Genomic DNA, 68,072 nt, shown 5'->3' with positions numbered 1-68,072 from the left:
GGGAGCACTGCTCGGGGGGCCGAGCAGGAGGAGGAGGAGGATGCCCAGAGGCATCACAGCACGAACGACCCCAGGTCTTGTCCTCCTGCAAGGTGCTGTTGTGTGGGGTACCTGCCCCTGGAGGCTGCACGACCCCCCCAAGGGTCCTGGGGAAGGAGAACCAAACCCGACCCCACGGCGAGGAGAGCCCTTCCCGCCCGGCCCCGTGCAGCAGGCTTCCCAGCCTTGGCTCCTGGAGGGGGCTGCTCGTTAGCGCCGCTCCTAATTTGCCCAGATGTTGTGCTGGCTGGGGGCCAGCAGCTCCCCCACCCTGGGCACGCTGCCCCTGGCACCAAGGGGGGCAGAGGAGACCTTGTTGGTCCCCTGAGCACACATCCCCACAGCACGGTCAGGATGGGGCTGCCTGGGAATGCGTGGCAGAGGGGTGTCCTGCACCCAGGGGTGTCTGTGCCCACGGCAGCATCTCCCTGCCCCAAAATGCAGCACCTTCACCCTCAGCTCCCAGACAGAGCTGCCCAGCAGCGGTGTCCCCACGTGGATGCAGCCAAGAGGTGGTTCCGAGGGGCACGGGGCCATGGCAGGTTTGGGGGTGCAGCGTCACCCCAGCCCCGCTGCTGGCCCCGGGGCTGCCCCGTGCCCAGGGCTGGTGGCACCGCTTGGCCAAGGGGAAGCTGCAGCGCTCAGCCTCTTGCAGAGGCTTTTGTTCCCACCGTGCTGCAGAAAGGGCTGACACAAACGGTCGTGGGGAGGAAGCAAAAAACCCCCAAAGCCACTGCATCCGAGCTGGCAGGAGGTGGTTTGCCTTTGGGCCGGAGCAACCGCTCTGAACTCCGCTCCGTGCCTTCCCCGGCCGGCAGCAGCCTCTGTTGGCTTTGGCAGGGGCCTGGGGTTTCTGTTGCGCAAATCCCCGGCGGCCGGGCTCAGCTGGCCGGTGTCGGGTTCCCGGCACAGTGGCTGCCTTTGTGCCCAGGTGCGAGGGCACAGCAGGTGCTGGGCGGCCAGGGCAGCGCCGGCTGCGCCATCGGCACCCGCTCCCCGCGCCCTGCGGCTGTCCCGGGGCGCCGCGCTCCTGGGGTGCCGTGGGGCTGAGCTGCTGCCCCCCGTGGGGCAGGTGCCGCCCCCGGTGTTTGGTTAAAGTTCCTCCAAGCCCTGCTTACGGCCCTATTTTTGCCGGCCCGTGACCCCGCAGCACAGGCGCTGGGGTGGGTGCGTGTCCTCGGCTCGCAGCCGTTTCCTAAACGCTGGGCTCGGCGGCGGTCCTCCTCCTAGCCTGGGCTTTAAATAGCTCTCCTGGTCAGCTGTGCGCGTATATATACAGACGTACGTATTTAGATGCACCGATTACAAACTACCCCAGTGTGCAGGAAGACACAGGTGGCATTTTTAGGTGACAAAAGACCCACAGGGACAACGGCCCAAGCGTACATCTGATGCGACGCAGCTGGAGGCGCCCGCAGTGGCCTCACCCGAGGGCTTGCGATGAAGCTCAGGGTGGCAGGGGGCAGGCACCGGGGGTCTGGGGGCAGCAGGGAGCCCGAGGTGGGACCTGCCCGCCCCTCCTGCCAGGACACGCACACGCTACGCGAGTGTTGGAGCTTGCAGGGCTTGATGGAGGATCCTGCCGAGCCTTAATGCAATTACCAGCGACGTGCGCGAGCACTAAAGCTATTACCGAGCCGCAGCGTGCGTGCTTTGCTGGCTGGGGAGCAGCAATTAGGCCAGGAATAGCACCGCTACCGAGGGGGTGGCAAGGAGCCTGGATGCACCCTCCGCATCCTGGGCAGTGTCCCCTGCTCGTCCCTCACCCTGCGTGGCCAGGACACGAACGGGGCCGGGGCTCTGCAGGGAGCTGCGGCCCCGGCACCGGCGCGCGTCCCCGTGCTGGCACGAGCCGCCCGCTCTGGAAGCGGTACCAAAACCAGCGCGGGCGGGAAGGGAAGAGCAATTTGGCTCTCAATTGCAAGACTTCGGAAACATCGGGTGGGCAGGAAGCTGCTGCCCAGGGGCGAGGCCGGGGTCGTGGGGCCGGCAGCAGACCGCAGTCGCATCCTGCGCCCGGCTGCGCCCTCGCATCTGCGCCGTGGGATGCGGTGGGGAGGAGCGGCCCCGGGAGCTGTGCCGCTGGGACGGGGATGCTGGTAGGCATGTGGGGCCGGGCTACGGAGTGCATTTCTGAGATGTTTTAGGTTATTTTGGTTTTAAAGTAAAAAAAAAAAAAAAAAAAAAAAAAAAAACAGAAAGTGAAATTTTATCTGCAAGGGAGAATGTGAGGTTTCAGTGAAAAAAAAAAAAAAACAACAAAAAAAACCCCCACAAAACTCCAGATTTTCTGTTCTGCTTTGTTTTGACAAAAAGGCCAGCTCCGTGTGAGAACCTTCCCAGGCCCCTCGCTGCTGGTTCGCTGGCACAGCCCGCGGAGGGGTCCCCCTGCGCGAGTGCCCCTGGTGCCCGCGTCCTCGCTGCTGGCAGCACGGGGGCAGCTGCCACTTGTGCCAGGGCTCTCGGTCCTGCCCTGCAGTCCGGAAATGGATTTCGCAGGCCCTCCATTAGCGAGATTTATTGAAGGCTGTGCACACACCGCTGCTGCTGCCGAGGGGGCCGGAGGAGCCAAGGCCCAGCTCGGAGGCTGCAGACGGAGGAATCGGTGATGGATGGGCAAGGAGCTTGTACAGCGGCTGGCATTTCATTTCACCGGGCTGCCAGCTGCTAAACCTCCCTGTCCCGGGCGTTTCTCTGCGGGAGGATCCTGCCACCCCACAGCCCTGCCCCGCTTCTCTAGCACAGGGGCAGCAGCCCCCGTTCTCCTGCAGGGCTTTTTTTTTTCTGACAGATGCGGGTGCTTCACCATTTCCCTCTGTAGGACAAAGGCTCCTGCGGTTCCAAGGCCGCCTCCGCAGATGTTGCTGCTGCCCGGGCACTGGGAAGCGGCCACTTGGCTCCAGAGCCGGGCACTTACGGGACCGGGAAGCTGCCGGCCAAGTGCATTCCTGGCACGGCCGCGGGGTCTCTGCCAGGGGACGGGGTGGCTGCGAGGGCTGGGAGGTGCTCCTGCTGCTGCTGCTGCTGCTGCTGCTGCTGCTGCTGCGTGGCACGGGGCGGGCGATCCCCATTGCACCGTGGTTCCCCCACGGGAAGCCCCGCTGTGGCCAGACCCTCTGTGAGGAGCTGGAAGCGTAGGGCCCCGTGTTCCTGTCTCAGAGCTGGAAATCCCAAAGCAGGGGGAGGACGAGGTGCAGGGACGCAGCAGTCCCGTGCCCCGTGCACTCCCATCCATGCTGCAGTCCTGCACCAGGTGGCTGCCAGCCGGCACGGGGCAGCTCCTGGGGGTGCAGCCCTCCTGCACGCCGTTTTGGGGGCAGGATGGGGCCCTCCTGCCCTGATTTATGCCGGGGAGGAAGAAGCGTGTGCAGGGCTCTCATTGCAGGGCTGTGCTTTCAGAGCAAAGCTCCTAATTACGCGGGCCGCTCCGCACTGTAATTTCAGAGAGCCCAGCAGACACCTCTCATTTGCGGTCTGAGACAGATTTAACCTGCATGAGGGGTGCCAGGAACCTGCTGGCCGTGCCCCCGGACAATTTCTGGATGCAAATTCACCCGTCCGTGGAGGGGAGCCAGTGCCCAGCCCGGCACCTGCAGCTGGGGGCCGGGGCTCCCCCTTCGCCCCCGGTGAGGACCCCGGGGTGCAGCCGTGGGGCTGTGCGGGCACCCAGCAGCCCTGGCTGGGGGAGCCCTCCCACAGCGTGGTTGGAAATAGGGACGAGCAGGAGGGGCAGAAGGGGAAGCGGTGTCCCAGGGGTTGCTGGAGGGACGGAGGGAAAACCAACAGGCGTGTTCTTGGGAGCGAAGCCGCCCGGAGTTTTCCAAGCCGCTCTTGCCAACAGAGAGCTGGCGGCGGGGTGGAAGCCGCGCTGCGTCTCCGGCGTTCTGGGGTCTGCCTGCGTGTTTACTCTGCTGGGCTGCTCTTTCACTTGCTTTTGTTTGGCCTGTTCTGATGAATTATTTAGCAATTACGCTCTCTGTCGCTCTGACACCTCCGGTACATGCAGAGTCTCTGGCAGATGGGCGCTGATGAGCTGACGTGTCCTGGTCCCTGGGCTGCAAGGTCGTGGTTTCCAAAAGCAGAACCTGTTTGCTCTCTGCTGCCTTTCTGATGAACAGAAAACCAAAACCACCGTGTTTTTCTCAGAGTGTGACCCGTAGTTCTGGGAATTTCTGCATTCCCCAGGTGAAGCCTCGCTTGTTTTGCACAGCAGGGATGCTCTGGGTGCACAGCAAGGGCCGTGTCCAGCCTGGGGAAGGGCCAGGGCCAGGACAGGGCATGCTCGGGGCTCCCCAGGGAATTTTGCTCCCCAGGGAGAGGGCAGAGCTGCCTGGGGGGGGCTCCTGCAGGAGCAGCTCTGGTGCACTGAGCTGGGCTGCTCCCAATGGGATCATCTCTCACTAATGCACAGGGCGCGCTGAGAAAGGCATCATCCCTGATATTTACCAGCTCATTAAATAGGAAAGAGGAAATTAAGAGTAAAAAGCAGGGTTAGTGGGAAGGAAGGAGCCCAGGGGAGGGGGAGATGCTGCGCCTCTGCCTCCAGGAGCAGCCGCTGAGGGAGCAGCAGCCGGCTCAGCAGCCTGGCAGAAATACAAAACGGTTCCCTGTGTTTTCAGGCTCCTGTAAGTGCAAACTAATGCATTATTTACAAGACACAAGTAAAGCAGCCTCTCACACCTCTCCTCTCTTTCCAGCACCAGGACGCTGGGGTTCCTGGTCCCCTGGAGGCGCGCTGTGGGCTCAGGACAGGCTGCTGGGCTGGGCTGGGGAGGCAGCTCCAAGGAGCCAAGAGCCTGTCTTGGAAAGCCTGGAGGAAATAGCATAAAAAAAGGGGCTTGGGGGAAAAAAAATCCACCTGAGTGCACCTCAAAAGCCACAGAGCAGCCAGTGTCCTCCCTGATGGGGCTCCGAGTGCCCGCGGTGAGCAGCTCCCCGCCACACGGCGCTGCTCCGGGCGTGCAGGCATGTGCAAAGCCTGTCCATAAACCGGGGTGAGGGTGTTTAATTGCCTCCTCTTAACAGGTGCTAACAGTGCAAAGGTTAATATGAAGGGTTAAACTCTCAGGTTTGTGCTGCCTGTTCTCCACGGACGATGCCGGCCCCAGGAGCTGCTGCCCATCATTTCAGGCACACGCAGGATGGGAGAGTGTGGGGCCGGGGGCATCCCCGCAGCCCCCCTGGGGCCATCCTGCAGCTGGCAAATGGCCCAGGGGGCTGGGCACGCTGCAGCCCTGCAGGAGAGGTGAGAGGTGCCAGGCAAGGGGAATTTCCCCCTTCCAGGCCCAGGCTGGCAGCCCCTGGTCCCCATCCGGTGTCTGTCCTGCAGGTGCTCGGCTCTGGCCCTCATCCAGAGAAGCACTTAAGAGCATCCCTCTTTAAATACAGGAAATTCTTTGAAAACACATAAAACCCATCGATTCAAGGGCCAGAAGTAGCCCCGAGGCCCGTGTGCCCAAGCCTGGCTGGCAGGTCTCCTGCAGCCCCCGGCAGGGATGGAGATGGCGCAGCCCCCCCCGTCCTCCCCTCGTCATCCTCTCCGGTCCCTGAGTGCGCCCGGCTCTCGCTGTGCCATCCTCTGCACGAGCTGATTGAAGAGCTCTCCAGTACCTGGCGGTTCTGCCCGCGCAGGTACTCAGTCACCGTAATCAAGGCAGCACTCAGCCTCCCTTGATGAGCTGAGCAGCCTTTGCTCCGCAGCCCTCCCGGAGCAGGAGGCGCTGCGCTAATCAGGCTGTGCCAGCACCCCGTGGGGTGCCGGGGCCGCTCTCCTGCTCCCTCCCCATGGTGGGGACCTTTGCCAGGTGCCCTCCCCAGCCCAGCTCCCTCCTTGCAGTGCTCTGCACCACCTCCCCGACACCTCTGCCCCGTGCCCCATGTCTCCAGCAGGGACCTGGGGCTTCCTTGGCTTTGTGGGAGCTGTGGGGGCTTTGCCCTGGGACTGCTCGTCCCCTGGGGCAGGGCAGAGAGCAGACAAATTCATTATCCCTGTGGAAGTGTATCCCATCACAGAAGACACTGTATGTTTTTATCTTTCACCTGGTAGGTCACCAAAGCTGTGTGTCTTGCCCTGAGCCCCCCAGAGCCTGGCCAGCCCCCCCCCAGCCGGGGCTGCCCCTCGCACCTCTTGCCGGCGGCACGGAAGGAGCTGGAGGCAGCTTGAAACCGCCAGTTCCTCCCAACCAGGATTACTAAAAAGCAGCCGAGCTTCAAGCTCTCTTCTTGGAACAAACGCAGGAGGCCTCCAGGTGCCTCCGAGACACGTTGCCTATAAATCAGGGTGATTAGTGGCTTTATAACGGCGGGAGCATCGATCCGGGCTGGCGTGCAGAGCCACCGCGCCGTGCCGCCGACCCATCGAGCAGCCGAGGAGCCACGTGCTGGCCTAATGGGCAGTGATGTATTTGCAGAAACATCTTATTGGATTGTTGCTGGGTATTTTTTTTTTCCTTTTTCCAGAATTGTTCAATCAATGGCCTTGTTCAGGCCGGAGGCTGTTTCAGGCAAACACTCCGGGCTCTGTCACGTAGGCTGCGTGTGCAGCGAGCCCATGGCCGTGGGAGCAGAAGGCTTCCTGCCTTCAGCACCAGCACCAGTGCTCCCAGTGCTCCCAGTGCTCCCAGTGCTCCCAGACCCAGAGCCACATGCTGCCCGTTCCCTCCCCAGCCAGAGCTGCAGCAGCTGGTTTGGGGAATGTGTCACGGAGCGGCTGCTTCTCACCAGATAACGGGAAATGTGGCCTTTTGTGCTTCCCTTCTGATGGCTCAGGTCTTTGCTTGGATGTCAGATGAGCTGCGGGCTGGGAGTGGCAGCAAGGGAAGGGGCAAGGACAGAAGGCTGGGCATGGCACCCCCACGAGCTTGGGAAGACACTGGTGTGGAAGTCAGGCTCCCCGTGGCAAAGGGCTTTTCCCATGATGACGGGGCAGTTTTCAGGGAAAAAACAAGTGGCAGATGGCTCTCTGGGGGATGCTGCTCAGCGCTGCAATACAATATTTTCTGGAGGGTTTATCCAGCCCTTTAGCGTGTCCCAGGCCAGGATGTGTGTGAGCTGAGCTGCCTGCCTGGGGCTGGGGATGCCTCACCCCCCCCTGCAGCCCCGTCCTCGGGGCCAGGCGATGCGGCCACCTCCCTGTAGGTGCCACCAAGGCAGCGTCACTTTGTCCCCAGAGCCAGCAGCAGCCTGTGGCAGAGCTGGGACCGAGTCCAAGCCCTTTGGCTCTGCTCCAGCTCCCTCCATCTGAAACCATCCTCCCCATCCGAGCACCGCCTGCTCCGTGCACCAGCGGGGATCCCGGGCGTGGGGTTTGCCCGTGCCCACGGTCATTGCCGCCTTCCCCCGGGCAGTGGCCGCAGAGGCAGGGAGCTCTGCTCCCTGAGGTGTTTCTGGTTTAAAAGCCACTTTCCCAATGTGCATTCTGCCCATGTGCCAGGTGGCAAGGAAATATTTCTTCCCTGAGTCCCTGCTGAAAGCCCTCAATAAGGCTTTTGTCACGGGGGCAGCGTCCCCTCCTCGCTCCCGACCGCAGAGCCGAGGGGACTCTGCCCAGCTGAAACCTGTCAGAGCTCTGAGCGATGGCTGGGACCCTTCAGTGAGCAGTGCGTGCACTACCTTAGCAGCACTATTTCCTTTCCTGAGGCCTAATTAGGGTCTGAAATCAAAAGCATAACAACCCTATTTCCTCTCGCTCAGTGGAGCTGTGAGAAGTAAGAAAGGAGCCTCCTGGTTGAGCGGCCTCGGTAAGGAAAGCACGTCAAAATGTCAGCAGAAACGCTGCTGCACGGCGCGGTGCTGCTGGGGCTCGCTGTGCCAGGGCACTTTCAGGCAGGATTTTCAGCACGGTTCTGTTTGGACACCTAAATGAGGACCAGATTTCCCAACACGATTTGGGTTGTCGCTGCTCCGGGTTGGAAGGAAATGGGGAAATTCTCCATCGCTGCTCTCAATGGGAACTGTTGTGTACTAATCTGGTGCTGGAAACCTGAACCCATGTGACCAGGAATTTGCTGGCAATGGCATAAAACAAAGGCTCTGTCCTGGGAAGTCAAAATGCCTGCAGAATTATTTATATGAATGCTTCAGATTGTCTTAAAGAGAGACACTTCGCAGAGACAGCTCCAGCAGCTTATGCAAAGGAGCCATGCAAATCAGGCTGATAAATATTTAATAGGAGGGAAACGCAACAAAAGGTGTTTGTGTTCTGCCCTCGGGGTGTGAGCGCAGCACCAGCATATGGTGCGTGCGGGGTGCGCGGTGCGTGCGGTGCCGCAGGGTGCTGCAGGGCTCCTCTGCTCCCCGCGGGAAGGAGCCTCCTGTGCTGCCCGGGGGTGTCTGGGGGGGGACAAGTGCCCGCAGGGCTGCTCCAGGTCCCTTTTCACAGGGCATCCGCAGCCCCACAAACGTCCCTGCTGTTTCCAGTGGTGTGAGCGTTTTGCAAAGTGCTGGGGGTGAAGGGCAGGGGACAAGTGCTGGGCACCAGTCCTTTGGTGTCCTTTGGTGGCTGTGGGGCAGCTGCTCAGGGGACATCAAAGGCACCGAGGGCACCAAGCTGGGTGGGCACTGAGGCACCTGGCCCTGCGATCAGCCCGCACTTGGCACTGCACACTGCCAGGGGAGCCCGCAGGCTGCTGAAGGTTGCGAGGAGGAGCAATTCTCTGGAAAGTGCCCATCGGTGGCATAGAAAGCCCTTAGTGCCTGCTGCCCAGAGGTTCAGGATACTGCTGCAGATCTGCCCTGCCTAGAAACCCCACCTCACGCTCCTGCACACGAAAACGTCTGTCCAGAACCAGCTGGGGGTGGAGGAAAAAATTAGGCAAACCTTGACTGGATGCTGCGAGAGGATGCGGCAGGCAGCTAAGAATAGCAATGCCTCCTCCGGCTTCCAGTCTGGCCGGTGCAGGAGGCCAGTGCTGCCCGCAGCGGGGCACTTCTCCCCTTAATGCGTCCGCAGGGAGCAATCGCGCGGGGAGTGGCGGAGCGCTGGGAGGAAGCGCGCTGCGGGCTGAGCCGAGCGGTGCCAGGTTTCCTTCTTTATTCTTTCCAGTAATCTGTTAAAATAACTGGAATGAATCAATAACTGCATGCTTAATTCCCTTCTCGCTCTGCAGAGCTCCCGCGGCCGGCGCGGTCCCCGCAGGCTGAGCCGCGGCTCCGAGGGGCTGCGAGGTGCCACCCCCAGCCGCCCCCCCCGGGCTCTCCAGGCGCTGCTGTGAGGGGCTCCGAGCTCCTCCAGTGCAATGGCACTTCTTCATGCAAGCCATTTCCCTGTGTCGGAAGGCTCCTCAGGGAAAAAAAAGCCTCTCACAAACCGATTTTATGGGTGGCTTCCAGAGGGCACAGAAAGCAAAACAAGGCACTTGCCTGGGGTCACTCAGCAAATTAGACCCGAGCCGGGAAGGCAGCCCGAGAGCCCACGCTCCCACCTCCCCTATTTTACCCTCCAGGGTAAGAAACAAACCCTTCCTGCCCATGGCTGTGGCTGGTGCCTGGCGCTGCTGCACGGTGGGTACAGGGGACCCACCATGGTCGGCTCCTGCCAAAGTCAGTGAAAGTTTCTCATGCATGGAGCTGAAATTCATGTGCATCCACAAGAATTCCCCCCCAACCACCTTTTTTTTTTTTTTCAGTCTTGGAAACGCCTTGTAAATCCTAATGCAACTTGGCAGAAATAAGATCGTGTTTTGTTGTGCTACCCACAGCATCTTGCTGGGAATGGGAACACTCAGGAGCATCGGCTTTGCTTGTGACACCAGGCACAGATCTGCGGCTGTCAGCAGCCCCGTTCCTTCCCTGCCCGTCCATGTTCTCCTTGCATTATGTGAGGAACAAGGGGAGGTTTTGAGGACTGGGGGTGGACACACGTGGTTTTGTTTTGAGCTCCGAGCAGCGAATGACTTACAAGCACCGCGGGTACTTCGTGTCCCGTGCTGCAATACCCTGGTGTGCTCAGAGGGGTCTGCTCCGACCTCGCAGCCAGTAACTTTTGAACTCCTCCTAGACAGGGTAAATTATGATTTAAAGATGTGCTAGCTGAACTCTTGGCTCCTCTCAAGGGCTCTTTTCGGCTGATGGATGTGATTCCGATCTGCAGCTTCCTCCCTCTGTGTCAGGGCTGGGAGCCATGCGGGGGGGACGCTCCCCTCCCCAGGCGTTGCTGCCTGCGTCCCAGCCCCGCTCTGCCCGGGAGCGGGCAGGATCAGCCCCTGCCCCTGGTCTGACCTGGGGGTGTCGGCTCCCCCATAAGAGATTGAGGTCCCAAACCTCAGCACCACGCTCACGAAGCCCCTGCGCTGCTGTTCAGGGTTGCTCGGGGCACGTTTCCCCAGCCCTGTTCTGGGGCAGGCAGGGCCACGGGGCTGCACAGCGCTGGGTCTGGCTGCCTCCCCGTCTGTGCTCTCCTCTTAATTAGGAAGGGGCTTTTGTTCCATTTGCCCTGCCTCGTTTCACTGTCTTTGTTTTTCTTGCAGAGCCGGAGTTCCTGATTCATGCTAACTTCAGCTGGCCGGGTAACAACATGTGTGTCTGCATAAGTTATCACCTCCGCGTCTCTCACACCCCCAGGGGCTGGGAGCTCAGGAAGGCTCAGGGCTCAAAGCAGCCCCCGGCCCTGCAGCGCTCCAGAAAAAACACATCTCCCTCTCCAGAGAGCGGCGGCGTTGGCAGGTTTGGCTGCTCGTAAATCAGAATTTCCTCAGCAGTCGCCCATCTGGTGGGTGGCACGGCACGTATTCCCACGGGCAGGGAGCCCCGAGGGAGCTCGGCAGGGCTCCGGGGCACTCACCAGCACCCCTGGCCTGGCCCTGGTGCCCTTCTGCAGTGCCCCTCTCCGTGCCACGGTGCTTCAAAGGTCCTGAGATGGCTTCAGGAGCACCTCTGGCCTCTGGATGTTTCTCCACGTGTACGGATGCAGCCAGGCTTGTTGATACTTTGGGTGGAAAGGGCGAAGCACAAGAGCAGCTCCCGGCCGTCCCTCCTCCTCCCTGGGCTCCGCAGAAGCCAGGGTCATTTTCTCCTCCCTGTTTCCTCCCCATAATTCACGGCTGGCTTGCGGTTTGTGACACTCGGATCACTCCCGATAAGAATTCCCCACCATTATTATGCAGATGGGCTTTATGAAAGCCCCTGAGTGCTTCTTGCCTCTGCAGTGAGGGGCTTAGAACAAAGCGGTGTTTATTTGCCAGACGCGGGGCGAATGCTAAGTGGCAGCACCGGGCACAGCATCTCCACACGGCAGGCACCACGGCAGCACGAGAACACCTCTCTGCTCCCTCCCAGCTGCTAGAATAGAATAGAATAGAATAGAATAGAATAGAATAGAAGTTTTTTCCAGAGGAGTTTGCAGCCATGAGGAAGGGGCTGTACAGCAAAGGCCGCCCCCACCTGCAGACATGTGGATGGGCGGCGAGCCGAATTTATGGTCTGGAGAATCCGGGGTGAGATGGATGGGGCAAGAGATGAACGCGGCTGTTTCCCCCTCACCGGCACAGGCCTGTCTTTGAATTCACAGGGAACACCTTCGCTGCTGATAAATAAAAGAGAAATATGCTTCCTGCTCGGCCGCGCTGATTGCAGCATCCATCAGAATTACTGCGCTGCTGGCAGGCTGTGCAGAGCGCGGCGCTGACAGATCCCCGCGTGGAGACGGATGGGACAGCCGGGCACTTTATTCAGGAAAGATGGGAGAAGTGAAGGATGTGTTAAATGGCAATAACCCCTCGATGAAGTATTTCACCATGTCAGACAGCAGTAAATGATGGCGGCCGTATCCAGCCTTGATTATTTCGTGTCTGTTTGCAACCTTCCATTAAAAAATGTAGACGCTCTCTAATTTAGCAACCCTACCCATATATTACCTGCGTGGTCGATGTGCTACACAAATGCCTCGGATAATGAAATTATAAGCAGGAGGAAATCACGTTTTAATAGAAATCCTATCGGGCAACATGCCACGCCAAAATCGCATTAACAGGGCAAATTTTGTAGGGTGAGTTAATTTCTCGTATTAAACCAGCTCGCTGGAAAAAAACCAGCCGCACCTTCCGGGGCACCTGCCTTTCCTCAGGCTGGGACAGCAGCCGTGGTGGGAGCAAAGTGGGATGCTCACTGAGGGATGATGTGAGCGCCTGGCCCCGTGCCCTGCCCCACTGCCCCACGAGGTGCGGGGCAAAATTCCACTTTCGAGGGTTTTTTGCTTTGTTGCCACCTCCGTCATTTTCATGGAAAGTTGTGTTGCGATACATGCATTCTTCTGAAGCTAATCTGGGTCTTTTTTCCAATTTTCCATAGAAAAATTGGGCTGTTTTTCAAAGAGAACAAAGCCAATTTCCAAGCAAATATGGGTTAGGCTTTGGTCTGTTTTCCAATCAAAGGGTTTCTTTGCCTCACAAACATGCCAAAAGGTTGCTTTCTCAAGTTTCTCTGTGTGAAAATCACGGTTTCACTGGAATTGGAGGAAGCAGGGAGTGAAATCCTCGCTGGGGGCTCAGGGGGCTGGTCCCTCCCTGCCCAGCGCCACGGGCACGGAGAGCCCAGGTCAGCCCTTGGGTGAAAGCCCAGGGCACTGCTGGCTCCATAGCTGGGGACGGGCATCGTGCTGCACGGTGTGCATCAGCTGCTGGCTAACGGGGATCAGGATGAATTCTTGTGGTGGATTATTCTGTAATTCCAGGATCCCTCAGCTTGCTGGAAGCACCCAGCCTGGCCACAGGGGCGGGTGGGGTACGGGATCACAGCGGCCTCATCGTGCTCCTGGGGTACCTCCACGAGGCATCACCAGCTCCGGCGCCCCGCAGGGCTTTGCACCCAGATGGTGCCACACACGGCGGTGACCCCGGGACGCCGAGCACCCACTGTCCGCAGGGGAAACCCGAAGTTTTGTCGGGCTGCAGGGAGCAGTTGACAGCAGAAGTTCTTGTCTGACAGGAAAAGCAAAGCTCGGCTGCGTTTCAATGTGCTATTAATAACGGGCTGCTGCAGAAAGCGCTTGGCAAGTGGCAGCAGCTCTGAATTACGATGAAAACTACTGATAATAACAACCACCTGACTACAATTGGCTCCAGTCGCTACGCCTTTCTCAGGGACCTCCGACAAGCTCACGTGTAACCCCGGGGGTCAGGCTCCTGGGGAGCACCGCCCGGGCAGGGCAGCAGCGGGGGCTGCAGCAGCAAGGTGCTGCGGAGAGGGGTGGGTGTCCTGGGGGCTGGGGGCTGCGGCAGGGGCTGGCCCTGGCTCTGTGTCCTCAGCTGGCATGGTGGCTTTGTCACCTCGTGCCCTGCGTGGCTGCCAAGGTAGGACATGGGATCGTCATCCCCTGGCTCGTGCATCCTGGTGCAAAGCCACCCCAAGCAGCCCTAGCCTGAGCTGTGCTGCTCGTCCCTGCCCATCCCCGTCCCCATCCCCATCCTCATCCCCATCCCCGTCCCCGTCCCCATCCCCGTCCCCATCCCCGTCCCCGGGGGTTTCTGCTCCCCTGGCCCCCACCTCCCCGTCCAGCTGCTGGCTGCATGGTGCCGAGCAGCAGGCTGCAGCCCCAGCGCGCTCGTGGCTCTTGCAACTCGGGAACAGATGTGGAGTCGAAGGAGAGGATTTGGCAGCTGAGAGCTCTGTAATGAGGACTAAATGCTTCGCTGTTCCCTAACAAACTGAAAACAACGCGGGGCTGGCGGGGGGGCTGCTCGCCCTGCGCAGGGGCACGGCGCGGGCGGCTGCTGCGCGGGGGCTCGTGGGCTGCCTGCCAGCCCCCCGACGGGCCGGCTCCAGGAGGATGCTCCTCCGCTCGCTTTGATTCCTCCGAGGAGCCCCAAACTGAGACGCTCCCTCGGGGCCCCGAGCTCCCCTGCAAGGCCGGAGTTGAAAGGGACGGGGGCCTTGGCTGCCTTCGGTGGCTCCGTTTTCCCAGCGAAGCGTTTCACGTGGGAAGAGCTCGGCGGCAGAGCGAGGGGACCTCACGCTAATGGGAACCATCAACCCCGCTCCAGCCCCGCCACCAGGAGCAGCTGAGACGAGGGAGGGAGCAGCGCCGGGGCTGCGGGGCTCTGCTCTTCCCTCGGTGCCCCAAAGTGAGCATCTCCATTGGGAGGGACAGCCTGGGGGAGGACAGGGGGGCTGTGCTGGGTCCTGCACGGGCTGTAATTCACATGTGTTACCCCCTCCCCAATGCAAAGCCAGGCCGGGAGCAGCCCTGCCCATGGGTTTGTTTTGCTCACGGATGTTTGGAGGCTCACCTCAGCCCTGTGGTCCTGCCCCACGGCTACCAGAGGGGCCGGGGATGCTGCTCTGGCTGCGACGCCTCCTGCCATGGGGACCTGCCCCAGGGCCGCCTGTGTGGCCTTTCCAGCCCGTGGCCACTGGCAGCCGCGGGCTTTCATCCCGGGCAGGAATGCCAATTAAACGTCGGCTTTCTTGGTGTCGCTTACCCAAGAGCTCAACTCTAACCCTTCGCCTCTCGTATTGAAAACCAAGCCCCGCAACGCCTGTTAACATCTGCACAGATGTTCAGGGAGGGAGCTCCACGTTACCGCGCCGCACGGGCGGGAGCAGAGCCCTAGCACGGCTCGCTGGATGAGGCAGTGCTTACGGGGGCATCGCTGCTCCCACCGGGGAGGGAGTTCCCCAGGGACGTGTCCCCGCAGAGCCTCAGGGTGCCACCCGTGTGTCCTGGGTGCGACGGCAGCGGCAGCGCCCCGAGCAGAGCGAGGTAGCAGCCAGGTTGTTGCCGCGGCTCTCCTGGAATTCCGGAGCTCTTGCACCTCTCCTGCCTTTATCTCCCGAAATCTTAACGGAGCAGATGTTGCGCGCGCGACCATACGGCAGGAATTCTCCGCCTGGGTCTGCAGCCTGAGTTTAATTAGCCACCTGAGCCCCATTCTTCCTCCTGGCAGCAGACGTGCACTTTAATTAATCATCTCGTTTTATTTACAGGGAGAACACGCGCTCTGCCTCTGCCCTGCCTGCATCTCAAACCCCCTCTGCTTTCATGGTCCAGGTCCGGCCGCGAGGAGCCCGCGGGGCTGCCCAGGAGCTGCTGCTGCAGGGCTCAATGAGCTGCTCCCAGCCCAGGCTCCAGTTTGCCATTGCACAGGAGCTAAAGCTCGGCTGGCGTGGTGCTGAGCTCCAGGGGACGGGGCAGAGGAATGTGTTCGCCAGCAAAATGTCCTGAGGATGCATCCAAACAAGCCCAGGCTCCCCAAAGGACAGGACCCGCAGCTGGCTCCAGCAGGTAGCACCAGCACTCAGTCTCTTTCTAAAAAAAAAAATAGAAAAAAAATAGAAAGAAAAAACAATAGAAATAAAAAAAAAAAGAAAGAAAAAGCAAAGAAAAAACAAAACCACGGTAGGTTGGTCCTCTAAACACAAAGATTTAACAGTGGGGCCATGGGTGGGCTTAAATATGTCAGAGTTGTGGAAAAATGGAGCCTTGTTGCCTTGTTTTCTTTGGAAAAGACGAAGGCAGGCTCAGGGCAGTGAACCCAGAGGCAGCGATCCCGGCACGCCGCTGGTTTCTGTTCCGACCCAGTGCTCCCAGCCTGCAGGTCGTGGGATGGCTGCGTGGGGAGGCAGCGTGGGGCAGGGGGTGTTGGGGGGCTCAGAGGGGCACCAGCTCCCTGCTGCCTCCTGCCCCCTGCCGTGCCCATGGCCCATTCATGTTCTGTGCCTCAGGACGGGAGAGCCTCCCTGCCCGAGAAACCCCCAGGTAACCGGCAAAGCACCAGTGCAGGGAGGGAAGCGGCGATGTCCAGTGCAATTGTACCAAGTCTGGGCTGGTGGCAGCGAGCTGGGAGGTTTTGGTCGCGCTCCAGGTCCCCATCAGAGCAGCTCAGGGCACAGCCCCGTGCCAGGAACCTCCTCGGTGAGGATGAGGAGTGCCAGAAGCTGGGGACCCGTGGCATGATCAGAGCTGCTCCCACCCTGCCCTTTCCTTCTGCTTGTGGCTCCTGCTGGCCGTGGGCACCGTGACAGCGAGCTCTGTCCTGGAGGGCACCGTGCGGGGCAGCCTCTGAAGGGCTGTGGGTGCGCTCCCAAGGACACGGGCTTGAAAGACCGTGGAGGGGAGAGGGGAGGAGCAATACGGAATAATACTGGGAGTGTAGAGATAAAAAAAAAAGGGTTGCAGAAAGATGATTATAAAAGCACACCCCGTTCCATATGCAGCCAGCCGAAAACCCACCCAGTGCCTGCGCAGGGAGCTGGGTCTGGCGCAGCGGCCGCGCTCAGCCCCGGCACGCAGCCGCCGAGCCGCTGGCACCGGCCAGCAAAACAAACACGGCGCGCAGGGCTGCTCCAAGGAGACCTGGCTGCCCCCGCGCCTGGCCCCAACCCCAGGCATTTTCCAGCTGCAGAACTTTCCATGACAAAGAAGGGTTTCAGGAGAGGAGCCTCGGTGCACCGGGAGGAGGAGAACAGGAGCCGGGAAGCGGAGGAAGGCTGGCTGCGGCACAGGGGACGGGGAATGTGGCTTGTGCAGGGGACCCGGGCTTGTGCCATCGCCTCCCAGCCCTCCGTCCCCAGTGCCTGGGGAATGTCGAGGGGGGCAAAGCAGCAGCAAGCAGGGGGCACTGCTCAGCTCAGCCCTGCACAGGGCTCCAGGGGCTGCGTGACCCTGGCTATAGCACGTGGCATCGCATCACGCCCCCCTAACAAGCCCTCGACATGCAGGTGGTGATGTTTTGGCCACCAAAGTCTGAAATCAGTTTTTCTTGACCTGGCCTGCAGCTGGTGTTCAGCATGCAAACGGCAAAGTGCTGCTCCTGCAGCTCCTGCAGCCCCCGTGTCCCCCCAGCCTTGCCAAGGTGCCCTCGCTCTGCCCAGGAGCCCCTCAGGGTGGCACCAAGCGGGTCCCAGCCCCTCTGGGTGCCCCGTGCATGGCAGGGCAGGTACACCTCGGCCCCTGGAGCAGAGCTGGCCAGGTCTGAGCACGGGAGGCAGAGCTGGCCGGGCTTGCAGGTGGCTTTCTGGGTCAGATCCTGTGCCAGGCCTTCCAAAAATAGATCCTCTATTTTAATCCGTTCGTTATTTCTTACCGGTTTCCACAAAGCACTTGTTATTTCTATGTCCTGTGCCATTTGTCTTCCCCTTCCAGGCGTTCCTGCTGCCAGACGATGGCCCGTGGTGGCTGCTGCAGGCGTTTGATGGCATGCTGCTCAGAGCCGGCCCTGGGAGCACCTCACCAGTGACAGCATTTTATGTATCTGCTGTTTTTGTCCTTCCTATTTCAGTCTTTTTTCCGCCTCCAATAAATCCTAACAGCCCAAAGCGCAGGGCTGAGGAGCAGCAGCTCTGCTCTCACCCCCTCTGCTCTCCCTGCAGCCTCCCAGCTGCCCGTGAGGCACAGCCCGAGCCCCTGCCCAGCACAGGGGGATGCTCTGGGAGGTGAGCGTGGGGTGGTGAGGGCGAGCTCGTGGTTGCTCATAAACCAGCACGATTTAGAACTAAGGCTGAAACCATTCCACATCATAAAGAAACAAGTGCTCCTTCCCCTGCCAGAATCACTGCGTGGTGATGGCGCTCCCGAGACCTTATGGGCTGCAGAGAGCAGGGGGCAGGTCACAAAACGGGAAGGTGTCCCCAGCCCCCAGAGCAGAGAGGGGGGCAGCGCGCAGGGCTCTGCCTCGGGGTGCCCTGGCGCAGAGCTCGGGGGGCTCACAGATGGTGCTGCCTGGCGGGGATGGGGCCAGGACCCCCGGCGCTGCCCCTTCCACCATCCCACCCGCTCCGCACGGATGCGCCCCGTCCCCGGGGGCGTCTCCGGGTGCACCCCTCGGCACAAGGCAGGCGAGGGCTCAGCCCCGTGCCTGTTCCCAGCCATGTACCGGGGCCGGGGCGCGCTGCCCTTCCCAGGAGAGGCTCAGCACCCAGCGGGCCCCGGCTCTCCTCATCTGGTGGGGATGGGGGGAGGCAGCGCGGGCTGGAAGGGGCTGCTGGGGCGCGGTATCGTGTTCTCTGCTCTGCGGCGCAGCATCTCCTTGAAGCGTGACAGCCGCGATTGCTTCCAGATGCGCGCCTCCTCGCCTCCAGCCGGCCGGGGTGGATGTGGTAAACTCCACGATGGAAACCAAAACCCGCACCAGATGTACCGTGTCAGCGGCAGCGCCGCGCGCATCTGGCCGCGACGCGCGGGCACGGCCACGGCCCATGGCCGGCGCTCCTCCTGCACCGGGAGCCGCGGGCTCAGCACCGCAGGGCACGGGCTGGGGCTGCTGGTGCACGGCGAGGGGGAGGCCAGCACCGCACCGTGACCGGCACCCCCGGCACCGCAGGAAGGACCCCGCTCCCGGCCCCTGACATCAGCGGTGATGTCAGGAAGGACGGGGATCGGTGACTCGATGGATAAATGGGGAGAGAGGAGGGTCTGCTGCCTGCACACGCGGCTCTTGGCAGGCGGCGGCGGTGAGGGAAGAGCAGCGGGAGGCTGATGGCAAGCACAGTGCTCTTCAAAGGGAAGAGGCTCAGGGGCAGGGGTGGGGACCGGCACCCAGGGCTCCAGCTCTGCCCTCACACCACGCTGCGGGCTGGGCTTTCCCCCAGGGAGCTGCAGGAGCATCTTTTAGGGACAGAGCCGGCTGTGGGACCCCTGCAGCTCACCCCTGCCGAGTGCTCATCGCCGCAGCAAGCCCGGTGCAGTCCCCTGCTTCCATCCAGACCCTGCTCCGCACCTCGGACCCCGCACCAATAACAATTATCCCAATGCACCTCCTTCTCAGAGGACTTGAGAGAGGCAATTAATCTCAGTAACAGGCTTTGAAGAGAAGAAGTGCTGTCTAAGCACTGCGCTCTTATCCTTTTGATGGGGTTAGCTGCGCTGGAATATGAGCGAAGACATTTGGAGTAAATTAATAACGAGTTTAATGGCATCCAAAAGTTAGGGAGATGAAGCATTTGAAAGGGGTTTACAGCCTTACGGGGAGGGAACAGCGAAGTGAAGGGCATGTTTTCTTCATCAAGCCAGCTCCCCGGGCTCCGGCACGGCTGAGCCTCCAACCTCTGTGCCGCTCGCCCACGGCCGGGCGCAGCTGTGCCAGGTCCCTGCCCGCAGCCCGCGAGCACAGGGCACAAATGGCAGGAGCGGGGGGCTTCCCCCCACCCCCAGCCCCCAAATTTTTCCAACAGAGCTGTTGCTCTGAGGGTGTATGAGCAGCACCTTGTGCCCATGCCACCTCTCCCAGTGCAGCAGGGGGAAGGTCGGGGCGCTGCAGCATCCCTGCAGGTGATGGGGAAGAATCCCGGAGCTGCAGCAGGTGCCTCGGGCTGTTTTGCCATGAAAGCGACACGGGAGTGAAGCACTGCAGAGACCACGCGTTTTCCTAGAGGTTTATTTATGACAGAGTCAAGATAGGAGTGTCTGGCCCAGCTCCCAGTGTGAGCATCTGATGCCGCGCACCCCGTAGCTGGTGTTTTTCTTGCTGTTTTTGTGTTTTCGGCCTGATTAATGCCCTCGTGGTGGCTGGAGCGTGGAGACCGCTTTGTGTTTTGCCAGCAGGCTCCAGCTCTAACGTAATTTCCACAGCCGAGCTGGGGCTGGGAGGCAACAACATGTAAGAAAACATTTTTCACCAGCTTCCTCGCATCGTCCCGCCGGCCTGGCCCTGCCCGCTCCCCGGGGTCAGGCAGCCTGCCGGGACAGGACGGCTCCCAGCCCTTCCAAGAAGAGCCCTTCGCCTACTGTCCCAGAGGGGCTCGAGGCCGGGGAGCCTCAGCGAGGGGTTGGGGGCTGCCAGGGGACCCCTGCCCCGTACGTGGAGCTGCCGGGAAGGGACAGGACCCGTGCCCAAGCACACAGACGTTTACAGCTCTTCTCTAGACCTCAGCACAGAGAAAAATCAATCCCGTAGTCAGGAACACATGCCTAGGGAGTAACCAGATTAGCTTTTTGCAGTGGTGCTAATTACTCTGAATTAATTAGCAATCAGTTAACTCTGGGTTATAAAAGCCCCTGGTGAAGGAGAAGGCCTAGCTAGAGGGCTCTGAGGGCTGGGAAGAGTGCTTTGTGGAGCTTTTATTCCCCTTTTTTGCCTTTCTTTCTGCTCTGATGGGGAAGGGGAAAGGCACAGAGGGAATATAAGGACTTAATGTGATCCCAGCTGCAATCAGACGAGCGAGAGGCAGGGAGAAATGTTGCCATGGAGTGCTTGGGGATGCTGGCTGCAGGCAAGGCAGAGCACGGCTTCCTGGAGAACGCAGCCAGCTCCCAGCAGCAGACCGGGAGGGAAGCAGCCTCAGGAGGAGAAATGGAGATGGGAGCGAGCTGCAGCGGCTCCAGGGGCTGCTGAGGGAAGATTTCCTGCTCCCAAGCTCAGCCTTTTGCGTAATGCGCTCAGGAGCCGCAGTGGCTGTGGCATCTCGGGGCTCGATGTGACTTCCAGCGAAATGAGAACCTGTGGGCTGCAAATTCCTGCTGCTGGGGCTCTGAAACCAGCCTGTGTCTCACGTCTGCAGCGAGTGCATGAGGGATGTGCGTCCTACAAGCACACACAAATGTCTGTGCACGCCTCTCTTCCAAGGCACGTGGTTTGCTCCCTGTCCTGTGCCAGAGGTCGATGCGCAGGTTGCTTGAGATGAACCCATAGCAGGAAAAGGGGGAAATGAATGTGCTCGCTGGCATGAGGGTGGCAAGAACCGCTGGGAGCTGGGCTGGCAGGGGCAGAGCTCCCCTTGCCAGTCAGGGAGCTCCAGCAAGACGTTTCCTGCAGCTCTGTGTGATTGTTGGCACCCGGCACGGTGATTAACGCTGCTGGACCATGGTGGCACACATACGTGGGGAGCACATCACTTTTTCCAGCGGCCTCTGCCTAAATGCTTTCAGCCAAAGGATCTGGGAAGCTTTCCAAAAGCAACCATGCTTTCTGCAGGCAGAGCACCACCGAGTGCCCAGAGGCCCTATTAAGGCTGCTGTGAGCTCTGCAGCCCTGCCCTGCCGGCGGGGCTGGGACCCAAAAACACGGCCCCGTTCCTGGAGGGGCAGGAGGAACGTGTCCTGCCCCGGCCCTGCTGGCAGGGCTGCAGCGGCTCTGCCCAGGGGCTTGGCTTTCCAAAAAATGGAAAATGGGGATGGGGCTGGCGGGGAGAAGCTCAGGAGCCCTGAGCTCCCCTGGGTACGAGGGAGCAGGATGTGCCTCGCAGGGGAGCAGCTACAGCACGCAGCGCAGCACAGCTGGTTGGCTGTTTGTTTAAAAACAGATAGGAATATTTAAAAAGCGCATCCCTATAACGTGTGTGAGTGTGCAGATGTGCCTGGCTATACACATACACACGCCTTTGTTGAAGGAGCCCTCTCATCCTTTTCGCAGGGAAGACATCTGTCTTCACTTGGGCTGGATCGTTACCACGTTCCACTCTGCTCCTGCCCTGAGTTTCGCAACGCCTCCCCGCACGCCTCCCCGGGCCTGGCTCCCGCTGGGCTCTGAAGGCTTCCTGGGGGGGTTTGGGTGCTGGGGCTTGGCCATCAGCCCCCGGTCCTGCTCCTGTCCCCAGCATGTGCCCGGTGCTGGCTGCGCCCCTGCCCCACGGCACCACCGCCTCTGCTTTGCGCTCCACAGCTTGGCTCCTGCTCCCCTGAGCTCCTCCACGTGTGCGTGTTGTGTGAGTGCCTGCAGGAGGAGGTCACTGCCCGGGCTGGGCACAGCTCCCCACCGCTGGCCCAAACCCAACCAGCAGCTTGAGGAGAGGACGGTGCCTCCTTGGTGCTGATCTGCACCGAGTGTGACGTCCAGGGGTGGTTGGTGGGGGCAGCTCTGGGGCCCTGTGCTGCCCCCGGGTGCTTTCCCCGTCCTCTGGGCTGCATCGCCTGGAGCAGAAAGGATCTGCAGGGCGCAGGCACCTGAGTGTTGGAGCCCTTCAGCTCGCTCTGGGGCAGCAGCTGGGGGAAGAAACTGCAGCTGAGCCGCAGGGCACTGCCTTTCCTGCAGGGCTGCCGTGTGCTGTTACATGGCTGCAGCCAGCCCCAACTTCTGAGCTGTAACTACGCAATCAGGCTCTCCAGCGCAATAATTCCACAACCTTTCTGGAGTCCTGTATTAAATAAAGTACATTTACAGAGTATATGAATTCCAGATTCAGCCCGGGACTCCAGGGACACTTATTCCTCTCCTGGAACTTGTATATCCGGCCCTGGGATGAAAACCCCCTAAGCCCCAAGCATAACAAGCATTTCTTGTGTTTTTTCTGTCTCTGTCACATCGGGCATGTAGTATATGCTCGGGCTGATAAACAGCATCTGGTTAGAGTCAGGTAAGGACCACTCTGGGGAATAAGTTTGTGGTCAGCTGCCAACCTTTCTCTCCCTCCTTAATGTGCTTTTGCAGATGGATGAAAACTGCAGCCAGTCGAGGTTATGGTTTCAGATAGCGCCGGGGAGAGGAGGGAGAAGGTTGCGCTCAGCCCTCATCCTATCGGGGCGGCTCTGCTGCCAGGGCTTTGCTTAATGAAAGGCACATGCACGGCTGAATCATCCCGGCTCCTCGCGGGGGGATGCAGAGGGAGCTCCAGCAGCTCGGAGGAGCGGGGGCTGGCGTGCGGAGCCCCCTCACCTCGGTGAGTGCAGCTCTTTCAGCTCCGTGCTTTCGGCTCCAGGAGCCCGTCTCACCGCGACGGGAGCCGGCGAGCGGGGGCTCTGCAGGGCGCCTCATGCCCTGTCCCAGCACCTCGCTGGCCTCTCTCTGCTCTGTGCCCTCGTAGCGTGCCCACCCCGAGCCCTCCGGTGCTCCAGCCGCGGGGACGGGCCCCCACTCGCTTCTCCTCCTCTCCTCCTCCCCGTCGGAGCTGCCAATTGCGCCTCCTTTCCCATGCAAAGACAGCCGAGAGGCCAACCTCCCCCTCCGCAGCGAGGGAAAGGTGCCAGGGGGGAAATCCGAGCCGAGCAGCTCTGCAGCCTGCTGACCCCCTGCTCGGGGAGGATGGGCTCTGCTGGCGAGGGGGTGGCCGTGACCACGTCCCAGCGCTGCCTCGGGGCTCGGCACCAAACAGCTGGTGGCCAGAGCCGGAGCTGGGTGGTGCTGGGCTCAAAGGACCCACGATGAAATGCTGATGGTGTCGGTGCAGGAGGACGGATGGTGGCACGAGAGGCTGTGCCCAGCAGCAGAAATCCCCAGGCCCTGGCGATGCCACCTGTCCCCGCAGCCGCTGCTCAGCTGGCGCCCGATGTCCCCACGTCCCTGCGCTGCGCTCTCGAGGAATGGAGCAGCGCTGTGCTGGGCCACTGGATTTTTGTTGGAAACCTGGAAGTCCTCCTGGCCTCGTGGGATGGCTGAGGGCTTGCTGCCAAGTTCTGGAGAACCGTCCCAATTCATGTTCCTCACAAGCCCTTTTTTCTGCGAGAGAAGGAGGAAATTCTTGTATAAAAATGGAAATGCACCCCTTTTGCCAAGCTATTAATTCTGCTTCCTATGGAAACCAAGACATCCCCGTCTTTATTCTTTCTGCGCTGAACTTCCAAGTTTATTTTTATGCCCAGATTTGGCAAAGCACTTAAGCCTGAGCAGTGTTATGCGTGAGCTGAAGTCCATCCCTGCGTGAGGGTCTATTGAAAACACCTTACGGCGCCCACAGGCATGTGCTTCAGCAAACACCCCCTTGCACTGGGTTTGTTCCTCACTACAGAGACTTTCTTTTTTTCTCCTTGCCAAGTTATCATTTGCTTTAATTAATTTCGCGCAGAGAGCCTGGGAGTTCAGTGGTGGTTTCAGGCCTCTAGAATAGCCAGGGAAACCAATTTAATTAGATCAAGTGAGCCAAAGTTACTTAAGCGATTCGTAATAAGTTCCAGGTTCTCCCACACCAAAGGGTTTCAGCCGAGGACAGGAACTTCCTGAGCGTGTTCTGCAGCGCGGGAGGAGCGGGGCCGCAGCCCGGGACTTTTAAACCTGCATCAGCTCAACACTTGTGCGTGGACAGCGGGGAGCACCCGGCGGGGTGCGGGGCGGGCGGTGCCGCGGGCTCTGCGCCCCCGATGCTGTGATTTTGGCTGCACCTCCGTGGCCTGAGCTGCGAGCACAGCAGCTCCCCATGTGCGTGGCTTTCCTCCGCCACCCCCCTAGCGAAGGGCTGCAGGACACGGGGCCCTTCCCGGCCGTGCAGGGGCTGCCTGCAGCTGGGACCCCCGGTGCCTCCCCGCCCCGCTCATGGGCTGCCCTCCAAGGCAGCGCGAGTTTCTGGCTGCGAGTATTTATGTTGTTAAAAACCTGTGATCAAAACAGTTTTCCCTTTTTTCTGCTTGCTGGGAATTTCGTGTGGGTGTGTAAATCTGTCTGGAAATCTGTTCCTTTTGCAGGCAGATGGAGCAGGTTGCGCTCGGCTGCCCCGGCTCTGCTGGCACCGAGGCTCTTCCCCGCACTGGAGGTAGGAGCTGCCCTGATCTTGGGGTGCTGCCTGTGCTGCCCCAGTGCTCCCAGCTTCCCGGGCAGGCTGGAGCAGCGTCCCAGCACGCCAGATGAACCCTAGCTGCAGGCAAGGAGCTGGCTTCAGCCACTTGTCCTCTCTGCTGGAGCCGCCAGTAATGTGTCTCACTGCAGGGGCGTTTGTCCCCCGGTGCCCCTTGCGAAGGATGGAGCCGGGCCAGGCAGCACATTTTGGCACCAGGCATGTGCCAGCCCTGCTCCTGCGGCTCTCAGGGCCAGCTGTGCGCCCCTACGCCCCCAGTTTTGATTGCAGGGAGCCTGCCTTTGCTGTTACCACAGAAATAGTGGCTGGGCTTTGCACGCTGAAGGCTTCTGCAGCCTTTGAGCAGCATCTCGGCTGTGGGCACAGCTCTGCTGCTCCCTGCACCTTCCCGGGGAGCACAGAGACCCCCGGCTCCACTCGAGCACCCGGAGGCCACTTTCCTACAGGAGGCATCACCTCGCATGGAAGGCTGGAAGGGAGCGTAAATTAAACCTACGCAAGAAACAACTTAATTATTGGGGAATAAAGACCCCATTATTCTCTCCCTGCCCTGAAGCAAGAGGGAAAAATCTCTCATTTCCTTCCGAAAGTCAAATGAGGGTGGGAGAGGTTTATGAGCCTGGCACGGGTGTGGGGAGCAGCCAGCACTGCGGGCACCTGGCGCCGTGCTGCGGGCACGGAGCCGCCTGGCTTTGGGCACCTGCGGCTGTGCCCCCCGCACGGACACACGAGGACCTTGCCACGGTGACACTGCCTGCCGGGAACATCACAGGTTGCTTGCACAAGCCTCGAGGGGGTGCAGAGAGGGGCTGGCTTCAACTTGGAAGAAGGCAGCCCCGGGCATGGGCATGGGTCATCCTGGTGAGCCAGGCAGCTCTGGTGCATCCCTCCCTCGTGGCAGCACAGAGAAGTGGGGCCTCTGCCCCTCAGGAGCTGCTGGCACCCTGGGGACAGGCACACACCTGGGGTGGAAATAACCACCCCCCAGGTAAAACGGGTGCTTGGGGGGGAGAAACTGCTGAAACCGCACTTTTCTGGCAGCACAATAGTTGGGTCTGAAACAAGACATTTTAAATTTACACCGTGAGCCAAAAAAAGTTGTAATTTGAATATACAGCATGGCACATTCCTCAGAAATTGATCATAAAGTTCTGCTAAAACACAGGCAGGGCCTGAGTAAAATAAATATTTTTGCTTCCAGAGGAGTGAAAGGTCTGGCCAGTGACTCAATTTATAATATTTTTAGCAGGTGATTCATCGAAGAGGGAAAAAAATACCCAGGGCAGCTGAATCCAGCTTTGTTTCCCCAGCACTGCGTCCAGGCGTGCCGGTGTAACCGGCACAGCGGCTCCGTGGCTGGGGCTGCCCCGGCACAGCCCCGCTTCTTGGCAGGGCTCTGCCCGAGCCCCTGGCAAGCCCTGGGTGCTGCAGCTGCCCCGGGTGCTGGTGGCACCGAGGTTCCCCTGGGGGTGTTGTTTACCTCCAGCAGTGTCGGGAGCTGTGGGTTTGGACGGGGTTTCTTGACCACGCTCCACATACCGCAGTGCTGCGGTTTGGAAGCGGTGAACGTGACCCTCCTGGCCTTTCCCCCTCCGCTTCCAGGCAGAGTTTTGTTTTCCTCCCCGCAGGTTCTGCCTCTCCCCAGTGTGCTGCAGGTCATGCAGGCTCCGGACACGTGGGCGCCTTCTTCTTGGTCACGTCCCCGTTTGTGCAGCGAAGGTGAGCACGGGGATGGGAATGGGGGAAATGGGTAAAAATGCCTCCGTGTTCTTCCTTTTGTGCACAGGCAGCTCAGGCTGTGCTCCCCACGGGAAGATGTGTGCCCTGTGAAGTCGGTGGCTCTGGTACCGAAGGTGGCAGCTCTGCAGCGTGCACGTCCCTGTGTTGTGGTGAGCAAGGTGTGAGCGTGGCCATGGCCCCGTGTCCCTGTACCCGGACCCCCACTGCTCCTCTGCCTGATGTGGTGAGAACTGGGTGGTGCTGGGGCTGCAGCCCTGCAGGAGCTGCGGGCACCGGTGGTGGGCAAGCAAAGAGCAGCCTCTGAACGAGCTGCTTGCGATGCACGGGACACCTGCTCCCGGCTATAAAAATGGATTAGCTGCATTGCATCTGGAGCCCATCCAGGCAGCAGCGCCTTCCCCGGGATACCATTTGGCAGGCAGAGCCCGTGGCCTGAAAACATAATGAAGGGGAGCGAGGGGACAAGACACAGAGTTGAAAGGAGGGTCTGGAAGCTGTGATCCTCTCTCGGTGAAGGATCGGAGAGCTTTGAGCGGCCCCAGATGCGGCGCTGTCACCAAGTGCTGGATCCTGCCTCTCCACCCGCCCCTCGCGATGCCTTTTCCATTGTTCTTTGTACTTGAGTCTGGTCCCAACATGCTCCCAGCTGGCCGGGGCTCCAGCCTGGATACGAACTGCAGAGCAGCAGATACAGATCCTACCTCATTGTGCTCGGAGCGCTGGAAGGACTCCATGGCCCAACGCAAACGGAGCGGCGATACACGGCACACCAGGCGAGCCCTCCTCCTTCACGGGGCACCCGGGACACACGGTGCCACCTCCAGCACTGCCCGGAGAGCCTGAACCCAAGCCCCTTGCTCAGCACTCCCAGCAGGGCTCAAGTCCTGCGCCAGAAATACTCCCAAGTATTTCTTGCATATACTGTATGCATTTCCTCCAGTCACCTGGAAAAATCTCGTTCTCCTGCTAGACATCTGCCACAATGCAGTTCTGCCTGGATCGTGAGCCACACGTGGGGTTTAATTGTGCTCTGAATACCAATTATTTCACGTACTTGTGGAGCAATCTTTGCCCCAAATGATGCAATAGGGAAACTGGAACTAAGCTGAGGCTCCATTTGGGTGATTGCTATAAATCTGCTTTTATTCTAAGCTTTCTGGTCAGCGTGCCACTCAGCCACTGACGCTCTGTGATCCTTCCAACTCAGGCAAGGCCGAAAGCTTGGGACCAGCTCTTGGAAAACAACTGGGAAAGTCAGGGTAGCAACTGCAGGCTCGTGTTTCTGGCTTTTGCAAGGCTTGGAGAAGCTCTGAGGTTTGTGACACTGCAACACACGGTGCCAATGGTGGTGATCTGAAATGTGCTGGGTTTTGGAGCAACCAAGCAGCTGAGGAGGCATGGAGCTGGGAAAAGGCAAGGCTGACGGACAGCTGTGGAAAACCAAATTGCTCAACTCAGACCTGGGAGGGACCATCCTGAGCAAGGGCTCCAGCTCCCCAGGGGCTTGGGCCAGGCGCAGGATTGCTCTGCGGATGAGAAACCATCGTGGGAGCGTCTGTCCCACCTCCCAGCACCGCTCCCCGTGGCTGGCGGCCGCCTTCTTCCCAGTGCTCCCACCCAGAGCCGAGCACAAGCGGCACCCCTGAGAAGGGCAGCTGGAACAAAGAGTGCTTGGGAAATTCATGTGGCACCAGCCTGAGCTCAGCGACCGCGCTGTGCCGAGGGTGCGCAACACGGGTCAATTAAGCTGCCACCACGCAGCCCGGCAGGGCAAATTAAGTGCCAATTTTCTGCACTGCTGAAGAGGCGAAGAACCGAAATGAGAAATAACAGGAAGTTTCAGCTGAAAAGAAAGAGCAAGTTGGGAGATGGGAGTTGGAGGCTGGACGGCAGCCAGCGATGAGACAACCTCGTGCGCCACTGCCCTCTGCCGCAGCCCGCAGCGCTCTCCTCCCGCAGCCAGCCCCGGGGCGGTGTGGGGCTGGCAGCGTGGGGACCCGAGCCTGCCTGAGCACAGCTCCTGGCTGCAGTGCCTGGGATGCTCTGCTCCCAGTGCAGTGCATCCCCTTGGCGTGCCTGTCCCAGTGGGATGTGCTGGAGTTTTGCTGCCAGCTCACTGGGAAGCAAATGGTTTTTTGCTGGGCAGGTGGGAGGCTGTGGCCCTCAGAGCAAGGTGATGGAGTGGGGCCCTTCCTAACCGAGGAACCCGCGCTCTGCTCGGGGCCAGCAGGTGCAGACAGAGCTCCCCAGGGGGAAGGAGCGATGGGAGGCTCCCGAGCTCTCAGCCCCAGACATGTGCCCCTGTGCGTGGCCCAGCCGAGTTCATCCAGCTCACCGACCTCCTGCTCTTTGCAGCAGGTGGGAATGCAGAGCGCTGGTTTAATTCCCTCTGCTTGGCAGGGGCTGCGCAGCTGCTGCAGGTCCCAGGGCTTCGGGAAGGTGACGGTGGCCAGGGCGCGGGGCTAGGACCGGGATGAGGCTGGGCGCATGGAGGCAGGGTGCAGTTGGTTGGTGCGGGGTCGTTCCCGGGCTGAGCAGACCTCTCCTCCTCCTTCGGGCAGCAGCAGCCCCTGCGCTCCGTTCTCCGAGGATGAAATGGCTGCTCCCAGCCTGCTCATTCCTGCTCCTTGTGCTCCCTCTGCAGGGAGCGGCTGCAGGCAGCCGGGGGCCGGGTCCTGCGCGCTCCTCTCCGCAGCCACCCGGAGTCAGGCTGGTGCTGCCCGCACCGCTGCTTTGGGGTGAGTTTGTTCGACTTGAGCTGATTTCTCTGTGTGTGCATGTGTAGAGCTGAGCCCCAGCCTCTGGGACCAGGCCATAATTTGGGCAAACTGTGGGGCTGCGATGCTCCCTCAGGGCTCCAGAGAACGGGGAGGAGGTTTGGGGTTTGCCCCGGGAAGGAAGGAGCTGGATGGGCAGCAGCAGCCTCAGGGCTGGGGTGCGGGATGCAGGGATGTTTCCAGAGCTATCCTGCTGCCTCCAGAGCTCAGCAAACCCTCTCCCCACAGCCCCAAGGCCACAGCTCCCGCTCCCTCTGTAAGCAGAGAGGCTCCCTCCCTGCCAGAGGCCAGGCTGCCAAATTCCAGCCAAGAGCACATTTTTCCAGCATGACACCAGTGGGGCCCCAGCAGGAGACGCGGGATGCAGGCGGAGAGGCTCCGGTACCAGCAGAGCTGTGCGTGGATGGCTCGCCGAGCGCCGTCGGCCCCACTGGTTTCCTCTCCCAGCTCGGGGAAGGGCTGGCCAAATCTTACAAAACATCCTTTTTCCTTTCGCTCAGACTGTGTAGGGTGCACTGAGATACCCTGACGCCGCCTGGCCCTCCCTACTCCTGTCCATCCCCTTCCTTCCTCCTTGCTCCTTTTCCAGACAGCTGCTTACGCAGGCGGCTTTCTAAGGAGCCCCGGGACAGGTAGCGGAGGGTGCCGGAGCCGGGACGAGCCTGCACTGGAAAGGTAGGAAGGAGAAGGGAGCCGAGGGCTGGGGCGCTCGCCAAGCGCTTGCCTGCGCACTTTGCCTCAGGCTGGAGGGAGGAGAAGAGCAGGGAGCGAGGTCTCCCCGGCCACCCCAGCAGCCCCCCTGTGGCAGCAGACCTCGGAGGACACCCTGGAGCAGAGCATCGCGCCCTCCTGCCCGCTCCGGCCCCGCTCTCGTGGTGCTCCCCAGGGCAGAGCAGGGCAGCAGCACCTGCAGCGCCGCAGCGGGGCCGCGTGGGCACGCCGGGCTCGCTGCCAGGGCCCGAGCTCAGCACGTTGCCGGCCTCCAGGGCCCTGCTGTGACTCCGTGTGCGTTGCCAGGGAGGAGCCGTGAGCGCTCGGGATGCTGCGTGCCGAGCTCCCACTGGGTGGTGGACAGGCTGCATCCCCTGGGGACCACGAGGGGAGATGTCCCCGGTGCTGTCACCCCGAGCAAACCACAGCAGGAGAAGGGCTCGGGCACAGCAGCCGCCCCCCGAGGTTGTTGGATGCTGCCCCCACCACCCGAGCACCTCGCAGCCCAGCACCGCTGGCTCTGGGAGGGTTTGGGGTCGGTGCTGTTTATACGGAGGCTCCATGGAGGCATTTAAACACCACCCGGGTGACAGCCCGGCTCTTAGTCACGGTCCCCGGAAACTCCAGTGGAACTCTGCCCTGGGGCAGCAGCCAGGGCTTGGTGAGCCCCTTTCCCAGGCACATGGAAATTTCCATGGAATTAGTGTACGGCTAATTATTACCATCTGCCTTCCCTCAGACTGCAGCCACCCCTCCAGCCAGCTCCAGCGCAGCGCTCCTTGGGGTGCTGGATGGGCTCGGGGTGCGGGGCCCCCCCAGTGCCAGCTCTGCCAGCAAAGCCCGTGCTCTGCTCTGCTCTACCCGTGGCTCCCTCCCCGTTCTGCAAGGTGCCTGTGGGGCTTCTGCGGGCATTGCCGGTCCCTGCCCTCGGGGAACAGCTTTCCTGGCAGAGTTTCATGGTGTGAGCAGCACGGCCGTGATGCTGTGTGCGACTACTCAGGGTCTCGTGGTGCATTGCGCAGCTGGGAAGCCAGCCCCACTCACACAGCCCCACTCACGCAGCCCCACTCACGCAGCCGCTCTTACCCCTCCAGAGCAGAGCTGTGCCAGGGCTCCTGGGCTCCTCAGCAGGATCTTTCACCGCCCAGGGCCGGGGCTGGGGCTTGCAGATCATGGCACTGACCCTCGCTGTTGTCCCAAGGGACTGGCAAAGCCTCATGAAGCTTTGGCAATGTTTATCAGGTTGAGTGAGCTCTGGAGCGGGCGGTGTGAAATAGCGCTCCGTGCCACTTGGGTTCCTGGTGTCTGGAAACCAGTTTTCCCTCCTAGGGCGATACATAACTGTCACCGTTTTGGTGCCTTCCCCCTCCTGGCTTTCCCTGAAAGCCTGCAGTTTCCCAGCAGCCTGTGTTTGTTTATTGCTCACGGGGCCCCTGCCAAGGAGCACTGGGTGTGCAGATGTAACCCAAACAGCCACGCAGCGCCCAGCTCCGTTGGGAGCCGAGCACGGAGCCGCAGCACCGGTGCCAGCAGTGCAGGCACGTCACCCACAGTGTGTCCCCTGCCTTGCTCAGCCTGTCCCAGCACCACAATGCCCGTTTGCTAACACACCTTGCCATGGCCTTGGCTCCCTTGCCCCCACGCTGGTCTCAGGTTGGTCTGGTGAGGAGCGAGCCTGCCGACAGCCGGTACGCGTTGGTTTGGGTCCGCTCCCTCAGCACAGATCCCTGCTTTGGTAGGATGGGCTTGCTAGGGAACACCGGGTTCTTGCAGCTTGGCAGAGGCTCAGCAGTGCCTCACAAAAGTGTATTTCTGAGATAAATCCTTGAAGCCTGCTCGCCCTGTCCCAGCCCTGCTGCACACAGGTGCCGGCAGCCAGCCCTGTGCGCCCTGCAGGGTGAGCGAAGGGCTCGGTGCAGCCGCAGGCTGCGGCACTGCAGCCACACTGAGGTTTTTACCTGGGCAAGGAAGGGCAGCGTTTGAATTGCCCCACGTGGAAATAGCTGCAGGAAGTCCTTCTGAAAGTAGAGGCACCAAATTACAGGGCCGAGGCTTTGGGAAGGCTGCCAGAGCCCTGCCCCGTGCCCTCCCGGCCCCGCACACGGTGCTGCAGAGCCCGGGCAGCCTGGCACGGCTCGACCTGCAGGCACACACACACTGGCACAGCCCCCGTGGGGTGCTTGTCTTTTAAATGAATGCAGAACATAAGAGCAGCCAAAAGAGCGTTCCAAGCTCTGCATCTTAAGCCTGAGACTGAAAAAAGAACAAACCAAACAAGAAGCCATCCCTTCACCTCCTTCATGTACCTGCCCTGAGCGGAGTCAGGGCACTGGGTTTTGCGCTCCCCTTGCACGGAGCAGAGGCTGGCCCTGCACCTGTGGCAGAGATAACGTTCCCGTTATCAAAAGCTTTTCCTGGGGAGCTCAGGGAATGGTTGAGGCTGCTGGCGTGGCTGTGGGGTGCCCTCCGTGGCAAGCAGGGGGGTGCTGGGCTTTATCCTGCAACCCACTCACCCGGGCACAAGGGCGGTCAGGCTGATTGGGAAAACGTTTCCATCCAAGGAAGGCTTTTTATAGTTTTCTTTTTTTAGGAAGGTGAAAGCTTTCAAGGGTGTCATCGTTTTTCTTGCCAAAAAATAATGCAACCCAAGCCAGAACACCAAAAAAAATTAAATTAATATTTGAGTTTTCAGTTTCTCAGAACTAAAAAGCCCCAAATGGTGTCAGAAATTGATGTGTTCACTCAGGCACTTTAATTAAAATAAATCCAAGCATAATGTTCCCTTAGCAGGGTCACCTCTGTGCTTTTAAGCTGCTCTGTTAAACCTTCCCCTGCGAAGGGGACTGCTGTGGGTTCTGGCTGCTGCCTGCTGCTGAGGCTGGCCGACCTTCCCTGCGAGGGGTGGTTTGGGGAGAGGCGATTCTAGGGGGAGAGGCAACGTCGGTGCTTTATTGGGCCTCCTTGGCTGAGTCTTGGTGCCGGGGTATGATATAGCATCGGGCTTTCTGGTTGACAGAAGGGAGGAAAAGTGTCAGAATAAATCCACCAAAACTGATGCAAACGTGGGGAGACATCGCTCTGCTTGGGATGCTGGTGCTGTGCCCGGGTCAGTCCTCACCGGCTGCACCCGGTGTCCTTGGGGGGGTCACCAACCCCCCCAGGCTTTTCCAACCCTCCCCATTCCGGGGCTTTGGAGGCAGGGGCAGCTCCCACACCGTGCCCCTGGGGCTGCTCCTTCTCCCCAGCCACCCCCAGGCAGCACCGGGTGGGAGCCCGCAGCCCATCCCCGGCACCTCGGGGCTGCCTGGGGGGTGCCCAGCGGGGGTCGCGCCCCAGGGCGCGGGGGTCGAGGGGCGCACCCGGCTAACGGGCACCCCCGGCCGGCCCCGCGGGGGGGGAGCAGCGGCCGCCGGGGCCGCGCCGAGCCGGGCCCCCCCCCGCGGAGGCGGGGACGCCTTCGGGGCCGGCCGAGAGCGGCGGCAGCGCCCCCCGGGCCGGCGGAGCGCGGGGTGCCCCGGGCCGGTGCCGCCGCCCCGCCATGGGGGGGGCCCAGAGCCAGAAGCCGCGGGAGGGGGGCGCCGCCGGGCGCCGGTAAGTGAGGGGTGCCCGGGGCCGGGGGGAGCGGTTGGGGTCGGGGGGAGCGGGTCGGGGTCGGGGTCGGGTCGGGGCAGGGGTCGGGGGGCGCCCTGCGCCGTGCCCGGCCCGTGCGTACCGGGCGGGCGGGGGGCGGCCGGGACCCCCGAGGGTTAAACGCGGCGGAAAGCTCCTCGGCTCCTTCTGTCTCCTCTCCTTCTTCGCTTCCCCTCCTCTCCTCCTCCGTGTTTACCGACAAAGCCCCCCCAGGCTCCGCGGTCTCGGGCTGCTCTCCGCCGGCGCTGCGGGTGCGCGGGGTGGGGGCAGCTCCGGCGCCCCTGCGCAAGTGGCGGTGCGCGGAGCAGGGGCAGAAGTTGCACTTCTCGGTGCCGCCGTTGGAAAAGGAGGTGTGGAAGTTGGAGCTGGCTGCGAGCGGGGTCCCCGCTAGGAGCCGGGAGGCTGCGCGGGGCTGCCCGTAACCAGCAGGGTTTGGAAACTGCGAACAAAAGGAGCAGCCCGCTAGCCCGTGCTGGAGAGGAGAGCCGGGGACAGCTTATCTCAACATCAACCAAAACACTCCCTGGAACACAGAAATATTTCCCTTAAGTGAGCCACCCCGTGGTGCGCTCGGGGAGCTTTGCTGCTGCGTTTCGAAGCGGGAGCAGATCGGGTGCACGCCAGCAGCGCCGGCCTGCTGCGGGTGGCTGCTGCCTGCACCTGCCCTGCCCTGCCCTGCCCGTGCCCTGCAGCGTGTGCCATGTTTCAGCGAGCAGGTGCTGCCACTTCTCGGCTGCTGCTCTGCTGAATGCCTACAAACACCTCTCAGTTTGCAAGCTCTGGCTTCGGCCAGGGAGAAAGGAGCACGTTCTGTCCTTTGTCGCTGCTCTGCCCTGCCCATGATTTCCTTGCAGTGTTCTAGATATAAACTAGAGGTGTTCCCAGGCAGAAAACCCCTGCCATTGTTTGCTGGAGCAAGCAGCCAGTGCTGCGTGAAGGCGGCCACGGGAGGGGAACGTGCTGGGGACATGGTGAGGCAGTTGCCCACCGCGGGGCATTTCAGCGGGCAAACGAGGCACAGCCCCAGCCCCTGGAGCACCAAAGGGGGCTTCCCAGGGGCTGCTGTGCTGGGAGGGAGGTGCCAGAGGGCCTCTGGACATGGCAGGGCCCTGGGGATGCTCCACCTCATGGTGCTCCTCGCGTGGGGCTCGTCACGGGGCGCTGCGGGGTCCCTGGTCCATCCCGTGCCACCCACTGCAGCGGTGCTGGGACTGGGTGCAGGCTGGCAGCCCCGGGCAGGCTCCGTGCTGCCGGCTGTGCAAGGACATCGCCTCCCCCTCGCTTTTATCTGTCTGCTCTGACTCGGCTGCTCCTCGCTCCCACCTGTCCTCCTCCACCTTAAGCAAATTTTGCCTTGTTTATTTGTGCCAGTATTTCCCCGTCGCTGTGCCCTGTGTCAGCTGCTGTCCTTGCTCCTCCTCTGCCTCCCCTGTCCCTGCTGGCTCTCCAGGTTGCGAGGCCGAGCTGCTGTCTGGGTTTCACAATATCGCCAAGCCCTAACAAAAATGCAGGAGCCGAGGCCTGACAAACACCTGATAAGAGCATTCCTGCCACATAGCACTGGTATTTTTAGCAGAGCGAAGGAGCTGATAGGGGAGTAAAGAAGCAACGAGATGAAGGAAGATGCTTGGTTCGTAAAGCATCAGTGTGAGAAGCAGGCTGGAACTCACGAGTCTCCAGGCTATTTCTACTGAACTGCTTTGCATGAGCACACATCCACACAGCTAGGATCAGTGAGATTAAGCCACGCACGTTGTTTTTTAACAGGCAGGAATAGCAGTTGTGTTCATTCGTACATCGGTCCCTTCGAGTGCAGCCACAAATGGCTGTGGTTATTGGTGTGACAGCAGCGTGGTGGGGAAAGACAGCTGGGACCTGGGGGCTGCCTGGTGCTGTCTGAGGCTCACATGTGACAGTTGTGTCCTTTACTGCTATTTTTACAGAGCTATTTTGGTGGAATGTGTAGCGATGGGAACCGGCGCATCCCGGAGCTGTGAGCAGTCCCGCGGGCCCCCTGTGGTGCACTGGGACTGTCTCTGCTGGACACTGCCCAGGGTTCTCAGGGACCTGGGGTGTCTTCTGCTGCTCCCTGGCACGCAGGTGGCCGTGTCAGGGCCCGAGGTGGCACCTTGCCTGCCTTGAGTCCCACGGCTGTCATTGCCACACTTCTCAGCCTCGTGATCAGTTTCTAGATTGGGCTCCTTCAAGGTCAGGAGAGAACAGAAGGAAGGTGTGAACTTCGCTGCAGCAGATCTGTCCTCCCGGGGTTCTGGGTTGGCCCTGGGCAGCAGCAATGGTGGGAAAATGCCCGAGGGGGGTGGCAGGGTTGGGCAGTGCGACTGTCACACACTGGGAGGGACGGGGAACACCCGTGCCGTGCCCATGGTGCCGTGCCCACAGGGCTGTGCCCATGGTGCCACCCTGGCGTGCCCCCTAGTGAGCGCACCCCCGCCCACTCAGGGCTCACAGGGACAGGAGCCCTGGGGCTGCTGGCCCATGGCACCGTTTTCTGCCATCCCATCGCTCGCCCTTTCCCGGGGCCCTTTCTGATTTGGGCTGCCAGGCAGTGAGAGATGGAGCCTCTCCTCGGATACTCTCCGCGGCCCCAGCAGGTGAGCTGCAGATGGGAGGCATCAGCATTAATCTTTCGGTGTCACCACCAAGGTCAGGCAGCGTGTTGTGGAACAGCCTCAACCCAGCGTTTGCTGCACAGTCACCACCAGAGTGCAGAAAGCTTAGTGTGAGCAGTTCTCCTAATTCCCAAAGTTTGCATTTTTCACAAGGCAATGGCAGGGAATAATTTACCTTTACAATGCTGCAAGGTCCCTTTTAAACTGAGGAAAACACGAGCAGAACGGGGTGACTCGTATGAAACACCTTGCAGCAGTGTATCTGAGGGGAGATAAGAGTTGTGTGGACAAAGTGCCTGATACGAGCTCACGGGGAGATTTATATAGCAATGAAATGTGGCCTCATGCTTTGTGCAGCTGTCACAGATCCCATGCTGTGGCCTTGCACGCCACTTCTGCAGGTCCCTGGCTCTCCCCGTGTGTCTGTGATGCTGGTGGAGACTGGGGGAGAGCCCGGTCCCGCTGCCCGGCTCCGTCCCCTGCCCGTCAGGGACACTGCGGGCACCCGGTGTTGGTGGCAGGGGACCCAGGTCCCTGTGGGCAGGCTCCTCGTGTGGAGCAGCAGGGGTGGAGGCTCTCAGGCAGCTGGAGAAGAAAAATGAGAACCCAGAAAAGATCCATTTCTGAGCTAGAAATGGATGTGCTGGCTTGCAGAGCCATGCCCAGAAAAGCTCCGCAGCCAGAAATAGATGTTCTGCTGCCTAATGAAAGGGACAAGAATGGAAACTCAGGTACACTCCTTCCTCTAACCCGGGGCACTTCAGCTTAAAACATGCCCAGTGTGGCCGTGCGATTCCTGTTCCTCAGCTTTTTATTTCCTGCACCCTTCCTGGGGACTAAGGCGTGGTGGCAGCGAGGATGGGGCACGACGCGCTTCTAGGGCCGAGGACAGGCAGAGGCACTGCTGCCAGCCAGGCGGTGCGAGCTGGGGACCGTCCCTCCTGGGGCTCAAGGACTGGCATCTTTTTGGCTCCCGCAGGCTGCAGCTTTGTCTCTGGTCTCTGACGCTGTGTGACCTTCAGGTCTGGGTGGCTGCTCCATCCCCCGGGCAGGGCGCGTTGGTCCCTGCCAAAGCAGAGCGCCGCTTCTCTCCCCCTCTCCTGCACAGGCAGAGCTGTGCGAGCTGTTTCTAGGTCACTCTGTGCTGCAGGAGATGCTGTGCTGCCTGCTGTGTGCCCGCTGCCTGCTGTGCCCGCTGCTTGCTGCCTCCTGTAGCAGCTGGGGCTGCCCAGAGAGGGATCTGGGGGGCAGCCTGAGCTGGTGCATCGCTGCGTGGCTCCGTGCTCGGGCAGTGCGTAGCGCAGCGATGTCCTGTACTGGGGGGGGGTGACAGCAGTGACACGGACAGCCCGTCCAGCTGCCGCTTGCCCCGTGCTGATGGAAACTGCTGGCAGGTCTGGTTTTGAACAGGTCAGCATCCTCTCCTGTCTGCAGAAATGTCTCTGCTGACTCTGCTGAGCAGTGTTTGGCAGCCAGAGCCACCGGTGTGACCGACAAAGTCAGGTTATCTCCTCGGTGTTTGATTTGCAGCCAGCGCTGCTGCCAGTCTGGGTTGGGTGCCAAGCTGGAAAATGCCACTCGAGGCATTTTCTTAATTGCTCATCGCAGACAGCAGGTGGAAGCAGGCTTCGCTGTTTAGCTGCTCCGATATCCTCCCCCCCAGGGCCCTGCGGGTCCGGAGCTTCCTGGCCGGAGCCCTTCAGCCCCACTGACCCCGTTCCTGCCAGCCGCTCTCCTTCCTCTCCGAGGCTGGTGGGAGGCGATCCCCTTGGCATGGTGCTCATGCAGGCTGCACAATGGAAGGATGCTGCTGACTTCCTCCCGTGTCCCAACAAGGGGGGGCTGCAGAACTCAGCTTGCCGCTGCCGTGGCTGCTGCAGCTCCTTCCTCCTGCAGCAGAGGCAGCCTGGTCCTGCTGCCGCCACCCGCGCCAGCTGCTGCGCCCCCGTGATTCCCATTTCTGTCTGCTCCACGAGGTCCCTGGCAGGATCCAGGCAGCCGTGAGCCGGTTTGAAATGCAGCGGTGTGGTCGCTCCACGGGGCTTTTTGGGGCAGCAGCGATTTGTGAAGTGGCAGGCAGGGAGGGGGGGAGGAAGGAGGAGCTGAGGCTGCAGAGCGCGGTGCTGCGGCACGGCTCGCAGCGCGCCACACATGCTGAAGATCTCCTTATGTAAAATTCATCTGCAGAAATCAGCTCTGCTGCCTCAGATGGGGGGAAGTGGCTGCGTGGTTCTGCTCAGAGCAGATGCAGGCAAGAGGATGTTGAGGTTCTGCTGCTGCTTTGCCCTCTTGTTTTTTTCAGATAGGCTCTGATAAGAGTCACTTAGCCCACTTGTGGCTCGGTGTCTGCTGCACAGTGGCCGTGAGCTCTGTGAGGCTCGTTGTCCCCAGGACCCTGGTGACGTGGTGGCGGTGCTGTGCTGCTACCCCACGTGCCTGGGGCTGTGGGCTGCCTCTGCCACTGACCTGCTGGGGTGACCGGCAGCGCCTGTGCTCTTGGGGGGGTTTTGGAAATGCTGCGTGAGGGGCTAAGAGCCTTCCTTTGTCAGAGTCCAGACAGTAGAAGCGTGCAGCAATGACACAGATATTTAATAAGGACACCAACAGATGGAAGCTTGGAAGAAAGGTTCCCTGTAGGGAGGTTATTTGAGATGCTCCACGATGAGGAATGAGGCCCTTTGAAGTGCCTGATAGAGGCTGGTGTCAGAGGCAGCCAGACCAGATGGACGGGTCCCTCCCGATCCAGAGGCCTCTCTGCCCATGCGGAGCATTCCTGGCGCTGCGAGCTGGCCGATGATTCACAGAGCAGCATCGAGCTGTGGTCTTGGCTGCCACGTGAGCATTTGGTGTGGCTATCGAGGGCCGGCAGTGCTGCTTTTCGATGGGCTGGGCTGGGTTTGCAGCTGGGCAGTTGTCTGCCCTTTCCTAGCCTGTACCTAGGAGCTGCTGATGGAGCAGGGTGCGTGTGCCGGCCGTCAGCACGGGCACTGGGGAGCTGCAGGCTCCACGACAGCAACTGTCCAGAGCCGATAATGCTGCTGCCTGTAAGGGATCTGCTGCTGAACCCCCGGACATTCCTTGCGGTGCTTCAGTAACGTTATGCTCCTCTCTCTAGCAAAGCATGTGGGAGGTAACGGGCTGGGGAGTGAGAGCCCTCGTTAGGGGGAAGGTTCCCAAGGGAGCTGCATGCCAGCCTTGCTTTCTGAAGGGACAATTTGCTGTTATTTCTAAACAATGGTTTAATAAATAAATAAATCTCGCTGCCACGGAAGGATATAGCATCAGCCAGGGCCAGCGAAGTCGGCATTTCCTTGGAAAACAGCGGGGGCAGGTGTTTCCTTCTCCTCCGTCCCCGGCTCCAGCTCCCCGCACCCGACCCCCGGCAGCGATCGGCTCCTTTTGGGGCCCGGCCGCCCCCTCCTCGCCCCTGGGAGCGAGGCTGCCCCGAGCCCCCGGCCCCATGGGGCAGCTCCCGGCGGCTGGGGGTCGTTTGCTGGCACGGCCCGGGTGGGTTGGGGCGCAGGTGCAGCCCCTGGCCGGCCTGGGAGAGCTCGGGGAGAGACTGGGGGCTCCCTGCGGCCACGGGGGGGGCTGTGCCCGGTGTGCCCAGCCCGATGTGCCCGGCCCCGGTGTGCCCGGTCCCGGTGCGCCCAGCCCGGTGTGCGCTGTGGGGTCGCCAGCGGAGGAGCGGTGCGGTGCGGGGGGCGCGATGCCCTCGGCGCCCGGAGCGGGGCAGGCGACCCCCCCCCAGCCCCGGCGACCCCTCCCCGGCCCCGACGACCCCTCCCCGGCCCCGGCGACCCCCCCCCCGGTCCCGGCTCCCTCCCCCTTCTCCCTCTCCCCCCCCGTCGGGGCTCCCCGCCCGGGGCCGCTCCCCCGGTCGGCGCCGCCGGGGGGCGCGGGGCGGTGCGGGGCGGTGCGGGGCGGGGGCGGGCGCTCTCCCCGGCGGCAGCGGCACGGTCCGGGGAGGGCCCAGCGCCGGCAGCCGCCGAGCGGCGGCGGGGAGATGCGGGCGGCGGGGGCCTGAGCCGAGCCGAGCCGAGCCGAGCTGCGGGAGCGGCGATGGCGTTCAGCGCCTGGCAGCTCCTGTCCCCGGTGCAGTGGGCCAGGTGGACGTGGTCGGCGGTGCGCGGCGGGGGCGCCCCCGAGGGGGAGGACGGCGGGGTCGGCGGAGAGGCGGAGGAGGACTCGCAGGCGGAGAGCAAGGCGCTGGGCTTCAGGCAAGTACGGGGACGGGCGCGCTCGCCGTGGCCCGGCTGCATGCGGGGCTGCGCCGTGCATGGGGCGCCCGCCGCTCCCGGCTCCCTCCAGCCCCGCTCGCCGCTCCCCGCCTCGCATCGCCTTTGGCTCCTCGGCAGCGCTGCCCCCGGGGGCTGCCCGCAGCTGCTCGGCAATGGCGAGCTCTGCTCTTCGGGAGAAGGTGCCGGCGAGCGCCGGGCACCGAGGCCGGCTCCCCAAATTCGCTGCGCCGCGGCCCCCCGAGCCCTAGGGGAGGATGCGGCGTCCCTGGAGGTCAGTGGTGGATGCTCGGAAAGCTCGGGGTGACGGGGAGAGCCCCGGCAAAAGCGACCCCCGGGGGCTCGGGGGTGCGCGGGGGGTGCTGCTGATCCTGTTTCACCTGCTCTCCCTTTTCCGTTTGCTAGCGTGGCCTGCTGGAAAGGACAGGGGCGGCCGCAGGATGCCTGCAGCGGGCTGGCCTGGCCCGGGAGCCGGTCTGGCTGGATGTGTAGGCGGTGCGCAGGATTTCGGAGCTAGCCTTGAAAGTGGTAATTCCTCACTCTTTTCCCCCCCCTCGGCAGCTCGGACTCCGAAGGTAATTTTGAGACCCCTGAAGCAGAAACGCCGGTCCGCTCGCCGCTAAAGGAGCTCTGCGAGCCGCCGCCGGGACCACCGCAGCCCGAGGCCGGGACCCAAGGTAAGGAGCAAACGAGAGCCTTCTGCGTGTCGGCTCCCTGCTCGGGCTGCAGAAAAGCAGGGTGGGGTCAAGGAGGAGAAGTCGCTTGTTTTGAATAATGCCTGCCACATTTTTTGTGGTTAATGGCCTGGATGGTTCAAATGCCAGCACTCGGGGCTGTGCGCGCTCTGCGGAGGGCTGTTCTCTGGCGTGGGTTAAAGGCTGAGTTCACCGAATCCCTTCGGGAGGGCAGGGATGACACTGCAGGCTCGAAAGAGTCAATTCACCCCCCCTTGGTTCATGCCTGTGCGGGGTGAAATTATCAGCGGGCCGTTTTGCAACCACCGGTCACACCCTGCCACTGTCCCCACACCGAGACAGGGAGAGAGCGACAGGGAGAGAGCGCGGCTGCAGGAGGTGGGGGCCGTGAATGGGTTTTGTGAGCTGCCGGGCTGGGGCTGAGCCTGGGGATGCAGAGGCTGCAGCCAGGACGGCTGTGATGGATTGATGGAGAGGAACAAAGGATTTTGTTGAATCATTTTGTCTGTTAAACCGCCCGGCTCCCGCTTCCCTCGCTGGCTGTGCAGAGCCCGGCGATGCCTCCCGCTGCTTCCCGGCGCGGGGGCGCGGGGTGGTGGGAGCTGCCTCGCGCGTGCCCTGCGGTGGAGGTTTCGTTGTGCTGGGTCCCTTTTTCCCAGGGAGAGCAGCCTGGCATTTCTGCTGCATTGTTAAAAACGCAGAAGCTCGGTGCTGCTGAGCCCTGTTACTGGAGAAATCGCCGGGGATCAGGGGCAACCCAGGGGGTTCTGTTGCTGGCAGAGGCCAGTGCTGCTGCTGGTGTGTCCCCGTGTCTCACCGCTGCTCCTCTGAGTGTGGCTCTCCATTAACCCTTGGCCTCTTGGGCACCATCTCCCTCGCCCTGGTTGTGCTCCTTTCTCCGTGGGGAATCGCAGCTGGTCTCTGGGGCTGAGCTCTGTGTTTGGGTTTTGTGCTGCAGGAGGAGGCTTTGAAGCTCTGGCATCTCTGCAACAGGCACGGGAGGTTATCGGGGCAGGGAGGGGACCTCTCCTTCCTCTGCTCCTTTTGCAGAGCAGGGTGACCGGGCGGTGTCAGGAGTTTTGCAAGCCCCGGCAGGAGGAAACGTTTCCGGGGCAAGGGCAGCGTGCGTGGGGCCCTCTCGAGCATCCCCTGCTCTCACCCAGCTGCCCCTCACTGCCAAGCCCCCGCTCTGGGACTTGCAATGTTGAGCTTTTCTTGAACGCTTGCAGCAGCAGGCTGGCACCTTGCTGCTTGGCTGGGTTTAAGAGATGTGCCTGGTCTGGGGCCCATCCACCCCCATGGAAAGCACAGATTATTTTTTTTTTAATTTAATTTTTTTCCACCCCTGGATGAAGAGAGTGCTCGGTTTGTGCCTCTGATAATCTCAGCTCTCAGAATAATCCTTCCCTTTAAGAAGGGATAGAGGCATCTTTAGTCTGTAGGATAATGTCTGAGGGGGAGAGGAAAGATGAAGGCTTTCCTGGGAAATTCCCCTCGCAGACATCAGGGTCTTTCCACTTGAGGAAGCGCGTTGTTTCGGGGAGCTGCCGTCCCGACCGCGTGTTTGTGCCAGTTCCCCGCCGCCGCCGAGCAGCCGGTGCCTGTGCACAAAGGTGGCAGTGTTGTGGGGCCAAGGATGGTGCTCGCTGCAAAGCTGGGTTTCTGCTCTGCCCTGCGGAGAGCTGGAGGCTGGGGAAAACAGGGCCAAACCCACAGTCTTGTGGTGCTCCCTGCTCAGTCCCTGCTCTGCCCAGGCTTCAGGAACCGCTCTGAGGGGCTGCAGGGCAGGGGCTCCCCGTGAGGAGCTCGGGGTGTGCAGAAGCTTCCTGGGGTGTGCGCTCCCTGTACCCCAGCTGATGTGAGCCCTCGTCTCCCTGCTGCTTCCCAGCTCTGACGGGGCTGTTCTGCAGCAGCCTGTGCCCTTGTGTGTGTTGGGAGCGGAGGAGCAGGAGGAGATCCAGCCTAATGTCCGTGCGGCCCTGGTGGAGCTGCCACGAGAGTCGGTGCCCTGTGGTGTGCAGGATTTGGCCCCTGTGCTGGTGTCATGGCAAAAACTGCCCAGCCCAGACCTGCGGGTGCAGCGTTCCCCAGGCGTGTCTCTGCTTTCAGGGACAAAAATTCAGCTGGTCCCATCCCTCTGGGTGGGGGGCTGTGGTTAGGCTTTATGCCCGCTCAGGATCCCTCAAACAGCTTTCCTCCTGCTGGCTCGGGTGACAGAGGCTGTAATTCTGTCCCGTTCTTGCTGAAGTTATCTTCAGTCACGTGCCAGGAGGAGATATCTGTGCAAGGGAGCGAGCAGAAGCAACAAATATGGAGCCGTTAGCGACGGAGCAGCGCTCATCAGCCTTCGCTTCTGTTGCCCTGATGCAGGGCACGTGTTATCCGGTGTGTTTCCGGCAGCATCGCTTGTCGGTATGCTAATTCTTAACAGAAAAGGTTTTAAAAATAGACCGATGTCTGCTAAACGAAAGCGGGAAGCCAGAGGAGGAAAGAAGTCGTTAGCTACGTAAGCCTGAGCTGAATGCACAGTCCAGATATCCTGTGCTCAGCCTGTGTGTGCGAGCAGAGGCAGAACTGCGTTGACTCATGCTGTGCACAAAGCGAGAGGCAGTCGGGGGCGGCGGGGAGCGGAGGGGGTGTTCTCGCCAGCATTCAGGGCTGCGTGGGGAATCATTGCTGCTTCGCTTGGCTGCTGTGGGGGATGAAAAGGGCGCGGGGTCTCTGCGTCGCAGCGCTGCTGCTGCCAGGTTTTACTGATTCATTCGAGGGCTGGCGTGCAGGAAAGCTGCTCGGTTAGCCGGCGTTGGTGCGTAATTTCAGCCTAAGGAAGACAAGCGCACCGATTACAGTGCACGCGCACAATGCGGCTATTACCGCGGTGCCAGACTGTCCCCTCTCCACGCTTTTCTTCAGAGCATAAAATCTCCATTTTCTCCATAGTACCTGCTCCCTGTCCACCGGCAGGACCAGAAGCAGGCGTGCACCCGTGCCCGACCGCAAAGCTGCTGGCACCGCCAGGGACCCCCGGGCAGTGCGCAGGCTCTGCCCTGTCCCCTCTGCAGGCAGCGGAGCAGCCGAGCTGCTGTGGGTGCAGGAAGGGAGTGAGAGGCAGAAGCAGAGGCTCCAGAGGTGGCGTTTGTGCATTGCACGGCGAGGTGTGAAAGCACACGAGGTGTGAAAGCACACGAGCTGTGCTGGGCAGGCTGGGGCCGTTCCAGCAGGATGCGCTCCCGGCACGCGGGGACGATCCCTTGGGTGCGCGGAGCTGCCCGGGGCAGGCGGATCCTGAAGGAACACCCTTGTGAGCACTGCTGCCTGCGCTCAGCCCTTCTCTCCCCGCCCTGAGGACATCCACAGGGATGGGGAGAGGTGGTTTTCGCTGCCGCCTGCTTGTTATTCAAGAAGTAATTACTCATTGCTTGGGCTGGAAACCAGGATGGGCTTCTGTCTGTGAGAACGTCTGCTGCAAAACCTTCTGGTGGGAATGCAAAATGCATTTAAAAGGCGCCTTTTGCCCAGGCTTTGAAGTCTGTTCTTCCATTCAGGGATGTCTCACTGAAGTTTAAAACATTTGAGCAAGGCAGCAAATTAATCAAGTTTTCTCTGGGTCTGTTAGGAAGGTTTTTTGGTTCCTAGGGATGGGAAGGCAGGGGCTGCCTCAGAGCCTTTTCTGGCTGCGCTCCAAGGACATTTCCACTGGATTTGTGTTTACCGATGCGTTCTGTGGGGCAGCAAGGCAGTGTCTGTCCGGAGGGAGTTTTTTGCAGGCTCAGGAGCACACAGCCCCTCCTGATTCATTTCCACGGCTTTTAGCATCCTGGAGATCAATTATGCAAACCACGAGCTGTCAGCTGAGTCAGGGCTGCTGGCTCGGTGTCCTGGCTTCTCCCAGGAACCAGGTCCCTGCCAGATTCCCTTTCCATTTCTGCCAGCCTGGGACTGGCACGGCTGCCAGCAGTGGCCTTGGTGGGGGTGGCGTGGGTGCGGGGCTCAGCCGGTGCTTGCTGCCTGCCCGGCTCCAGCCTCCTCCTGCAGCACCGCAGGCGATTTTTGCACCCTCCCACCCCCCCACGGCCACATTACTGGGAGCTGGACATGTTTACAGCCTCAGAGGGGCAAGCAGCTTCCCCCTGCCTAAGCTCAGCACCCAGCCTCCCGTGCCCCCGCTGCTGGCCAAGTTTCAAACCAGACCAGGCTGTGGGTGAGCACCGGTTTTGTTCTGCCCATGGAAGTCCTGGCTGCACCTCCCCAAAAAGGTGCCAGCGAGCACTGCAGGGTCCTGGGCACTCCCCGGTGGGTGCTGAGTAGCCCGATGGCCCCTTCTGCTTCATCCTGGGAGTCTGAGCAAAGACCTGGCCGAGGTGCGGGGAGGAAAGACCCCGAGGTGCGGGGAGCAGAGCCGTGGGTGCGCTGGGTGCTGGTGGGTGCAGCTTTCAGGGGACTCGGTTCGTGAGGAGCTTCCCCATCCCCTGACAGCAACGAAAAGATGAAACAGTAAAAGGATTTAGGGGAAGGGCTTGGAGTAATAGCGATTAAGTCATGGATCAGGATTTGTGATTAAGAAGCTCTGACAGCAGCGTGGTGAGCCGGCTGTATCGTGCCGGCGGGGTCTCAGTGTGGGGCTGAGTTTTGGCCGTGCTGCAGGGGTCCGGGGGTGGCAGAGCCTCCCCAAACAACTCCCCCCGCTGCCGGCCAGCCCCAGGACACCGCTCCCCTCCTGCCCCATCGCCAAGCACACACGGGGGTGGTGCTCTCCCTCTGCTGCATGCTGGAGTGCTGCGGAGACATTTTGTGGGCAGGAGCATCAGCAGCCTGCAGCTCCTGGAGCACACGGGTTGGGTTCTGCCCCCGACAGGGGTAAGGGCTGTCGGCAGTGTTCAATGCCAGTGGGGGTGTCTGCATTTTGGGATGGCAGCTGGTTGCCGTGAAGGCAGTTCCCAGGGGGATGGAAAATCCCCTCAAGGGGAAATGGGACCTTAGGAAAGCACCAGGCATGGGGGAGGCGAGCTCGGCCTCGCTCGCTTTGGAGGAGCCCTCAGGGAGGGGGCACAGTGGGACCGATGAGGCTCCCCAGGAGAGCCCCGGGAGCATCCCCCTGCCCCATGCCCCTCAGCCCTGTGCTGGCTGCCTGCAGGTGGCTGACCCCGAAATCCCCTCTGCAGCCTGTAATGTGCTTACTCATTCAGCACAGCATCTCACTCCCATTCACCCCGGGGCTTAATCACGTTTCCTGGTGTTTTCTCCTGTCATGCTTCCCTGAATTTGTCCCGGTCGCATTTAACCCCCCACCCAGGTGAGCAGCGATGCCCTGCTGCTGCCCCCACTCAGACACGAGTCTTTTGGGCTGTCCTGGCCCCAGTCTGGTGGCTCTGGGCGGCTCTGGCATTGCAAATCCCCTCTGGAGCTGCCGGCACCCCGGGTGGGAGCAAGTGGTGGGAGAGCAAAGACATAAATGGAGATGTTGGTGGCTCTGCTGGCGTGGTGCAGAACAATGCCTCCACACAGGGGTTCGCCCTGCACGTGGTGGCTTATGTACATTCCCTCCACTCCGTTCACGGGCTTTGAATTTTAGAGAAAGTGCTTGGAGTGGAGTTTCGGGAGGCCGAGCTTTGGGCCGTCAGCTCCTGTAAAATTTGGTCCTGGAGCAGGCACGAGGAGGGGAGGGAAACCCAAGCCTGGCGCCTGGCTCCTGCACGGGGCTCGGCTGTGGGGTGCGGGCAGGCAGGGCTCTGACGGGCTGCTTTCTCTTTGCAGGGCACACAGAGCTGCTCGGGGCCGCCTGCCGGGACAGCTCGCGGGGGCTGCACCCCGAAGATGCGGCGCAGCCGGAGATCGGAGCCCCTGCAGCCGATGCAGGGAGCGCAGGGGAAAGCGGCCCTGAAGACCCATCGCTGACACAGCCGCCGGCTGCAGCCCAGCACCCGGCCGCCCTCGGGACTGGGGCTGGCGCTGGCTGTGCTGTGGGGCCGGCCCCGGTGCCCCATGCGGGCACAGCCGCCCGCGAGCCGGTGATGTCGGGAGGGGACCCGGCCGGTGGGGACGCGGGGCTGGCGGAGCAGGAGGAGGATGGCTTGGCACAGGAGAGCTCGCCCGGTGGGGGCCAGCTCCAAAAGGGAAAACCACCTTCCCCGGGGAGGAAAGGAGAAGGAAGCGTGGAGCCTGCTGCGGAGGAGCCCCCGGTGCCCCCCGCTTCCTACCACTTCGACCCCGAGCAGTACGATGACAGCGTGAACCCCTTTGTGGCAGGGGGCTGCAAGCTGCAGAGCTCCCCTCCGACCCCCCGCCGCCTCCCGCTGCCGGTGAGCGAGCCGGGAGGGGACCTGGCCCCCCAGACCAAAGGGCAGGTCCCGAAAGCTGAGGTCGACGTCACGGAGGGTGGAGAGGGCACGGAGACACGGAGAGCCACGCCGAGGAAGGGCAGCAGGATACCGGCCAGCAAGCTGACACCGAAGAGGCACCGGGATCCCGCGAGGAAGCCTGCTGAGGACGCAGAAAGGGGTCCGCCGGAGCCAGGGGTTCCCCAGGGCCCCCCCAGGGCAGCTGCTGCACCGTGGGACAGCCCAGACCCCAGCCCTTTCAGTGGCAGCCCAGCGCTGCAGCACTCGCCCACGCTCCCCAAGGGCTCCTACCAGTTCGACCCCGATAACTTCGACTCCATGGATCCCTTTAAGCCCACCAAGACCCTCGCCAGCACCTCTGACTGCTGCCCTGCTACCGACAACAGCCTGAACGAGATCCTCGAGTCCCAGACGCTGGAGGTGCCGGATGAGCTCGCGCAGGGCAGGGACTCTCCGAAGAAGCCCAAATCGCGCCTGATAACGTGAGTGCCATGGCACACCCAAACCTTCTGGGAGAGCAACCTGTGCCTCGGGCTCTCGTGTTGCTGCCCCCCTGGTTCTCTCTGCCCTTGTCCTGGTGGGGTGCGTCTCCCCTCTCCCTGCCAGCCCCCCGCTGCTCAGGAGCAGGTGGGGTGAGAGGGACGGGTGTCACGGAGCGGGGCCGGCACATGGTGCACCGCAAAGCCCCGGCACAGAGCTGGGGGCTGGAGCAGGACCCGCACAGTGGGAGGATTTTGGGGTCTGTCTGGGGGCAGAGGTGCCCGTGCTGTGGGGTCAGGGGTCTCTGTGAGCCTCTGCAGCACAGTGGGAGGCTGCCGGGCTCTCCGGGCGCACAGCAGCGTGCGTGGGGCTGCAGATGGGGGGGTAGCTCCTGGCTGGTCAGATGCTGCTGGGGCATCCTGGGCACTGCCACTGGATTTCCCTTTTTGCGACAGGGGGAGAGGAGGAGGTTAACAGGCAGGCCCTTTGTTGCTTTGTCACACCTGCACGGGCAGTGGGGACCTCGTTGTCCCTCACCAAACTATCCCAGCGCATGTGGGAAGCTTTCAGTGCAGGTTTAGTTCCTGCACCGTGCTATTTAAAACCCCCCTGTAAGCAGGGACGTTTCCTAATGCCTGTGGGGAATGCAGGCAGCAGTACCCTCCTCTGGGAGCAGGTTTAATCATAAACCTTGCTATTTTCCTGGTTTTTCACCTGTCCTATCATGAATGTCCTCCAAGCCGTGTGGCAGCGCTGAGTCTCAGCCTGCCTTTAAGAGCTTGAAGCTGTAGGGCGCAGAACAGCAGCTGCTGAGGCAGGGCTGGCCCTCTGCGGGTCTCTGAGCACACAGGGGACGCAGAGGGAACATTGCATGAGGGAGTAATTGCCCAGCCAATTTGGGGTCCTTCCAGGATAATTTGCGATTGCACTTAGCACTGGTGGCTGGAACCAGCTGAAAGCTAAAGCAGGAAATAAGCTTAAAAGGGGAAATTTGGGGAGCACAGAGATTGTGGCTGATTTGACTGTAAAAGCAAAACAAGCCACCGCTCTGCTAATGGGATATCCAGCAGGAAAGCTTGGGGGGGGGGTTGTGCAGGGACAGGAGGTAACGCCTGGGAGGCAAAGCCAAGGGCACGGTAGCAGTTTGTGTCTTAGACTGTGCAAAGAATCGAGGTGGGTGTCTGCAGAGCCCCCGGGGCCAGCAGGAGCTGGCTGTGGGTGGAAGCAGCAGGGAGAGCTGCAGCCCCCTCTCCGTCACCCAGAGCTGCTGAGGAGCAGGGCTCCTGATTCAGTCTCATCCCACCTCTGGGAGCAGCGAGTGCAGAGTCTGAGCATCCGTTATCTGTGTCCTTCCCAACAAGCCAGAGCTGTGCAACTCGTTGTGTTTCTCCAGACGGGAGCTAATACCCAGGTCTTTTCACACGCTTTTCTTCTCTCCATCTGTCTGTCTCTTTCCTGTCTATTCTCGGGTGCATCAGGACCACTGAACAAGTGAAATTTCTCTGTTTTCTGTTGTAAGTACTCTCTGCTGCCTTTCTGTCATCCTTTCCTTGGTTGCTTTTTTCTGTCCTCTCTCCGACTGGGTGTGTGTTGGCCCCACACGTCTCCATGGCATGCAGGCTCCTCCTCGCCCTGCGCCTCGCGCTCTGCTCCTGACCCGCGCCCCCCGCGCCCGGGGCGCCGAGAGCTGCACTGGAGGCCGGTGCCTGTGCTTGCTCTCACAGCATGCCCACCTGCAACGCGTTCGGGCGATGTACATCCTCGAAATCAGTGTGTCGGGGAGGGGGGCAGGTTTGTGAGTGCGGTCCAGCTCCAGATTTTAGTCCTGGAGGGGAGGGTGTCTTTACTGGTGCCGTGGAAAATCCCTGGGGAAGGAGCTGCTGTGGCAGGGGGTAGGGTGGAAAGCACCGGCTGGAAACAGGTCCCTGGGCGAGGGAGCTGCTGGTGCTGCCTCTTGTGAGGGCAGTGGGAGGGCTGGGCTTATCCTTGGTCTTATGTCATCCATCTGAACGCCCTTCTTGTCTGCTTAGTGCCCGTTGCCATATGCACGAGCAAAATTAGAGCTTGGCTCAAGCGTGGACATCTGTGTCTCGGCTGAGAGCTGACCTGCCTTCTTACAGCCTGACTTTGTGCAGTGGCTCTTTGGGTTTGGGACCTGCAGCCTGGCGGCTCTGCCCATACCCAAGCAGCCAGCGGGCACGTGGGCAGTGCTGCGAGATCTGGGGTTATCCAGCCCAAAATGCTGGTGCCCAGAGCACATCGGGAACAGGGCTGCTGGTGTCCGCCTGTGCTGGCCTCAGGTTGGGGTCTGAGCTCGGGCTGCCCGCCTTGCCACTGCTGTCTTGGTGTGCGGGGGGAGATAAAGCAGCCAGCAGGCAGTGTGCCCGCAGCATCCAGAGAGGCTGGGCAGAGCAGACAGGTTGCCACGGGCATGGTGAGCTGCGGTTTGATTCTTGCGTTAGGGAGTGATGCAGAAGAACAGAGCCAACGGCGATTTCTGTCTGACACGGCTGTGGGTGGCAGCGTGCAAACGAAATGTCCTTGTGCCGTGGCACATTGCTCGTGCTCTGCCAGAGCATGTGTAGGATGGGATGGGGAGATGATTCCTAAAACCTAGGGCTGTCCCCCTGCAAATGTGCTCTGACCTCGGCCCTGCTGCGGTGCTGGGTGCTGTGGGCTGCCAGCCGAGCTGCCTGTGGGTCAGCGGGTGGCTGCCTTTGGGAAATTCAGGCATGGCAGCGCAGCTGGGAGATAACCAGCCCCGCGGCGAGGGGTGGCGAGCTGTGAGCTCATGCCGGGGTGTGGGCACTGCTCTCCTTCCCGTGCAAGGGGTGAGGGCCGTGGTGGTGCAGTCATCTCACTGCTGGCGTTGGTGGCACCGCATGTGCCGGGGCTGCTCCGTGACCGTCCATCTGCTGCCTCCAACTGGTTCAAGATGCTGCAGCCCGTTATGTTGGGATGGAGCAAGGTCTGCAGTCCCGTGCAGCCAGCCCAGCAGCTGGCAGGATGTTGTGTCCCAGAATGAAACCTCAGGAGGAGCTTTCGGTCGCGGATCACCTGCGAGAGCAACCTCTGGGCAGAGCTCTGGCCGGGCAGGCCTGGCCCACGTGGGAACGTGGATGCTGCAGAGACGGGCCCCAGCCACGCCAGCAGGGTCCGGGCAGCCTGGAAGTGCTTCGTTCCTGCAGCAAAGCAGCGTGCCCTCAGGTGTACCGCCGCTTGGGATGCACAGGCGAGCGTGCAGCAGGGGATACCTTTCATCTCAGGCTCCTTGGCAATTGCCTCTCTCGCCGCCAGTACCTTGGGTGTTATCTCTGACCCTTACCTTCGACAGGAATAAACACCTTGAAGACAAACCCTTTGTAGTTGTGTGTTTTTTTGTGCTTGTTCCTTCTGTTTGTTCCAGAACTTGCCCTGCCTCGGTACCGGTGAGTGTTTTCGCTGTTGCGCAGCGGGTGCAATGCTAGCGCTGGGGCTGCTCCCCTCTGCTTGGGCTGTCTCGCACGCGCCCCCCGCCTCTCCCCCTCCTCCAGCCCCTGTGAGCCCCAGCTCAGCCTGGCTCCTTCTCTCTGTCCCACAGGAGCGGCTGCAAGGTGAAGAAATACGAGACACAGGCACTGGTGCTGGACGTCTGCTCCCAGGTAGGTGGGAGGGCTGCTGCTGGCGTGGGGTGGCACGAGGAGAGCTGCCCGAAATGAAGTAACCGGGGTGCCCAGGCACAGCTGGATGCTGGCTGGGCTCGGTGGAGAAGCCTTTCCACACATGGCTTCCCGGCCAGGCAGCTCGGTGGTTTGCTGGGGCCGTGCGTGCGGTGTCTTAGGACTTAGACCTGTCCCCTGCTGTGGGCCGGAGCAAAGCACCGAGCTCTGCGGTCGGGTTAATGGATTCTGCTCATTAATTCCTTCTGTTTGGGGCCTGGGGGGCTTCCTTCTGCCCAAGCCTGCCGAGTGGCTGCTGGGGAGCAGTTGGCTGTGGGTGCTGAGCCTCCCCGTGCTTCCCGCTGGCCACCCGCACAGCCTGGCTGCCTGAGCCCCGCGGATTAGCTCGGTCCTGCTTAACCACATGCCTTGATCCCGCAGGATGAAGGAGCGTTGATCTCAGAAATCCCAGATATTGCAAATCGGGATGGACATGCCACTGATGAAGAGAAGCTGGCCTCCACCACCTCCGTGCAGAAACCAGCCGGGCTGGAGAAGAAGGGAGAGCCCGAAGATGACCTGGAGTACTTCGAGTGCTCGAACGTCCCCGTGCCGGCGGCAAAGCACGGCATGGAGGCAGGTAGGGAGCGTCCTCGCTGCCTCTGGCTCTGGAGGTGAGCCATGCCCGCACCCGGGTAATCCCTGCAGCCTCTGGCAATGCATTTGTGCTGTCGAGGCAACACAGCTTCATCACGTCTCATTTGTGCTGATAGGACTAAAGGTTACCGCAAGCCATAATGAAACCTCCGATTGCTTATCTGAGCTGCTTTCATTATGGAAACATCGTGGTGCAGGCAGCCTTCATCCAGACTCCTTCAGCCTGGAGCACTCTCCTGGTGGCACTGTGCTGGGAAGCCCTGCAGCTCCCGTCTCGCCCGCAGCCCCTTTCCCTGGGCACGCTGCCCTCCTGGAGGGGACCAGCTTTGTTGTTGCACAGGATGAGGCCGGCACCTCCCCAGGTGCAGGTTGACCCGCAGTAGTAAAACACAAATGCAAAGTCAGGGCTGTTATTCAAAGTGTCAATCCTGCTTGGGTTTTTCTCATCCTCAGTGTGAGCAGAGGCAAAGCACAGGTGATGAGCAGGCTGATTTTGGTTATTGTGGTTACAAGAAACGCTCCCTAAGTAGCGCCTCGGGTGCACAAAGCATCGTGCTGCTGTGCACTACCAGTGTCTGTTTCACCAAGGACAGCCAAGGCAAAGGCTGAGCTGGGCAACTCGTCCAGCCCAAGGGGGATGTTCCTGGCATGCCCTGTGCCTGCCTTCGAGGCTGCAGGGCCCCTGCCTGCACCAGGGCAAAGCTGCTGGGACACGGTGGCTCCCAGAGCACAGGGCTCTGGCTAATAGAGATCTCCAGGTTGCTACAGAAGCCTGCACTGGCGCTACTGCTGGTGCTTTGCTGCCTGTCTCCTGTGTAATTAACTGCTCTGACCAATCCATTAAAATATAATTAAAAGCCAGGCAACACGGCACTTAATCAATAGCAAAGTTATAGGTGCAAACAGAAATGGCTGCACGGAAGGTTCGCAGCTGTCTCCTGTGCAGCCACCCATTAATCCCCGCTCCTGAATGTCATGCGGAGCTGCAAACCTCTCAGGAGAGGAAAACAGCCCTTCGTCTCGCAGGGGAGGGAGACTTGTACAGCTAACGGTGAGCCTGGGAGGCATTAGTTATTGCTGCTGGTCTCAGAGGACACACGGCTGCTGGCCATCGTGCGGGGATAAATGGGGAAATCCCGGGGAATCTGCAGCCACAAGCTTCATGTTGCATCTTTTTCTCCCTAGCTGCGTTCTTGCATTATTATTATTTATTTATTTTCTGTCTGGTTAACAGGTGAATAACCAGTCATGTCCGCAGTTGTTTCGCAAGGTTCATAAATCACATCCCAAGTTCCATGGGGTGGGAGGGCGTCCCGAGCACTCCGACTGGAGGAGAGCCTTTAGCTTCTTTCCACTGCTGCCAGGAATAGAAGGGGCCATGTGCAGCTCCTTCGGCCCCAGGCCCAGCTGGCGTGGGGCTGGGGCTGGTGCAATTTGGGGTGGCCGAGCAGGGGGCTTCCCCCACCCGAGATGTCCAGGGCATCCTCAGCACCACGGTCCCCAGGAACTGCTGCCGTGGCAGCTGCTGGGACGTGTGGGGCCACCAGAGGGGAGTGTTGGCTTCCACCAGGGCACGAGAGGCTGCCGGGGGTGCAGGATGCGTCCTCTTCACGAGGGCAGGAGCTGGGGGCAAAGAAAAGAATCCTTTGGGGAGGGAGCTCAGGGGACACGGAGACTCAGCTGCACAGCTCTGCACCCCAGCAAACCCCCTTTGCTGCCGGGGTCTTGCTTCCAGGCATCTAAAATGTTGAATTTCTCTGTTTTTAGGCTTTGAGAAGGAGCTCTCCAAGCAGATAGACAAGGATGGGCCTGGTGCCTTCCCTGTAAGTGCCACTTGAATCCTCCTCCCTGTGCCTTGGGGCGGCTCTGCCTGCTGGTGTGGGGCTGTGGGGTGCTGAGGGCTGGTGCTGGTGCTGGTGCTCCTGCCCTGCTAACCGGGAGAGGCTGCAGCAAACGTCCCGCTGCTCCCAGAAGTGCTGCCAAAACCTCTCTGAATTCACAGTGTGCAAAGCAGAAGGACAGAGGCTGTGTCTGTGAGGAGGAAGGAGGCTGGGGCTGGCCCTGCTGGTGCCGGTGCCTCCTGCGAGGGAGGCTCAGACGCAGCTTTCGGGAAGCCGGCTGACAGCAGAGAGGGGGATTAACGAGGGCAGCCTGCTTTGGCAGCCTGGCCCTGCAGCCAGCAGTGCCCCAACTCTGCTTGGGGCATCCCCAGTGCCCCCCAAGGGCTGGTTGGGGTGGCCCCGAGACCCCGGTGCAGCAGGGGGCACCCTGTGCCAGCTTAGCTGCCCCTGGCCAAAGCTGCTGGAGGTGGGAATCAGATGACAGTGAGATTAGCAACATCAGCAAAATTAGCGTCCCTGAGACAGATTTAACTGTGCTAAGCCCCTCAAGGACGTGAGGCAAAGTGAGCCTTTTGTTCGGTGCTGCTGAGGGCATGGGCTGGCAGTCGCTGCTGGTCATCCCAAAAGGTGGGGGGATTTGCCATGGGGTAGGCAGCAGCTACAGATACTTGCAGGCCTTTGGGTGCACACCTGTTTGCAAGATGCCATGGAGGCTGCTGCAAAAACCACCCCGGGCTGGAGCCCCTGGGAGGCGTGCGGGGCTCCCTGGTGCTGGCATCTGGCAATGGTCGAAGCGCCGGGGAGGGGGGAGAGGGGAGAGAGGGAGAGAGAAGTGTATTCGTCTCCAAAACACTGCGAAAACAGGTTGGCTTCTCCGCAGCACTTCGCTATTTATGGCCTCGCAGCCTGTTTCCAAGGAGATGGCTGCGAGGGGATGACGAGAGGAGGACGAGGCTTGCAGGAATGCCGCTCTGGAGGCGCTCCAGGCTGCTGGAGCCCTGCAGGCCCCGCACCCTGCCCTCACTGCCGTCCGGCCCTGGGGGACAGGGGCTGGGCCCCAGGAGGAGAAGACCCCGAGCAATGCTGCTGCAGACCCCACAAACGTCCCCATAGTGCCAGCAGTGTCAGAGGTGTCCCCACCTGGCCGGGAGGTGACGCAGGCAGCCCCCAAGGCTGCTTTAAAGCCCAGCACAGACGCCAGGCCCCGAGCTGTCAGTGTGTGCAGGAGGGGACACTCAGTGCTTGAGCTGATGAAATGGGGGAGGACACCCCAAATCCGGGAAGGAGGGTGAATAGAAAGTCACCAAAATGCAGTGTCCCAGCCGGGTGATCTCCCCCCACAGGGCAGCCCCGGGCTGTGCCTGCCGGACAAATCCCCCGTGGGCATCACCAGCGGGAGCAGGAGCGACAGCCCCCTGGATGGCATCTGCCTGAGCGCCTCCGAGAAGGCGGCCGTGCTCACGCTCATCAGGGAGGAGGTGAGGCCGGGGGCAGCCCCGACACGCTGCCATGGGACGGGGGGAGCGGGGCAGGCTCTGGGGCTGGGGGTGCACCCTGAGCACAGCCCCAGGGTCTCGTGTCTGCTGCCTCCCAGATAATCACGAAGGAGATCGAAGCCAACGAGTGGAAGAAGAAATACGAAGAGAGCCGTCAGGAAGTCTTGGAGATGAGGTAAAAACCTTCGGCTGCGTCGTGCTCGGGGGATGCTGTGCTCTTTGCTCGCCCCTAGGAGCTCCGGTTGGGCTGTGGGGCCGTAATGGGATGACACGGTTTGGCGTCAGCGGGGAGGGATGCCTTATGAGACATGTTCCCTTTGTGCTTGTGCCGTGTTGAGCCTGCGGTTTCCTTGTCATGGGGGTGAAATCCCATTAGCTGCGGCTGGAGGGGGTCTCAGCACCATGGTGGGAGCTGGAGCCCAGCTCCTGTGCTCCAGGCTCTGCGGCCGGCTGCTGCTCGGGCTGCCTTCGTGGCAGGGCAAGGGGTGGCAGGGCCCCCTGCTAGAGCAGGGCTGTAGGGGGGTGCCTGCTGCCTCTGACCTGCTCCTGTTCTCCCTCCATCCTAGGAAGATCGTGGCCGAGTACGAGAAGACCATTGCCCAGATGATAGGTGAGGCCCCACCGCCTGGCCGGGTGTTAGGGGCAGGGAGCTGCTGCCGCTGCCGCCCCTGCTCAGTCCCCGCATCCCCGTTGCTGGTTTTCCTTCACAGAGGACGAGCAGAGGACGAACATGACATCCCAGAAGAACCTGCAGCAGCTCACCATGGAAAAGGACCAAGCCCTGGCAGACCTGAACTCGGTGGAGAGGTCCCTGTCGGATCTCTTCAGGAGATACGAGAACCTGAAGGGCGTCCTTGAAGGCTTTAAGAAGGTCGTTGTCTCGGTGTCCTCCCCCTCCTCGCAGCCCCTTGGGGCCAGAGTCCTGTGCAGTGGTTTTCAGGTCCCACGCGGCACTGCTTCGGCTGCTGCCCCAGCCCTTGCTGAGACCCCGGCTTGCTGCTGTGCTCCAGCAGCTTGCTGGCGAACGAGCAGGGCCTCTTCCATGCCGTGGGAAGCCAGTGGTGGAGCTGGGCTCACGAGGAGCCTGCCTGCTCCCCGGGGCTGTCCTGCTGGTGGTGAGCGCAGGGCATCGTGCCCTGGGGCAGAAACTGCATCCAAGGCAGGTGCCAGGGCAAGGCCCCTGGCTCCATGTATGCAGCAGCTTTTCCTTGCTGCTGAGCTGGATAAGGGGCTACAGCCCCTTGTAAGTGAGAAACTGGGTCTTTTTAAGGCCTTTTTCTTTCACCTGCAGAACGCATTCTGTCTCTCTGCTCAGTCCCAGCACAGATGGATGTTCTCTATTTTCCAGAATGAAGAAGCCTTGAAGAAGTGTGCCCAGGATTATTTAAACCGGGTCAAGCAAGAAGAGCAGCGGTATCAGGCTCTGAAGGTCCATGCAGAGGAAAAATTAGACAAGTAAGAGCCGCAGCTGAGGGCTGTGTAGGGTGCAGGCTGAAGGAGGAGGAGGAAGATAGGTGCCTTCTAACCTGTTCTTTGACCGGGTGCAGCACCAAGACCCAGAGCTCGGGGTTGATGTGAAGGTGCAGGCCCTGCAGGGGCTCGCTGGTGCTGCCAAGGAGCTGCCTGGGCACCCCTGATGCATGTAGGCACTCAGGAGCCGGGCTGTGCTGGTGCAGCACAGTCTGACGTCGTGTCACAGGGCTCCTGGCTGTGCCCAACCACATAACCACAGCCCCCTTCTCTCCAAACCCCCCCAGAGCCAACGAGGAGATCGCCCAGGTGCGCACAAAAGCCAAAGCGGAGAGCGCGGCGCTGCACGCCGGGCTGCGCAAGGAGCAGATGAAGGTGGAGTCCCTGGAGAGAGCCCTGCAGCAGAAGGTAACGCAGCCCCCGGCCTCCATGGGCTGCACTGGGTTACTCTGGGCTTCCGTGGTGCTGTTTGAGTGCCTGGGCATCCTTTGGTGCTGGGCTGTGTGCTGCTGCAGGTCCTTGTGCCACAAGTACCGGGGTGAGTTGGGCACCAGGAGCGGTGCCACCACGGGGGTCCTCAGGGGCTGCTTCTCTTCCAGAACCAGGAGATCGAGGAGCTGACCAAGATCTGCGACGAGCTGATAGCGAAGCTGGGAAGGACAGACTGAGCTCACCGCCCCTCGTCCAGCACTCTGCACTTGGCCGCTTTCCTCGTACCTTCAAGCACTTTGCCTTATTACCCAGGAGCACCCCCCCAGCAGAGAAGCACACGCGTGGCTGCCGGGCCCCGCAGCTCCCCGCGCACCCCAGGGTGGGAGCCCAGGGGCTGGGAGCTTTGCTCAGCCCCCGTGGGTGTGCTGCTCCTCGGGGATCCCCGTGAGAGCCCCCCTCACCTGGGAGCAGGTTTGGTGGTGCCCCCCACGTGCTGTCATTTGTTGTCTTCACATGCTTGACGGCATGGATCCGGCCTCATGGTAACTCCTGCCCCGTGCTGGGTTCAGAGCCATCGAGCCCTTGCACTGGGGAGGGGGACCTGGCACATGGGTGGGTGGGCAGCAAAGGGGTCTTGGGGACCCCAGGCACCCACCGCAGCCCCTGGCTGAAGCAGGCTCTCAGTAGGGTGTTTTGGGGGAGGCAGCACTATTCCAGGGGCTGATCCTGGCTGCTGGCACATCGGTGAACCCCAGCACAGCACATCCTGGTCCCTGGCCGTGCCAGCCCCTGGGGAAGGATGCCTGCATCGCTGTGTCCGTGCACTTTATTAGCGTTGCACTCGGCTCTCTGCTGACTTCTCCCAGCTGGGCACGGTCCTGCCACGCATCCCCTTCCCTCGGCGCGGGTACAGCCGCTCCATCAGCAGTAACCTCATTTCCATGAGAGCCCGACCTCGCGCCGTAGTGAGGTTAGTCCCCCACTTCTGATGTTGCAGCAGGAAGGAAGCAAGCCCTAAACGTCTCCACAGTTCTGACTTAGAGCTCCCTTTCCAATCAGTACAGAAAGGTGAGGAGAGGTGCAGTCGTGCTCTGGGTCTTGCTGCTCTGAGAAACACCCTTGCAGCACTGAATACTAAGAGAATCAAACAAAAGCTGCCTTTACAAGAAAAGACAGATCCAGACAGCAGTAAAACATGCTTAGAAATCTGTCTGGATTCAACCCAAAATCAGAATGGCCGTGCAGGCAGGCTGCCTGCTGTATTTCAGAGGTGTTTACTTCTCCGGGCATGCCAAGCCCCAGGAGAACTGCTGAGGTTGGAGGGTCCTTCGCTCTCACCTTGCTCGGACAGCCTTGAAGTGTCAAACGGGGAGCATTTGCTGTTGGGACTGTTTCCTACCTGGCCTATCTAAAACCTTAGCAAACCTTTTTGCTGCTACCTTTTTGTAAAAGAATTAAGCTGTTCTCCCTCTATTTTCTAATCCCCGTGTTGAGCATGCAGTGCAAACATCTGTTTAAACGAGAGCCATACACCTGATATATATTTTATTAGTTATATTATGTATAGAGAGAATTTATTACACACCTAAGCAGACAAAGCAGTCGGCAGCCTGCCCTGGCACATGCAGGGTCCCCACCTCCTCCCTGAGCTCCCAGTTAACCCAGTAAAGGGGCTGGAGCAGTGCGGTGAGGAAGCTGATGGCTGATGCTGTGTGCACCTGCAGCTCAGTGTTGAACATTCACCTCTTTGCACAGCTGATAGAAAGGAAAAATCCCTTTTTCTAGTCTTTTTTTCTCCTTTTTCCTTTGCTTGGGGAGTCAAAAAGCCAACCACAGCCCACTGGAGCACGACTCCCCTTCCCTCGGTTTCACCAGCACCTGGGTTGTTGCAGCCTAGCACCGTTCCCTTCCCTTATTCTCCCACTTCTGGCCCCAAAGCAGCCTTCCCGGCCCCGCTGTGGGTGCCCTTCCATTAGCTGGTGGTTTCGCAGGTGGTGGTGGTGCAGCGAGGAGTGACGCTGCCACGGGATGTGCTGCATGCAGAAGGCTCAGTATGATCAGATTAAAACCCTTGAGACCCACGGAGATCCTAGGGAGGCGGCTTCCTCTCGGCAGCCTGTTAGAAGCAGGAGGGAGCAGGCTGCCAGAGAGCAGCTGTGCACGGACTTTTGGAGCCTGTAAGAAGTTCACAGGGGCTGGGTTCTGGTGTAGGAAACAGGTGGGGCTCAGACAAGCTCGAGGTCCCAGCATGAGGTTTGTTCTGGTTTGTTGTTCTGGCCCTCGGAGGTGGCAGGTAGCAGCAGGAGGTTTGATTTCACCACCCCCAGCACTTCCCCAGAACCACGACTTGCATATGATGCAGTAAATGCTCCGGTCTTCCCTCTGCTGCAAAAAGGAGCAAGCTGGGAGGCCAGGCTGTCTGGAGAGCTGCTCCCACGGCAATAATCTGACCTGGCAGCACCTTCCCACCCCTCTCCGCTCCCCGGTGTCTCGTGGTCGCACTTTCACTGCCTCTGTCACCCGAGTGCTGTTGCGTTTCTGTGCCTGTCAGCATGCACTTACGATCCGGGCAAAGATTCCTAAGGAATGATTTATTAACTATAATATGGTTATAGTTACGTATATATAAATATATATATATAATGGGTATAGTTCTATATAATAGAAGGCGTGCGTTTGTAACTTGAAAGGGGCGAGACCTGACCTCGTGTGCTGCTCCCCGCGAGGTGCCCGGCCACATCCTCGGGTGCACCACGTCACCATGCCCCGTGCTGGAGCCCAGGAGCACCACCGGCACGGGGAACCTTTGCAGCCAGCCGTGTGCGAGATCCCCAGGTGGCTGTGGTTGTCTTCTCTTAGAATTTCAGTATCCCTTGCTGACAGCAGAGGGTGCCTGCCCGCGAGCCCCCAGTGTCGCCGTGTGCCAGTGTGTGTTTTTCAGTAGATCTTGTCTGCGATGAAGTGCCAACGAGTGCCCACCCCCACTGCAAGCCTGCTTCCACCGCGTCCTTCCAGCGTCCCCCCAGAGGCAGGAAGATTTTCTTTGTGTGACTACTACCAGGATTGCTTTGTACAATGTATGTAACTGCCATCGACATAAATTTTATATGTACAATAATTTCCCTTTTATATGTCAGGTAAATATTTGTAAGAGTTATACTCACACAAATGAGATTATTATAATGATTACTAATATATTTTTTCCATGTTTCATTGCCTGAATAAAAATTGTGTTTATCACTCTTGAAAGCTTTCTGGGTGATTGTAAGGTCGGTGGGGGGGCTGGGGAGACAGACGGTGGCTCAATCTTCTAGGCAGAGCCTGATTCTGCCTCATTTGTGTGATAATTCGTTTGGTTTCAAATAAGCGTGGTTATCACCTATTCCTGAGCTGGGTGTCCACAGACTGAACCTGAGACCTGCAACACCTCCAAGCACCCCATGGTCTGCTCCACACCGCTCACTCGCACACCAGTGCGGTGCTGGCAGCACGCAGGGGGCTGAGCCTGGGGCAGGAGGGAGGGGGGGACTGGCTTTCATCCCTGGGCTGACCAAAGCAAAGCCCAATCCCCTGGTGCCAGGTCTGGCCACCGCCACCAGCCCCCCGGTGCTGTGCCCCGCTCCTTGCCCCGGGTGGCCTCTGCCCTTGGGGCATCGCGTCCCCTCCTCCGGCTCAGGTGGCATTAGCCAGGGGCTGCAGTAAGTGTGTTATCCTCAGCCCATTGATCCAATCACCCAAGCAGATTAACTGTAAGACCTCAGGACAAAACAGAGGCTACGCTACCTGCGCTGCGCACTGCTGAAAATGCCCACCCTGAAGACCCTCCTGGCCCTGGCCCTCGTCTCGTCCCTGGCTGGAGAAAGTAAGTGTCCTCCCCGGGCGGGAGGACGGGCTGTCGCTGCTTGCTGCTTGCTGGCTGCCTCCAGCCTGCTGCCAGCTCCGGGCTCTTGCTGCTCCTCCTGTCCTTGCAGAAGAGCGGCTTTGGGGGGTTCGGTCCCTTCCCTTGGCCAGGACAGTGCCGGAGTACCCTGCCCTGTGCCTTCTGCTGTGCTTGTGCGGGTGGTGGGGGTGAGCAGGGATGCTGGGCTCCAGCCTGGTGGGAGCCGAGGTGGTTCCCAAGGAACAGCAGCTTCTGACCTGCTGGGTTCCTCAAAGGCAGAAGGGCACAGAGCCATCCCAAAAGGCAGGGAGGTGGTCGCGCTGCTCCGAGCACGGTCACAGTGTGCGGTCAGGTCGTGGGGATGGATGGTACAGGATCTTTGTACCAAGGGGAGAACGAAACCCAGCTGTGGTTTTAGCTGACGGTAAATTAAAGGCTGCACGGGGCTGAGAAAACCAAGCAGTGCCACAGTGGAAATCCGTGCTCAGCGTGCGTTAACGGCAGGCGCTTACCGGCATTCGGCCCCGTTCAGCCTCAGGTCACTGAGGCATCGTTTTTCTCCTTTTTCACCAAACACAGGAGCTCAGAGCTCCTGCAGAATGAAACGTGCTGACCACGCAGCTGGGACCTGCTTGCCACGAGAGGGCTCTGTTCGTCCAGGAAAGCAAAAAAAAATTGAATCCCAACACGAGCAGTAATTTAACCATTGCTATCAAAATCAAGTGATCGTCATGATTTCCTGGTTGGGGTGGGAGCAGGTTGTTCAGGTGTCCTTGGTGGTTCTCTGTCTGCAGATATTTAAAACAGTGATGATATTTAAAGTCTCTTTCTGTCACAACGTGATAGTGACACTTTCACATTTACTCAGCTGGTTCCTAAACTGAGCTGGGACCAGTGTGCATTTTCCTCTCCTGCAGGGTCAAACAGTTCTTATGCCTGTCATCAGCTCTGACACACGGGGAGCCTGCAGAGGCAGGGGATGGTTATCCCCTCGCGTGCCTCTGGCTGGGAGATGGCTCTGCCTTTGACACGTGTCTGCCTTTGACACCTCGCTGCTGCGCTTGTCCCTCTGAATATTTTGGGGGCAGGATCTGTGCAACAGGTTCCCGGGGGGAGCTGCTTTATAGATGCACAAACGCACAAAACTGCCTCTGTAGTTTAGAGGAATCCGCCCCCTGCAAATGCTTATTAAAAATAAATTCAGTGCAAAAAGACAAAGATTGAGCTTCTTCATCGCTTTGAGTCATGCTTGGGTGAGCACTGCAGGCGTTTTGTGGACAGCAGAGCCCCCTGAAGCCCACCCGCCCTGGCCCTGGCTCCCCTGGCCCTGGCACCGCCTCACCGCTGCTCCCCCCTCACACAGGTGCAGCGCTGAAATGCCACAAATGCGTCGCGTCCAACGAGAACGACTGCAACAAGCAGGGCTCCCACAGCTGCCCCCAGTACGCGGACGCCTGCTCCACGATCACTGCGCCAAGTAAGTCCCTGCCACTGATATCCCGCTGCGGTTTGGCCCCAGCCGTGCCGGAGGGGTGTCCTCCTGCTCGCACGGGGCTGCTCCCCTTCCATGGCCGTTGCACGCAGCATTGGGAGCTGCTGAGCCACCTCAGCTGCCAACCTGCCCGAAAGTTTTGGCAGGGAGGTGGAGGAAGGGAAGGACGGAGTCAGCAGGGCAGGACTGCATCCCAGCGCCCCACAGGAGCCCGGGGCTGTGGGAGGGATGCCTGGGGAGAAGGGGGGGGATGCCTGGGGCTGGCTGCCCCTCGGACCCTTGAGGCAGGGATGAGCCACCAGTTTTTAGTCTCTGGGAACAGGCTCTTGGTCTGAGATAACAGTGCACTTTTCTGGCGTAAGGGAAACGTCCCAGCAGTGTGTTAACACCCTCAGTGCAACCTCACAGCTGCCAGACAGCACCGTGGCCTGCGGGACAGACACGGGCAGGACCCCAAAGCACCCCCTCCTGCCTCGGGTCGGCCCCCTTGTTTTCACATTTGGCTATAAACTGTTGGTTGCTCCTTCCACAGCAATGTGCTCTGCGGTGGCCTAGAGCGATGTGACCACGAGGACATCCCTCAGCCACCAGACCACTGCTCGGCTCTCCAGCAGTCCCGAGTGCAGGACGAGCCCCTTTTATTCCAGATCTGCAGCATAACGTGCTGGGATGCTCCTCTGCTTTCCCTCTGCCCCCTCTCAGCTCAGCAGGCTCAGAATAAAGCCCCTGGGATCACCTAACCCTCTGTGATCTGCCTTCCCTTGCAGACAGCGTCATTAAGTCCTGCTCCTACAAGTCCTTCTGCGACCAGGCGCGGCGCGGTGGCTCCGGCGGGGCCACGCTGCAATGCTGCTTCAGCGACGACTGCAACGGGCCGCGGGGCTCGAGGAACGGCGGCGGGGCCACACCACTGCACCCACCCAGCCTGCTGGCCGTGGCACTGGCCGGGAAGCTGCTCCTGGCCTGGCTGTGACGGCAGCGGGGCCGCGGGCAGGTGGCCAAGCGTGGCCGCTCACCACAGTAGTGTAGGCACCGTGCGCCAGGGGCGCGGTGCGTAGAGTCGGGGGTAGGAGTGCGGGAGAGGCCAGGCCGCCCGCCGGTCAAATAAACGCTGCAGCTGGCAAGCACGTTCACGGCCACTGCGTCTCATTCACAGGAAACCCCTAACCTAGAGAGATAATGGCCCTAGCCGAGCTGATTTGGCTTCCTGGGGCTCCTATTTGAATGCGAGCTCATCCAAGCGTGTCTGCCGTGGGAAGGCTTTGTCAGCCCTGCCGAGCAGCGCGGGGCACAGCCCTGGGCACGGCACAGCCCTGGGCACAGCCCCGCTCCTGCACGCTGTGCACCCCCTGCACCTAGGTGGGATGATTTGGGGTTCCTGTGTCAGCTGCAGGGAGCAGTTTATTTCTTTCTGGGGCCACAGAGACTACGGGCCTGGACAGACTGTGGATATGTTTGGTGTGAAATATCATCTGAGGCTGTTCTGTGAAGCTCTTTGCACTGCCTGACCAGAGGGAACTATCCCTGGGCACCCCCAGTAGCACCTGTCCCTGTCCCCATCCCCTTCCCAAGCCCGGGATGCTGCCTGTGTCTGCAGTCACAGTGAGATTAAATGTTCTGGTGACTAATTCAGGCCCTGACTGTCACCACCACCTCTGGGAGATCTCGCTTTTCCTCTTTCCACCAGGCTTTCCCTTTGAACCCTCACAAGGAGGTGTGTCCTGCAGGTGCCTGTTGTTACGACCTGCCAGATTGTGGTTATAAGGAGAGGTCGTCCTGCAGCCAGGGCCCCCTTTGGGCTGCTCTGATGAAGACGCAGCTTGGCTCAGCAGATCTGGTAGTCTAAAGAGAAGAAAAGCAGAGCCTGGCTGAGGTAAGGAGGAGGTGAGGGCTGTGGGATGCTGCGGAGCTCCAGCCCCAAGCAGCTTCATGGGAAGCTCAGCTGGGTCTTAGTCAGGAGAAAGCTCCCGAGGCTTGCTGGTGGATGCTGTGGGATCCGGTGCCAGGCAGCAAACCACTTTTCTTGTTATTTTTGTTGTCTGATGCTTATGAATGTGAAAGTGCCTGTGCTGAGCCAAGCAAGCACCAGTGCTGTGCTGTGGTGGCTGATAGCATCTGTGGGAAAGTCCACGGAGCCTCAGCCAGGTTTGGAGAACCTCCTCTCCTCTGTGCTGCTCAGCCCTCGACAGCAAGCAGTGGTTTGGGGCTGTCTTGTGCTTGGGGCTTGTTGGGGTTGTGAGCTCCCAGGTTAATCCTCCCGGCCCCGTAGTCCTCAGAGGGCAGCGTGGACGTGGGGCTGGTCCCATGGCTGGTGTCTGCCCAGCTCCTGGTGCTGCTGGAAAGGAGCCCTGGAGTACTTGGTGCTGCTTTGCCTTGTGGAAGGGAGTGTTAGAAGTGAGGAATGAGAACGAGGAGGAAAGAGAAGGGAGGAGAGCCCAGGATGTCTGGGAGTGCAGAGCGGGCAGTGAGAATGTGGCCGCAAGAAATGCGATACAGGGCGAGACGGCAAACTGCTGACTGAAAGCACTGCCACTGCTCCAGCACAGCAGTCTGCGGGGAGTTTCCCTTAGTCATAATGTGAGAAAAAAGGGAACAGGTACTGAAACCAAAAAGGGCAAGTTCAAACAGAAGAGGAGAAATAATGTGGCGTGCTCGGATCCAGCTGTGGAACTCACTGCTGCAGGACGCCACTGAACCCACCCGGTGAATTTTGCAGGGTAAGAGGGTCAGAAATCCCAGAGAGCAGGGATGCCGAGCCCTGTTCGGGTGATGCTCAGGGGCCACGCTCTTGCTGTGGGCCGGGGGGTGTCCCAGCAGCACCACGGGGCCCTGCTCCTGCCCACAGCCTCCAAAAGCACAAGGGATGCTTTCCCCAGGGGGCTGGGGAGGTGTGGGGACCTCTGGTGGGGCAGAGCCCTGCTGGCCCTCGCTGCTACCGGGAAGGGTCTCCTGTGAGGTCTGGGGGCTGCTTGCACCCCCAGAGAGGCTGCAGCAGCAAAATGCATTGAAAGCATCAGGAGCGCTGAAGGCTCCCCCAGATAAAGGAAGAGCAGCAGCGTGACTGGCTGCCATGTGACTGCCCAGGGAAACAGAGCTGCTGCAGATCCAGGCGCTGATGCGAGTCACAAGGTCTGCAGAAGATGCCCTGGTATAAAAATACCCCGTGGAACAGTTTAGTCTCTGCAGGGCGGGCAGGGATGGGGGGACGCCACAGCTGGCAGGACGAGGCTGGGGGAGCTCCAGAGGGAATCGCCGCTCTCATCCCACACCGTGCCAACAAAGCGCAGCCCCTGGGAGGGATGCCCTGAGCCTGCAGGGCCGCCTGGCTGCTCGGGGAGCTCCCCACCAGCACAACCAGCGGCAGACTGGAGGCAGCGGCCAGGAACTGGTCTTTCCAGAGAGGCAGCGAGCAGTGGGGAGGAGAGGACAGGCACGGGGCGGATGAGGGTTATGGGTGAGGCTGCGCTGAAATCCCGGCGCTGAAGCTCTGAGCGTGCCTCCACCACGCTGTGCTCGCATTTCAGCGTGTGCCTGTGCCCCTCTGTGCGTGTTGTAACACAGGCACAACGTGGGTGTAAGTGGGTGAGCGGGCAGCGGGCTGGTGGGCATCCAGGGCTGAGAGCTGAGCGTGCCTGGGCTTGGCCCCGAACCTCGCCCGGCACAGAGGCCAGCCCTGCTCTGAGGCAGCAGGGTTGCTCTTCCCCCCACTTTTCTTCTTTTTGAATCTAAGTATAACCCAGTTGTTGTGGCCTTCCTTTCCATAACTGGTGGTTTTCATGCTTCAGGTTTTGGTTCCTTTCTTATAACACCCTCAGAAGCCCTGCAGCGAGCGCTGGGTGCGTTCAGGCTGCCTCTGCCGGCGTTTGCAGCTGGGCACGGCTGGGTGTGAGGGGCTGCAGCATCTGTGCGTGCAGGTGGGCAGCACGAGGAAGAGCGTGCCAGCAGATCCTTCCCTTGAGAGGTCCACGAGGGGCAATGCCCAAATCCTGCTCTGCTGGAGCCCCCCTGCGCGTATCAGTTTGTGGTTATGCACGGCCCTGCCGGCAGCTCCCTGGGAGTGCTGGCAGCTGCAGATGTGCAGGGAGGTCATCAGTTCTTTCCTCCTGATGTAATAAGTGATGTGTTTGGGGCTGTGGCTCCCAGCAGGGTGTGTGGCCGGACTGTCCCCCGTGGGGCGAGAGTGGGGGAGGTGGATGAGCGCGGGGAGGGCCGGCTGCTCCTCGGGCACGTGGCTGCGGTCAGCCTGCAATGGCGAGGGGAGCTGCACTGAGCATTGAATTGGGCTGGATGCTGTGCTTTGGACGGAGACAGGAGGGGGAAGCAGCCGGTCAGAGCAGCCCAGGATGAAGTTTCTTGGGAAAATCGCCTCCTGCCCGAAGTGCTGGGAAAGCACCACTTGCACCCTCTGAGCGAGGCGCGCTGCGTGCAGCACCGGCCCAGCATCGGCGTCAGTTTCGCTCGCGTGGGGAGAAAGTGCTTCAGGGCCAGATGCAGCAACAGCATCGGCCAGAGAAAGCAGGGGCTTTCCGGGGCGCCTCCCATGTGGTGGGAGCCCACACTGTCCTGACCATGCAGCACGGGCTTCCTGCTCCCCAAATCCACCCCGGTGAGCTCCGGCAGCCTCTCTCCCAGACCAGGCTTTTGCAGGAACTGGAACCCAAGCTGGGCAGCTCGTCCCTGTTCAAGGCTGTGCTCAAGCATATGCTTCAAGTCCAGCTGCCCCCGGCCCCCGCCTGCTGTGCTGCAGCGCTGCCTCTGCGCGGGGTGAGAGGCGGCCCCGGGCCGTGACAGACTGTGGTTTCATCCGCTCGAGGCGGTGACACGGGCACAGCGCAGTCACACAGAAATGAACACACATGGTTTCAGTAACAGCATTTGGGCAATCTTCTGTAACATGGAAGGGGAAAAAATAACAAAAAAAAAAAACTTTGTTCTAAAAATGACACAGGCCATAGGAAATGCTCAGGGTTGAGGCAATGTGTTTACTTAACAACACTTCACACAACAAGCTCTGAACCCTGCAATTGCTCTTGGAGAGGAAAAAAAAAATCTTCTAATGCCTGACACCGAATCTTCAGACTCGAGTCTTGCTTTAAAATATGCAAAGGCAAGAATGCCCCAGATGCATCAGCAGCGAGGTGCGTGGAGCTGCAGACCAGGGTTATTTGCACTGCCCAGAAGCAAGTCCTGCTGCTGCCTGTATCCGGGCAGGGGCTCTGCAGAGCTGCCCCTGGGCGTGGGAGCGCTGCTGAGTTTGTGCTAATTCAGCCCCAGCCTCCTGAGCGAGTGACAGGCTCGACAAGTGACTAACAAGTGACAGACTGATGCAGCTGGGAGGTTTTCTGGGTGACCAGGCAGCACCTGCAGGCCCTTTATGATCGGTTGCCCCCTGCTCAATGTGAGGAGCAGCCTCCCTCCAGGCAGCGACCCTGAGACTTCATCCCAAAGCGGAGCGGTGACTCACGCTGTTCTCAGTGGTCTGTTGTCTCAAAACATCAGTTATTAACTCCAGGCTTCAT

General features: G+C 60.6%; 1 protein-coding gene across 3 annotated transcripts; it reads left to right on the top strand.

Annotated features, from left to right (window-relative positions):
* Positions 1-33,108: 33,108 nt before the first annotated feature.
* On the top strand, positions 33,109-60,430 carry TACC1 (transforming acidic coiled-coil containing protein 1). 3 transcript variants are annotated; one of them, XM_082779460.1, is made up of 14 exons: positions 33,109-33,227; positions 40,696-40,811; positions 46,584-47,649; positions 49,126-49,161; positions 51,228-51,288; positions 51,727-51,925; positions 53,710-53,765; positions 55,127-55,261; positions 55,378-55,454; positions 55,846-55,889; positions 55,990-56,150; positions 56,628-56,734; positions 57,037-57,157; positions 57,349-60,430. In XM_082779460.1, exons 1-14 carry the CDS (start codon positions 33,175-33,177, stop codon positions 57,415-57,417), a joined length of 2,301 nt encoding a protein of 766 aa, XP_082635586.1. In that variant the 5' UTR covers positions 33,109-33,174; the 3' UTR covers positions 57,418-60,430. The 3 variants fall into 3 exon arrangements, with proteins under 3 accessions (XP_082635586.1, XP_082635584.1, XP_082635585.1); XM_082779458.1 differs by lacking the exon at positions 33,109-33,227 and adding an exon at positions 39,874-40,116; XM_082779459.1 differs by lacking the exons at positions 33,109-33,227; positions 49,126-49,161 and adding an exon at positions 39,875-40,116.
* The last annotated feature ends 7,642 nt before the right edge of the window (positions 60,431-68,072 follow it).

Source organism: Aythya marila, assembly GCF_965140915.1.
Source record: "Aythya marila genome assembly, chromosome: 26".
Taxonomy (NCBI): Eukaryota; Metazoa; Chordata; class Aves; order Anseriformes; family Anatidae; genus Aythya; species Aythya marila.
This window is presented reverse-complemented; position numbering and strand designations above follow the sequence as displayed.

Coding starts and splice junctions, on each gene's coding strand:
- TACC1 (XM_082779458.1), top strand. CDS start 39,959: ATGGCGTTCAGCGCCTGGCAGCTCCTGTCCCCGGTGCAGTGGGCCAGG. Junction 47,650..49,125: donor CCCAAATCGCGCCTGATAAC/GTGAGTGCCATG, acceptor CGGGTGCATCAG/GACCACTGAACAAGTGAAAT. Junction 57,158..57,348: donor AGAGAGCCCTGCAGCAGAAG/GTAACGCAGCCC, acceptor CTTCTCTTCCAG/AACCAGGAGATCGAGGAGCT.